Raw genomic sequence first — 72,089 nt, 5'->3', positions numbered from 1 at the left:
TATCTTCTGATTGTTTTGGCTAGAGACTTAGACACATAGTGTCTTTTTCTAGCCAATTAAATTTTGGTCGAGGCTAGTGACTTGATGTATAATGCGGGTTACTAGCCATTTGATTTGGTTTGTTTGAGGCTAGTGACTTTGATGCCTAATGAGGGTGGTAGCCCATTGTGAGAGTCTAGTGCATGGTGTGCATAGTCTCCCCGCACTTGATTTTTTGGGCTAGCGAGTCGGACCCATGATGGGGCTCATTAGCATTGCATCGACTCGTACACAGATGTGTAGACTGATACATTATATTCTTTTACCAATGTGTACTGATACATTACCAATTCACCTTCAATTGTCTTCCTGGAGCTTGACATGACAAGTGCGCCGCTCCTAGCTCCATGACAAGTGCGCCGCTCCTATCTTCAGGTGCGCCTCAGACTTATTTCAAATTAACTTAATTGCAAATACCACTTTTCATATAATCACAACTATTATCTAAGTCTAACCATTTATATACCAGTAACATCTTTAACAAGCTAAACTTGATTTATTCAACAAAACGGTGTTTATTTGCACTAAATGTGTGATCCATATGCTCATGTATCATTTGACATACACTTTTACAATATCTTCATCAATCAATATAATTAATAATTCTAATAATCAAAAAACTTGATACCAATATCACCTCTCCAAAGTTTAGTCTATAAATTACAAAAGCTTGGTGAATAACAGTATAGTTTAATACATTCCCGCCAGAGGAGCTGGAGGTCGATGAACGCTTAAATTGGTGTGGAAGTCAAGAAACAAAGCTGCCCTTTGTTGAAGACTTGAAGATATCAACATACGAATTATTTGGTACATAAAAAATCCAAATCTAGCCGATGGCCAGTTTGTCATGACAAAGTAAAAGTCAATCTCGATGTATTTCGTACATTTGGTGCTTCACTTATACTGTGTCTTATTATGGTAAATTTTACCACAAAGTTCAAGTTCTACCCGGTATTGTTTTGATAAAAAAATGAATAATAGTAAGTCGCAAACTCTGCAGTTAAGCATACCTGAACGATGAATTAAAACCATAATCGATAACTTGCGAAAAAATGAATCCAATAATCCTCTCCTAATTTGAATAATCAACAACAATAAAAAAAGAATCCTATACAAATTAACATATATCAACCCCTTAACCAATCAATCAAGGTAACAACCAACTATCTCTAAACTGCTCAAAAGCATTCTTATGAAAACTTTGAACCTTCATCAAACAAAAATGTGTACATACATTTCCTATATCTATTCCATTCCCACAATTATTATAAACACTACTAGTCTTCAATAAATAACACTCTGATTTACATTCATTTCTTCCTTTCACTTTCCCCTGTATCAACACTCCATACGCTCTATCTCCGTCACCGAAATCCTCGTCGAAACGATATTCCGATTTCGACCGGAGCTCTTCCACAAGTATAACTCCGTCAAGTTCCTCCACCGGATTCCGCCACACCATCTCCACCGGCGAATTCTCCGTTGTCACCTTTCCGTCGGCGTGGATCTGAACCAGCAGCGGCGCGTGTGGCGCGTGGGTAACGTTTTTCACGATTTCCGTTACGGAATTGTGGATCATGTTTTCGAGCGTCTCTGAAACCCTAGGGCTCTCAATTGAGGTACGATCATTATAATCAATTTTATCATCTGTGTGTATATTTAAACCGCCGTGAGATAATGATAAATCGGAACGTGTACGACGGCCGGAATCGCACGCCATCGCGGCAGCGTGAACCGCCGTCGACAGTTTATGATCAGGAACCTTAACAGCAGCATTCATGGACCCGAAAACCCGACCCGATTGTATATTATGTTTCTGGATAACGGAATCTGTTATTCCTGCGTGACGAAACCCTAGACAAGCCATATTTTTGCCCAATCAAACAAATTATGAATTAGTAATTTTTTTTTTAAAAAAATTATATTAAAAAATATATATATATTGAGTTTGAAAGAGTGTAATGGAGGGAGTCCGAGTCGTGATATGTGGATGAAAGGATTTGACTTTTTGGGAAATTTGACTATTTTGTAATGATGTCTCTCACTTGAAGGATGGATTTGTATTTATATATGTGGGTTGCGGGTGGGATTATGAAGAACTTACGTGGAAGCATGGGTTTCATTAGACATAGACCTAACTTACTGTTTGTTCAAATTCGATACACTATTATTTTAGAAGTTTTACTAGTGGTAAAAAGTGGAATACAAAATTATTAGATCGATCTTCAAACATTATTAGTAATTTTTTTTAATTTTAATTAACTATCATGACATACTGTCTAATTGAATATTACTTTAGTGTTGTAAATGTCAACTACTAACTAATAAATATTAACCACTGGGTTAAACCCCAGTGGCCATGAGTGTTTCACTAAACCTACTATGCGGGGCCATGGGGGAGTTTACTCCACGGTCTCGAGTTCGAGCCTTGGTAGGTTCTTCTCGACGGTATTTTCCAATTAAGGAGGTGGTATGGTGAAAAAGGGTATTTAAGATCTGTTTAATACGGGACTCTTTCGTTGTGCGATTAGCACACGTCATACGCGTCTGAGGTAAAATTCACTTGTTATAAAAAACTAACTAATAAATATTGATGCCAACGCTGTAAAAAAATTGTATATTTTATGGTTTTTCGGTTGTAGCCACTGATGACTAATGGTGACCGTTCAGTTGTATAATAGAGTGTGTTGGTATTATTTAGATGAACACTTTCAAGGAAAATAATCAATTACTCTTTGATTTCGAAAGTCCTAAATTCTTCTATATTGCCTTATCTTTTGCCAATCGAATGTGAAATGTTGTCACTTGTAACTAGATAATAAAATATCTTGATACTGCTTATGGTCTTAAATGTTACAATTATTAGGATCACCCTTAAAATGTATGTAACTCCAAATGCTAATTTTAGATGTAAAATAATTTGTTCCTTTCAATTCAAGACAAAAGGAAGGCATGTTTTCTAACACATGATGCAGGCTACATATTATTTTTAATGGGCTTTAAATGACAGACACGTGTAAAAGGAGATTTTTTATTTTATTTTATAATGGATTTTTTAAAAGGGTTAAGTCACTGGATGACCATCGTATTTTCCTTCTTGTATATGGTTGTTAATCAAACCAGAAAACTAAGCTGTATGACCAACATACTTTTCAAATTTGTACACGGTTGACCAAAAGTTGGCCGGTGACCGGTGATAGCCGGTTAAACGTATTTTCTTTTAGGGTTAAGTCACTGGATGACCATCGTACTTTCCTTCTTGTACATGGTTGCCCATCAAACCAAAAAATTAAGCTGTATGACCAACATACTTTTCAAATTTGTACACGGTTGACCAAAAATTTACCTTTTTACCGGTTATATTATTTTTTGATGACGTGGCAATGAAGTGGATTATTTTTAACGATGACTTGGATGCCCAGTCAGCAATTATGTGTATAAAAACGTATTCCTAATTTGTATAATAATAATAATAATAATAATAATAATAATAATAATAATAATAATATATTGAATTAAAACCAGCAGATTCCGGCCAGAAGCAGCAGACTTTAAAAAAAGTTAACCAAACATAAATTCTCATATATTGAAAACGAATTCATACATGCTCATATATGAAAAACGAATTCATTTCACTAATTGTCAAATAAATCTAGGGTTTTTAAAACCCCTAATTCCAAACTAAATTCAATACAAATAAATCTGTTATACGTGCAATAGATCTGAAAATTTATTTTCTAATTCCAAACTAGGGTTTTCAAAACCCCCAAATCCAAACTAAATTCAGATACATGTACAAATTTTGGTCAACTGGTCAACCGTGTACAAATTTGAAAAGTATGTTTTTTCTTGTTTGATGGGCAACCATGTACAAGAAGGAAAGTACGATGGTCATCAAGTGACTTTTCAAATTGCGACGTCATCAAAAAATAATGTAACCGGTAAAAAAGTAAACTTTTGGTCAACCGTGTACAAATTTGAAAAGTATGTTGGTCATACAGCTTAGTTTTCTGGTTTGATGGGCAACCATGTACAAGAAGGAAAGTACGATGGTTATCTAGTGACTTAACCCTTTTTAAAATGAAAAGAATTAAAGAACAATAATTAAGTTGAGGTCGTGGATGGCAATGGGAGCATGTGTTCGTGGGCAGATTACGTAACTTTGGCTGATGCCCGCGTGTGCCGTTATTAATCTTTACCCAGATCTTACCGACGTGGCTTATCCTACGTGGGATTTATTCTAATGTCATTATTAAAGTATTACAAGTATATGCAACCAAAAATCACATGAAATAACTAAAATATCCTTAGTAATAATATTTTAGATTTTATAAATGTCTATCTTTTTATTTAATTACCCTTGATATTTATCACCCCCACCCCACCTACACCACCTCCTCAAGATCTTCAACTCGTCAATATCACCATCAAGATCCGACTATTAGCCCGCTAAATCAAGCTGTGACCAAATAAACAATCAAACTCTATGACCAAGAATAGAGGTGGGCAAAAACCGCGAACCCGTAAGCGAACACAAAAAATCCCGAACTGAACCCACTCAAATCCGAGTTTGGCCAAAACTGATTTGAGTTTTGGAAAATCGGCAGTTTGAAATTGCTTGGGTCGGATTCATTTTTTAATAAAAAAACCGAGAAAAACCTGGTAAAAAAAGGGTTCACGTCTAACCCAAAACCGGGTCCAAACTGATTTAGGTTGGGTCAAACCAAGTTTTGGTCTCGTTAACCAAAAACATGTTCGGGTTGGGTCAAACCTAATTTCCGCTACTAATGATATTTGTAATTGATTAAATAAAATGTGAAGACAAATTATGTAAACATCAAAACGTGGAAGAATATTTTTGGTACATCTTTAGTGAATATGTAAATTTTTAAATATATAGAGTTATAAATTGTAAAGACTAAAGAGCCAGATTAGGTATATCAAAGATTGAAAATTAAATTAGAATTCAAAGATTGAAAATTGAATTAGAAGTATGCTTAACGTCCTAAAATAACTATGGATAATGGCGGCAGAGTCGCCGATGGCGGTAATGTGGTGATTAGGAGTGGGAACGAGCCGAGTCGAGTTTCAGGATATTTAAGCTTATTTGTTTATTTATTATTTGAATCGAGCTTGAGCTCGTATAAATATTCAAAATTGAGCTCGAAGCTCGTATAGTTATTTCAATAATTGCAGGATTAACAATTAGTTCGAGTTTCGTTCCCATGTTTAGGAGCTCGAACTCGATCAGCTCGTGTTATTGAGCAGCACATGTTACCATTAAACATTTATCGATCCTCATTTGTGTATACTTATAACTATGATCACATTACTATGAATAGAAATTAACAATATATTAAAATGACCAATATTAAAATAAAGTTAGTTTATACATATAGTTATATGTTATACCTATAGAAAAAACTTTTGACAAAATCAACTATATAATATTCGTTTTCGTTTTAGTACTAAAAGATACCTACCATGTATTACTTATCAAATATGTTACCATTAAACATTTATTGATCCTTATTCGTGTATAATCAAAACTTTGATCACATTACTATGAATAAAAATGATCTATCAAAATAATCACTATTGAAATAAAGTTATTCACAACATACATGTAGTAATATGTTGTCATTATATGCTAACCTTTGGACAATTTAACTCTACACACACACACACACACACACACTATGTTAGTTTTATGGACTTTTAATGCATCAAAATGATGTTTTTTAAGTGTTATCACCGTTCTTATTTTAAAGTTGTTCTTATTTGATTGTCCTCACATATATATATATATATATATATATATAGGGTAACACTCCGGTGAGAACACTCTTAAAATAAGATCGGTGAGAACACCTTAAAAACATCATTTTGATGCATTAAAAGTCCAAAAAACTAACATAGTGCATAACTAATTATCATTATTTAAGTGTTTAACAACACATTCGTCCATCAAAATCGAAATAATCATGTTTTTTGTTTTATGCATCCATCTTGGATGTATATTCATCAAAATTATGCATCCAACAAAAAACATGATTTTTTCGATTTTGATGAATCAATATGTTGTTAAACACTTAAATAATGATAATTAGTTATGCACTATGTCAGTTTTATGAACTTTTAATGCATCAAAATGATGATTTTAAGGTGTTCTCACCGTTCTTATTTTAAAACTGTGTTCTTATTTGATTGTCCCTCTCTCTCTCTCTCTCTCTCTCTATATATATATATATATATAATACCAATCATAATTTTGATAAATCGTTTTTATTCATGTTAATATGATGAATTTTTTTTTTTGTAATTTTGTTTTTATCCTAAAACAAGTTATCGATCTCATAAAAGTTAAAATGAATAACAAGATGTTATTTTAAATATATATTAAAAAAAATTAAATAAAACATATTATATTTACATTTTTTTTTAAGAATATGTATTAGTTATCAAAATAATTAGTTAAAAAAAATTAATATGTTAAGAGCAAACGACAAATATCACATTACTTGAAAGTTGAAATAAATTGAAAAAATATTAAGTTTGATACACTATTAAAGTATCAAGTTTCGATTTTTTTATTTAAGTAATACATAAGCGAAATGAACAGTAATGATTAAAGACTTAAAAGTTTGATCCTTTATATAAAATATATGCAAAGATAATAATAAAAAGATAGTTGTTCTTAGTGGTTAAAATGTCATCCATTAAACTTGGAGCTAATGGGTTCAAGTCTCCTTACTAACATATAAGTCATACTTTTAACCATGTATAGCAAGGCTCGAGTAGCTTGAATAGTTGAGTAGCTTGTAAAGCTCACTCGGCTCGAAAAAGTAAAGGATCTTTCGAGCGAGCTGAGCCTAAAATTTTCTTTTAAAGCTTGATTCGTCTAACTAATCGAGTTTGTTTTTTGGTTCGGGTTCGACTCGAACTCGGTTTAAACGAGTTCGAGCAGCTCATGAACAACTCTACTCGATTCCCACCTCTAGTGGTGACAGCAACGACTGGTCATGATAGCGATGTGGCCAAGTAGTGTAGTTAATTGATGTAAAAGATCATTCATAATAGAAGATAATTTATGTATTTTAAGAGATTTATATTATATGTTTAAATTTATAATTGAGATAATATGAATATTTCATAATCTAAATTTTAAGACATGTTAAAATGTTTCATAAATAGTTATAGATAAAATGATTTAGAAGTAGTTAATTATAGATAGTAGAAGATATAGATATAGAAGGCGGAAGATTAGAACATACATTCTACTGTATTCATGTTCTTTGTTTATAAAATTGTACATTCGAGTTACAAAACACAGAATGAATATTCCACCTATGAGCTATGTATTACTGCATTAAACGTGGTATCTTCTTTTGAAAAAAGAGTGTATGAGTCATATAGTTTCTCAGATTTGTTTACGTCTGGTAGTCAAACATGATTCCTAGCATCAGAAGACAACACAAAACAATACCGTCCAATTTGAGAATTCAATGCAATTACGCATGTGCAATACATGGTTTGTATATATGTCCCTGTCCCCCACTAAAATAATGATCACACCGAAAATACGTTAACCGCGTAAAAGGTGAACAAATTTCCGGTTCGGAAAATGTGATGATATGCATCATCCATCAGGCATGTCAACGAGCGAGACAAATTTAAGCCCCACTTGTTTAATAATTACGAGTATTCAGCTTGAACTCGACTTAAGTTAGCTAGTTCTTTCGTCTTTTATTTTTGGTTTATTGCACAAGCTAAATGTATATATTTCCCTATTTGATATTGCAAATTTTTTGACGCGTTTTTTTTAGAAATACTTTTGGTTTCATTAAAGTTATTTTTTGTTTTTTTTTTTTCACATTTTCTCTTTTTTATATTTTAAATTTTCAAACAGGTTCAATGCAAATAGACTACCATAACAAATTTATATCAACACGACAATTAAAGCCCGCAGAGCGGGGTCCAAACCTCGCTAGTTTATACATTATAAACTACAATATTTGAAAACCAAATACATACAATAAAAATTGGTATGTATTTTCAAATGATTAGTTCAATTAAACCCAGTTGTTAAAATCCATTGAAAAAATTTACTTCTAAGTACTACTTTTATTAAAAAAATAATAATTTGTAAATGCATAAGAAAATGGAAACCAGAATCATAAAAATGAGTCTAGTCTCTCGTCTACATATTGGGCCCAAACTTCTGCTGTTGATTAAAAAACGTATTCGGTCCAAACAATTTATTAGGTCATGCTAGATGGATGCTTCGGGTAGCCCAAATAGTTAAGAAAAACCGAAAAATAGCTTCTTAGCTTACAAAAACAAAAATTCACATTAGTAATAAGCAATCTATTTTGACAATCAATAACGCACTCTTCAATAGAGATTATTGAGCCAATGATGTCTAGCCTAGCTGGTTAGAGACACCCACGGTTTTACCTAAGATCTTGAGTTTGATCCTTAAAATGACAAACTTTAGGGTTTTTATCTCCCAATACTTGTAGCACCCCATAGTCAATATTTTGTTGTCTAGGGTACGTATAAGGTTTAACCATTATACGGTGATGTTTCCATGATGTCGTATACAGACTGAATGTTCAAAGAAAAAAATAGAGATAATTGAGCCTGTCGCATGTGCTATTGTTATAGTTACGGGCTTGAGAGAGAGAGAGAGACTAGCACGTGTTTTACATTTATTTATTTTTTGCTTGTTTATATATATATCTACTAGTGGATAGCATAGTGTTATTAAGCTTTTCTTGGCTACACTAGTTTACCACTTTTAACATTAAAGGAATACCAGACGATTTAAGCAAGGAAAACGATTAAAGGACCAACTAAACGATCAAAAGACGGGCCGTGTTGGGAAAGGTCTAATTTATACGAATTTACTAGGATAAAACAATTTTTTACCAAGAAAAAAAGAGTTCCAATTGCCTGTCAACATTTCATCATTTCATGATAAGTATAATAAGAAAACTTTAAAAGGAAAATATAATTGTTCATTAAGAAGGCAACATATATTGTGGGGTTTATTATGTAGATTCAAATTCCACGAGCACAATATTCGATAATTTCTTGACTTTGTGTTTCACATGCTTTCCAATCGAGTTTTTTTTCAAACTAGTATAATAGGAAAACTTATTTACCAAATTAGTATAGTTTTAAAAATATTTACCAAATTATTATAATTTTCAAAATTTATCATTTGTTGTACTACAAGTCTTTCAATTGCAACAGATTTACATGAGTATGAATATTTTCTAAAAGTTACGTTAGTCACATGAGATGGTAACATATTTTTACATGGAAATAATTTTTTTTAAGTTAATATTATTCTATCAAACATTGAAAAAGATGAGATTTCTTTTCACAAGCTAGCATAAATCTTTTTGAAAATTTACCACAGTTAACACAAAAGATAGAACTTTTTTACATTGGTTATTTTTATTTAAATAGTTGTTACAAAAACATTAAAATGGACGAGATATTTATGCAGGGTATGAATCTCGTTCAAGAATTACTCCAAAACATGAAATAGATGAAAACTTTTTTCATCAACAAGAAACTTTGGAAAAAATTACACCATCAAACATATCTTTTTATTATATACTCCCGTACAAAAAAATATAAATGCCTCTTACACCTAAACATTAAAAATATGATTTAAAAATTGATGAATTTTGATATATATCTTGTTTGTGGACAAAACTGAATGAACTCTAACTGATGAGATCAAATTGATTGATTATTTTGATCATAAAATATTACTGTAATATATTGCTTGTTGTTCTTTGATCTATCGATCCAATGAATCTTTTTTCATTTGTCATTTTTTGGTTTGTTTATTAAAAGTTTTAGATATAAATATTATATTAATTTGGTAAATATTTTTAAAACTATACTAATTTGGTAAATAAATTTTCTTATTATACTATTTTGGAAAAAAACTCCATTCCAATCGAATCATCACATTGTTCTTTTCACTTTTTCTCAAGTAATATAATTCAATGAGCGCAAGGCTTTCCGAGTATATACATAACTAGTGTGATCTAGAGCTTGAAGTGTTTGAAGCGAAGTTTTTGCAAGATTTAAGGTAATTAGGTCATTCGTGAAAGAATGACGATCTTTTCGTAGAGACTTAGAAATCCCTCATCCCCATGGCTCTTGATGCAATGTCTCTTTTGGTAAACTTTGTTTGGTACATTTCTGCAAAAATGGTCATAAGTGTGTCATTTGGAATTGTAAAGTATGAATGGTGGTTGACATGAAAAGTGTCAACTTGGGTAAGACGATCCGTCATTGTGAAGAATTGTGTTTTTGAGAAATGGTCATTGTTGAAATGTTGGATTGTGTAATTATAACTTCTTTGTGTGTTTAAGTATGAGATATGTCTTTTTGGTCATAAAAATGTTGTCAAGAAAGGTTGTCAATTGTGGTAGAACTGCAAGAAACTGCGGATGCTGCTTATCATCCTTCAGAGCATCCGCAGGAGAACGCGGATCATCCGCCATACCATCCTCCATCTGCTGTCCTCGACATCATTTTTACCGAGCCTTCGTTTGAACTTCCCGAGTCATGAAACTTGTAAATTAGTCTTATTATACCATTATAAGAATATTCAATTTGTCATTTCTTGATTTATAACATTTCAATTTTTGACGAAAATTTGCATTATTTTTCTAAGTACCAAAATTTTTCCAGCTTGTGCAATATTTTATTAAATGATCATTAAAAGAGTTTGGGGCGTTATACTTGTTACAACAGAACTCAAAGACATACAATTTGATCCTTAATGTAGAGTGACAATTCCACTACATTTCTCTCCAAAAAAGTTAAAAGTCACATGAAAAATTACAATTGGCTGGATATATAATTCAAAGAGGATAATTTAACCATGCCTTATGTGTTGAATGTTCTTCTTAACATCCAAAAAGTAAAACAGTTATATTCATTTGAAGGTGTTGCTGTGATTTTTAGAAATGGATTATCAACACCATAGTGGTTTTAATTTTTGTTTAATCTAATTGACTAATCCAGAAGAGGTAGAATGTGCTGTTCCAAAAGAGAAAGAAAAAGAAAATTAGGATGTAGAATTTGGTTTAAGGGTGGGGTAGGTCTCGGACTCCGGATGATTTACAATTACTTGAATTTATATGACTCAATTTTTTTTTGGTTTTTGCTAAGCGAAACCCTAAGGGTTTTTGTTAAAGTGTATTAATTAGTTGTACGTTTACCATAAAACCCATCTTATTTATACTTACCGGTTATTGGCAAAGAAGAAGGTATACACCAAGGTAGTTTTTATACTTAAAAGACGATTTTTGTTTATTAAAACAAAAAGTTTAAATTTGGAACATATATTCAAGGTGTAGTTAATATGATGTTAAGATTTATGAGTTTCGATGTTATCTTTTAACTAATTAAATCTATTTTTTACAATTAATTAATTAATTTTATTTATTTATTTGTTTTTTTTTGTATATTCATATAGTTTTGAAAACTTCCATATAATTATCATAAGAAAAAAAGGAAAAGAACTTTATGTAAAGTTGAATAAAAAAGATAATGAAATATCATTAGGTATAGAAGTGATTTTTTAGTTAAAGAAAAGATATCATTTTATCTAATGAGAAGATCTTAGATTTTTATAATATATTTATTTATTTATTAGTTAATTAATATATATATATATATATATATATATAAGTTCATTTTTTTTCTAAATATATAGTTTATTTTTGAAAAAAATATGGAGTTGACACATAGGATAAAATCCTATGTGACATTTTTTCAATATAGTTTTAGATTGCAAGAAGACTTTAAAAAGCTTGATTAACTATTTTTTTATAAGAGTTATAGATTCTGTGAAATAAAAGAAGTTTCTAACTTTCTATATAATTCAGTACTTTGAAAATGAACATAGTAACTAGTAAGTATGATATCCAAATTAAAACTTTAGCATTTAAATTTTAATAAACAGGAAAAATTTTGTGATTCACAAATTTAGATATGACCTTGAAGATGTATATATCTAGGATCGCATATTGCTTGATCATTGATATCGTGCTCTTGTTGGACTTGTATTTTGTTCATAACTTATACATTTGGGCAACTAGTGCTTTGCCAAAAAACCGTTTATACATTTTAATATATTGCCGGTTTTATTTATAAAAAAAAAGAAATAAAACAAAATAGAACTTAATTATGATGATAGATAGATGGTCTAAAAGAAATCCATAGCTGTAAGTTACTAATAGAGTGCTTGACTAGTTCTCAATTCTATAGTTCGGAGGAATATCTCAGATTTGGTGAGAACCTTTGTTGGTTGTTATGGAAAATAATATATGACCTTTGAATTAAATGAAATTCCAAAATTCCATTCACACATTCAGCATTGCTTGCCATCTATTTGAGATTACGTTGATTATAATATTTATAAAACACAAATAAAATAAAAAATATCTAAATGAAAATGTAAGAAAATGCTATGAAAACGCACTTTACATAAATGTCTTTTTAAAACGCAATTTTGAAAATGCAAAATCTATCTTAAAAATACAAAATGTGTTGTGAAAACGTAACATCAAACACTTCTCAGCAAATAAAACTAGAGCAACTGACAGATACACCTGTAATTTTATCCATAAATAAATGGGTGTGAATCTTAAGATTGATATGCTTGTAGAATTTTTCTTTGAAAATTTACCATGTGGTAAAGCTATCTAATTAAGACAATGCAATCTACTTGAATGATTTTTATCTTTATAAGATGAGTTAAAGATAATCCACATTTAAAAAGAAACATTGGCGGCAGTTGCACTTTTAATATAATTACTAAAATCTAAGAGCGTGTATATAAGAAAAGATTACATGTCGATTGCCAATGAAGGTCACCCTGATCAGAAACACTTCTGGTTTTATCTAGGTTATTGAGTTCGATCTTTAGGAATAATAAAACCTTGAGTTTTTTCCTCTAAATACTTGTAATGGCTCATGGTTAACATCTTGGTGTCTAGAGTACGTGTAAGGGTTCACCATTATACGATAAGGTTTTCCGATGTCATATACCACCGAATGCAATGTTTACACTTAAAAGACTTACTAAATTGTTGATAGACTAATTGAAGGGTTGTTTTTTTAAACAACGCAGTATAGTCACCAAAACTTTTACTCTAACTAAGAGAAAAATGTAATAACAAAACAAAATGATATTCCTACAAAACTGCAAAACTAAGTGTTAAGTTCATGATTAATATAACTATTTTATTTATATTACAAGAAAAAAAATATGCTAAACAACTTATTACACAAACGCATATCATTTAAAGCGTAACACTAAAACCTAAAGGTGTATTAAATATTAATGCACAGATAAATTTTTTAGATACATTATGATGATATAGCTAATTACCAACTTGAATAACTACACTACCAGTAGCTCCATTACCACCACCGTCATCGTCACCACCGTCTTGCCAAGATGTCCCAGCCGCCATTACCGGCACCTCCACCAAGGACCGTCGGCAAGTCGGACAAGACGAATGTGAAGCCAACCATACATCAATACAACGTACATGAAACCCATGATTACATTGTGGTAAAATCCTAACTTTCTCACCATCCATAAACTCTCCAAGACATATTGGACACTCACTTGCCGGAATCTCAATTCCGTCCCCATACACCGCCACCGGAATCTGCCTTAACGCCTTCTTCTTAACCCCTGTCGTGGCTAATCGTGCAACCGCAGCCTCACCGGTCTCAAAGTTCAACCTTTGGCTACATCTTAAAGCACAACGTACTATCGAATTAAGCCCAAGAGCACATACCAAAGCACAAAGTAAAGCAGCCAATATGATCACCATATTAGTATCGAAATTTGCTTCTTTGCTATAAGACGCATGTTGCTGGTTGCCATCACCACTGGCGCCGCCTGTAGACCCAAGCGGCGCCAGGTTGGCTGTATCCAGCAGCATCCGTTGCATAATCTTACCAAACACACCTTTTGAAACAATAGAACCACTAAGAATTAAAAACCAAAGAGAGTCGAACCCGGGTAACTCTAATTTCAACAACTTGGATTACAACAACATTTATGATCATCAAAAAGGTAAAGTGAAACTAAAAGATTATACAAAATGGGTATAAATCATGTTTTTTTTTCCTCCATGGAAATCGAACAACAAAAGAGATTGCAAGCTGAGGATCCATCAAGAATTATGGGCTTTCATAATTTTCCTGTTTCTTGAATGTTTCAATTATTTCTTGTACTTTGAGTTGGTATGAATTCATTGGTGGTTGGAAAAAATGGTTCTTTTCCTTTAAAGATTGAAAGGAGAATGTGAAGAATACAAAAGCTAAAACTCTAAAAAAAAGTTGAAACTTCTTGAATGAGTGTTTGAAAATTGTCTCCTTGTAGGTGAGGTTATATATATGGGATCTTTATTTGGTTTTTGAGTGGGTTAAGAATTTTAATTAAGCACCTGATGCTTAATCATCATTAGGGCTACCAAAAAAAAAATGCTTTATTCGAAAGCACCAATTAAGGCTCTATATCCCATTCTTCACTACATCAATTATCAATGGGAAATTATTTGATTAATTGCAATTTTTAGTGCTTAGAAGTATGAGTTGTTCCAAGTATGTTTGGGTCAGATTTTCTAATTCAGTGTTAAGAAACAATTATAACTTTTGGTTCCTTTTGTTTGTCCTTTTGTGCATACTTGCTTGTTATTATTGGTTCACACAAACATATAATTAATGTTGTTCAACTGTTAAAAGCCAGTTGTAACTTGTTGAATGTTTCTTATTAAAATTATAAAAAACAAGAAAACGTTGTGAATAAGATTACTATCATTGTTCTTATGCATAATGTATAACTTTACAAGCTCACAAATTAAGAAATTTTGGTCAAAGTTTTGCTATAAAGAAATGGATAGCATTTGTCTTAAAACATAAACGGTTAAAATTGAAAGTTTTTTTTTTTTTTTTTTTTCCTTTTTTTAAAATTTAACTTGCTAAAAATTTTGAATTTTTTCCCCTCAATTTGATGTATGAGGTCTAAACAAAATGTTAACGATCGACGGAAGCTAAACAGGGTCATTCTAAGACCCGTTACCAAAACAAAAATATTAGTGACTTTTTCCGAACCTTTCTTTAGGCATTTCCAAAATTGTACGAGTATTTAGTAAGATTCGAGTCGGAGACATCTTAAAAGATGTTCCAAATAACAATCGCTAGACCACCATATAGGTTTCTAAAAAAATCAATAAACAAAATTATTTTAATTTTAAACAAAATAAATAACACAACTATATACTAACCACTAACAAAAAAAAGCTTCACAATGAGATTTCAATCCACAAAACATTAAATCATTCAGCTACAGTAAAGTCTCATTTATTCCAATTTTAAAAACAAAGAATATTACACATTACATGTATAAAGAGTATTAGTGTATTGTTTAACTGCGGACTTTCCACAATTTCTAGATAAACTATGCAAATCAATCGTACTAAACAACTTAATTACCATTTTAAGTTCATAGAATATCTTATACGCCATGTTTATATTGTTTCGTAGTCATATTTTATCGGATTTGACAAGTACTTAGACACTTGTACGAACCTTAATAATCTACATTGGCGTGTTATAGTAGTTTTTGTGTAAATTATAAGTACCATTTTACATGTAAAACAACGTACGACAGAGTCCACAAAATAGTTGGCAAATCATGTTACATTGGACAAAGACATTCGAATAAACCAAAAGATATATGATAAGGCTAGATGGCCTAGTTTGTTTGATCAAAGGTTGGGCGGATGTGGTGTCTCATGGCTATATATTCTAAGAGGTCTATTTTTGTTTGTTTGGTCCATTTTTCATTAAAAGACGGTAATGTTTTTCACCAAACAAATGGCCACATTTAATTTAGAACATGGGTTTATTTGTTGCTACAATGAAAATGAAGGCTTGATAATGTATGGTTACAAATGAGTTGAGAGTTTCTATCGAGTTATTTATATTAGAGTTTAAACCTAACGAGGTTTGGTTGATTAGGGAATTCCACTAGGATTTAACTCGTATTTAGGTTGAGTTTGATTTGTCTTTATCTATCTCAAACGCGTTAAATGCCGTTAATAAAGGGGAAATTGTAATTAGTCGGATAAGGTGTCAAAAACTTATAACTAACCTAGGGTGTGTTCATCTATTAGTTGAAAGTGACCAAACCGGGGTAATTAAATTGGTTCGGTTGGTTTAAACAAGTCTAATGATCAGTTTAGTTGGTAGAAAAATTCCAAAACGATTGTAGTTTGGTTAATGGTTTGTGTGTATATTGGGCGGTATAGACGAAGTGAATATATATGTTGAAATGTATATTTGTTATTGAACTTTCTCGATTTTTATTGTAGTTCGGGTATAAACGAAGGATACATTGAGATACTAATCGATTCAAAACTTTGATCTTATATTTGAGTTTCGTTTACAACCAAATTATACTGACAAAGGTTACCGTCGTATTATACAATACAACTTAGCAATTTTAAAAGGAAAGTGAAGACTATAGGTAAAAAGAGCTAATGGATATATTGGTGAAGTATTAAGCCATGAAAGGAAGATAGGTGAATGACTTCACGACTTCACATAAATAAAATGAGAGATATCACATAGATGAAAGGAAGATCTTGTCTCATATTTAATATTCAATTTTAATTTGTTATTTTCAACTTTAATCAAAATACTTTTGTTTGTATATATAATACTTCACATAAAAATATGGACGGAATGAGTTTTAAATATACACTTCATTGATAAATATTTCATCAATTATTATATAACACAAATGAAAATTTATATGGTCAAAGTTAAAAAAAATAAGAACTAAATAAGTCAAAAGTGTACAATATGAGACGGAACAAATAACTTTTATTTTTTTCACACTTATAAATGTGTAAACAAAATGTTAACACTTAAAAGTGTGAACAATTGTCAAATATTTTCATACTTAAAAGTGTGAAAGTTAATTTGTAACACTTATTTTCACACATGGAGGGTGTGAAGAAAATAAGTGTTACAAGTTAACTTTCACACTCTTAAGTGTGAACAATTGATATATTTTTACACACTTAAAAGTGTGAACTTTTCTTTTCCACATGTATAAGTATGTAAATATTGTGATTTCTAAAAATTCTTCACACTTTGAAATGTAAATTATTTTTACACACTTTTAAATGTGATTAAATTAACAAATTTTTTTACACTTTTTAAAGGTATGGAATCGATCTGTGATCATATGAATATGTATGTCGATCTTATATCGAATGTGGAGGAATCCTCCTCCTTTTATAGTAGGAGGTTCCTTGGAGGATTATCATACCAAAGGCCTTCTTTGGAGTTGCTCTTATAACCAAATTCCCACCTTTATGGAAATCTTTACTAAGAGAATGATGAGCAACAAATATGACAATAAGTGTGAAAGGAAAGGAGAGTAGAGGGAAAATCATAAAATTCATTCTTAAGATATTTTTAAGTGTCAGAAAGAAGATGAGTGGAGAGAATAAAATTCATACTTAAGATTTTTTTAAGTGTATAAAGGAAATGAGTGGAAAGGAACAAAGAGGAAAGTGTAGTTGTTTTTGCTTCAAGACTTTTCCTCTCATTTAAAAAGTGATTAGGAAGGAAAACTTCTCCTCCCCTCTCTTTTCCTTTCCACTCTTAAGTTAAATAACAATACACACTGTATTGTTAAGTTTTTTTTAAGAAGGAGGGGGAAAGGATTGGAAAAGAAAAAACAATAAAGACATTGTTTAGTTTTAAAATGACATGAAAATGAAATGAGAGAAGAAGAGAATTGGGTGAAGTTGTAGTTAGTTTTGCTTCAAGACTTTTTCCTCTCATTTTTGTGGTCTTTCCTTTCCTTTTATTTTCTTTCTACCCTTAAGTTAACTAAACAATACAGTGATCCGATGAAGCAAATTTATGCCAAAGAAAGGGCAAGAAAGTGAAAGGCTTTCTTAAGTAACCTTATCATTTGATCTCTTTGTCGTTTTCGGTCTGCGGGGTTGGAAGCGAATCCTGTGAGGCATCTTACCATTTATATCCATAGCATGGCTGCCATGAATCGGTTGTATATTAGATGCTCTGGTCCCATCATTTGTTGCTCTTTTTGAATAAGTGTTGATGTGATTCAACACTTAATTGAATACTTAGCATTGAAATGATAATGTCTCTCAATTACAAGAGAGGTTCTTTTTAACATTTCCTTTCCACACATTATTTGAATAAAAAATTAGTGTTGATGTGATTCAAGACATTCTTTGCAAAAGTAGCACCTCATATTGGCATCCTTGTACCCAAATCAGTTGGCCTTGAAATATCAGTCTCAGCTATATTGATTGATCCAATCATCGCCAGCTTCATGAATCCGATATCTGTAGAGGCGCCATCTCCTGATGAAGTGGAGGTCTACAAGGATTTACAAGGGTGCCTTGAAATGCGAAACAAATACCTGTCTAGAGAAAAGATTGCCCCATGGGAAAAAGTGGTCAAAATTGATCCTATTACTTCGAAATGCAATCCAAATCCTTGTGTTTCTTTTCCCGAGTCAAAATCTAATGTGAGTTCTCGGTATATATTATCCTTCTAAACCATTTTGTATTGCACGTTGATACATATTGAATTAATTAGCCTATAATCTGTCATATCTACCTCTGCATCCTTAACAACATTATCAATTTCACCTATAACATCCTCATCAACCTCACCAGACTCATTCTCACTTTCCACAATTAGAGACTTCAACTTACCTTCACCATGTTCTACACTATATCTCCTAGTATTGTTCTTGGTCCTTCTAGGCTGGTTAATTATACTAAGATCATGTGTAACATGTATGTTAACTACTTTACATTCACCATGTAGAAGCTTAGTCATACTGTTTATATCAAGATCAGATTGTAAAGAAACCAGTCTTAAACCCAAATCACAATGAGGGCTTTGATATTTAAAAAATTTAATAGTATTAAAAGCATACCCAACTCTTCTAACATTATGTTCATTTCAATCACTCAGAAGTAACCAATATCAACATTATCTACATATGTAGTTTTACCTTGATAGTACGGCTCAATGTTTTAAATATACCCACCAATATTACCGGTATTACTGGTATCTGAGAATACTCCGGTATTTTATGCCCGGTATATTCACTATTCAATACCGGCAGTTATTTCCTGTATTCCTGATATTACCGTTCCGGTATTTATGATATTTTCAACAAAAAAAAAATGATTTTTATAAATATTTTTTTCCTGTGATACTTTAATGTTAAATTGTGAACTTTACAACTTATATTTAGTTATAAAATACCAATTTAGTATTATTTTTGAGTTGATTATAATTATATTTTTACTATTTTCGTTAAACTGTAAGAAGTTTTGAAGGATTTTTATAAAAAAATAAATTAAATAAAAAATAGTCGTACCGGCCGGTATTTCTGGTAATACCGGAAAAATTTCCACACCGGTATAATTAAAATACCGGTTTTTAAAACATTGGTACGGCCTCCCATCACCATCTTTTTTGAACAGACCCCCATGGTGAACCTTGATAGAGAAGATGCAAGGGTTCCCATCCGTATTAGAACCAAACAAAAAACAATTAGTAAACTAGTTATTCAACAAAAATAGATATTTTTTTTTGGAACGACAAAAATAATATATTAATAAGTTGGACAAACTAGCAAGTCACTAGTCGCCAAAAAATACAAATAAAACTTCAATCTAGAAAAAAACAAAACAACAAATTCTAGACTCAACAAAATAAATTAAATTTCAATAAATTAAAGTTACTTAACATATTCATCAAAATAAACATTAAAAACTATGAATATGCTTAACAAAACACCTATATTATTTAGGGTTCTTACCGTATATAGTGTCAAGATCATAATCTTCATCTTCCTTCGATCGGATTTTCCAACCCATTTTTGTGGTTGGAATCGTAATTGGGGATTAGGTTTAGGTTAGAAAGTGGTTTAGGTATGAAATGAGAAATTAATCGATAAATTGGGTACTTGAGAAGTGGATATGATAAAATTTACGCGCGAAATTACAAGTATACCCCTCACGTGACTCGCACGTGAGGGGATTTTGATGGCTATTAAACGTCCGTTTGGTCCAAGTATGATCCGAGTAGGGTTTTAAAAACGTTGGGTCTGGTTCGAGTGGAAATAAAACGTCAGGTATGAAACGAGTAATATATAGCAAACGTTAGGTACCATTTCAGTAAAAAAAATCCCTTCTTCAAAATCCAGTTGACAAATGGCAACAATTGGTCTGTTTGACCGACCTTACTTAACTCTGAGTAAACATGAGTAGAAAAATGTGCTATAATGAAATTAACTCTAATTTTAAACTTGTTTATATCTATTATGACTGAAATGGAACCCAAAATCATGGCATCGTTTAGAGCCGACTGTATCGGTTCGGGTTCCGAGTCAATATACTCAGTGATGTTTTGCGTTTGTAATTTCCCGTCCAAATATAAAGCAAAAACTAATATATTTATAGTTGGTTTCTTTCTGGAGCCCGGAAATGCGTGGGAGGAAATGGTTAGGGATGCCAATTATCATCGAGATATATATAAATTCACGAACACACATCAGCCAAACATATCAAACTAAATTCAACACTAACTTTTAATCAATTTCAAAAATTAATCAGAAAATGAATAACGAGCTGCCTATTAATCAGCCTTTTTGATGAAAAAAGCATTCAAGTCTAGTTTCCGTAGGTAATTATTTTAAGAGTACTTTCGATAACGTTTGAACTGTATAGGCCTCGTGCTTTGCTACGGATATAAATACTAGTGGGGTGATGCGACAAATGAATTCTTACAAATTGGCGAAACAACATCCCTTCAATCCTTTGTAAGTGTGTATATGACGATATCAAAAAACGTATACTTAAGAAAACCCACAACCCAAAACATCAAAGAGTCATCTCATATATCTCCCGCTTATTATTTCTTCACCCTTATATTATTTTCCCTCCACCAAACTTTTCTCCCTTTCCCCATCCACTCATCTCCACTGATTATTACATATAAATAATCAGTGTTATTACACGTAAGGTTAGTCAAAGTGCCACATGGAACACAAATTGACTATTTTTAAAATGGTGATCGGTTACCGACAGTTTATCCTGTTAACATACATTACATAAACGAAATTTGTTTTTTAGTTGTATTGAATAGACAGTTTTCGATATCGTTATATTACATAGACATTTTGACTTAGTTAGTTACACTTACAGGTCATTATCCCTTTATTTAAATATATAGTTTTGGTTTTAGTTTGCTTTATTATGCAAATTATAAAAGAAAATAAAATTTAGAGATGAATGACTAGAACAGGTAAGATAAAACTATATTTTTGTCAACATCATGTTTAGGAAAATATCAATTAGTGTTTTTTGTTTTCTACAATTAAGTATATCTAACCTTAAGGTTAACATTTTAATTCGATTTTTATTTTATCTCTTAGTTTTAATTTTTTCTTTTTCAGTCATGATTTTAACTAATGCTTACATTCCATATATTATATATTTTTTTGCTGCTGCTGCTTCTTTTTTTTTTTTCTTTTTAAAATTTTAAGTTTTAGCTTTATTTATAAGCTTTTGTTTTAGAATTTAATTATGTGAACCATCTTATGTTTTTAATGGTATGCAAATGGAAACGTAAATATAAGAATTAGGTGTGGAACTCTTCACATACAAATTTTTTAATAATTCTTTAATTAATGAATAAATATTTAGGCTATCATGAATTATATAGATTAAAAAAAAGTATTTCACAACTAAACTTAAATACCTAACAATTTTATATTCTCATCCCTTATATTTTTACACATATTGTTCTTAGAATTTTCTACCCATACGGACCCATACCGATATTGATATCCAAAAGAGCCCGACCCATTTGAAACTAATTGAAAGCAGAGTAAACTCAACGGATAACGATAACTTTGACCCAAAAATAGTCCACGAAACACACATACATACATTTTGGATCCCCAAAAAACAGTTATACGGTTGTGTTTTCCTTCCTTTTCCCCCTTTAATAAACACACACACGACACTTTCTGGTCTGAGAAACACAAACAATCAAACAAAAGCAAGAAATGCAGCAAGATCCATCAAACCCAATAAGAATGAATCAAAGCCCATTTCCATTTCGGGCAGCTCATCACAGAAGAGCACATTCTGAAGTCAACTACAGGTTCCCACCAGACGACATAGATCTTGTTTCTGATACATTCGATGCCCGTTTTGAGGACTTAGGATCCGAAGATGACTTGTTTTCGACGTTTATGGATATCGAAAAACTGGGATCTACTACTACTGATGATGATCATGTCAATAATATTAATAACAATAACAATAATGCTGCTTCTAATGATGTTGAATCAAAGAGTAATAATAATAATAATGTGATGAAACCGAGACATCGGTATAGTAATTCGGTTGATAGTGAAAGGAGTTTGTTACTTTCTGATGGTTCTGCTAATTATAATAATTCTAATTCTAATAATATTAGTAGTAATAGTATTGAAGCTAAGAAAGCAATGGCTCCTGATAAACTTGCTGAGTTGTGGACACTTGATCCTAAACGGGCTAAGAGGTGATCCATTATTGAACTTTATTTACTTTAAGTTATTGATTTTTTTGGTATTGTGAAATGTATTGAATTTTGATGAATTTGAGATTTAGGTAAAATTTTATAATCTTTAGCCTTAGTGGTATGTGAACTGCCCTGATATGTGTTTAGATCTTGTAATAGTGAGTAACAAGAAATTGTTAGACGGGTCATCGTTTGATAGGAACTGATTTGCTAAATACTGATATGTGACAATGAAGAGTGTAGATCAGGAGGGAAATAGAGGCAGACGCATGTTATCATCGTATTTTTAGGAGATGAGCTTTGCAAAACAATAAATAAGAGGATTTAGGATTAGTCATATAGTTAATGAATTTATTAAAGAGAGAAGTTTTGTAGAATCACATGTTAAAAATTCATATGCTAGAATTTTGATGGAGTTTGCTTGTGCTTTGTGAATTGTGATACATTTTGTTCTCTATGCGGTGGTCTGAATTTTGATGGAGTTTGGTTGGTCCATCACGCCAGAGTAGTTTGTGTGTCTAGTTCTAAGATCTCTACAATTCTGGTAGTTGATACAATTTAATTTTTTTTAATTGGAAATGATTATTTCGTTGGAACAGGTTTAAGTTTTATACTCTCAACCTGTTTCCCCATACTCCGTTTATAGGGGGATTGGTCACCATTGTTGGTGGTGGTATTGCAGTATACAAGTGATTTTCTCCTTGTCACATTTTTTTAGAAAAATTGCATATATGTGATAATGTAGGTTGCTTCTGAGAAATCACATCAGCGATCCATCTTTAGTTTGCCTTTGCCAATAGCCAGGAACCCTTCACTAGGATACAAAAAGATGGAATGCATTTCTACTGCAGGCACCAAAACATTGTAAACTTATGATCATCAGAAAAAGAAAAAAAAATCTATCACCAATATACTGACCATTTTTTTTGTACCAAATAATTATTTGAACTTTCATACACTAAAACTTTGAATATATACTAATTTTGTTTCAATTAAGTTATTATCTTCATTTCTATCAACATAACTATTTCAAAAGTTAAAATTTTTTTATAAGTGATTGATAAAAGAACATTTTAAACAATAACTGTGGTAAATTTTGAATGATGTCAATGAGCTTGTGTGAATCATATACTTTTAATAAGTTATTATTCCTTAGTTTTTATGTTAATTACTTAATATATAAGTGATTAATACAACTATCCTTAGTTTTTATGTTAATTACTTAATATATAAGTGATTAATACAACTATACAAGGTACTGTGATTAATACTGCTGCACCAAATTCTGCAAAACGGTCGATTGAATAATGTTGCACCAAAATCTGTACCACTTCAGTCTGGTCTTAGTACATACTTGGGAGACTGATTAAGAATTACAATGCATTTAGCCAATAATAAGTAAACATGGTGTTTGCTTTTCCCAAGCTCTTACATAGTAAGCTTCCTTAAACTTATAACGAGACATAATCCTTTAACTTGCAGAATAAAAGGAAAAATGGCACCTGTTCTACTATTCACTTGGTGTTTGCTAGAATATTTAGATCCTAATAATATAAGCGTTGTATATATGTTGGCTTTCAGAGTTTCAGATCATCTTATGGTTTGTTGCATACAGGATCTTGGCCAATCGACAATCTGCTGCTCGCTCAAAAGAGAGAAAAGCACGTTATATATCTGAGCTTGAGAGAAAAGTTCAGACTTTACAGACAGAAGCAACCACCCTTTCAGCACAATTGACTCTGTTTCAGGTGATTCTCTTAATATTTCTGTAGCTTGTTATATGAAAATCTGTTTATTTTTGAAGTGTTTGTTTATAGGATTTTCATCATGAAGTTGTGGCCCTAACTGCCCCGAACCAGACCATCTGATCACAAAGGAACAACCTTACATGTTTCTCCGTGGCTCGCCTCTAGCAAACTCTTCTGACTATATTTAAAAATATTGCATAATACGCCAATGTTAACTGCATCTGCATGTGTATCTCAGTATGTAGTAATGTATTACACTAGAGGTGACATTTTCGACCCATTAACTCATGAATGGATCAAACTGGATTACATTTTGTATTCTAACCAAATGAGTGAGCTCAACATATTCAGCTAAAATTCAAACACCTCAGATTTATTAAATTGCATAAAAAGGGTTTTGGGTCAAACTGACATATACAAATGAATTCATGTTTTTACCTAGTACTCAACCAGTTTATTTTTAGTAAGTGATGCAATATTTATATAACCTTTTTATTTTTTGTGACTGGTGTTTTTTTTTAAAGAGGGATACAACCGGCCTATCTTCTGAAAATACAGAACTTAAGCTCCGATTACAAGCTATGGAACAACAAGCTCAATTACGCGATGGTAAGTACTTAAACTTCCGCTATCAATGATAAAGCTGCAAAATCCTTCTAGATTATAACTGTTTGAATTGTCGTGCAATATACAGCTCTGAATGAGGCACTGAAACAAGAGGTCGAACGGCTCAGAATTGCAACTGGAGAAATAGCAAGCAGTTCAGACGCATACAATCTTGGAATGCACCATGTTCCATATAACCAACCAAACTTTTTCCAAAACCAACAAAAGCCTGATCCACAAAAGTACCAACAGTCAAACATGCCGAACGACCACCAAAACCACCACCATTCGCTTCCTGCCTCAACCCATGACTCACTGCAGCAAGATCCACTTGGCCGCTTTCAGGGGCTTGACATTAACAATAGAGGCGGTTCTCATTTTATCAAGTCTGAAGATCCTTCAATCTCTGCCAGTGAAAGCAGCAGTACGTTCTGATTCTACGAGTACATCTCTATTTCATGCATTAGTCATTGTATCTTGCAACTGTTCATAGATCGACACCTCAGCATCCACGAGCACCATTTCTTTCATAGTTTTATTCATTTATTCTCACATAAGTAGAAATTTAGGCTTTAACAAAGTGACATTCTATATTGTTGTCATGTTGTGTTACTGTTTGAGAAATTGCATTATCTTGTGCTATTCTCCTAGCTCATTTGTGTAGAATTTGTTATTCATTGAACTATTAACATTATTTGTGAATGAGGATTCTGGTGCATGTCCTTAAGTATAATTTATAGTCCTTTCTTAATCTAGAATTTGGTGTCTTGAAATCGTATAGAAAGATTGAGGGGGTCAGAACGGCGGAGATTTTCATTGAATATGAGATTGAGTCTGTATGGCTAAGAAAACAAAATATTGATAAACATATATATATTTAGATGAACCAATATTCAACAAAAAAGTTCTGATTATATGAAGATGAAAGCAGCCTAGAATGACTGGGCCTAAAAATAATCATTCGAGCTTTTGAAAGGAGATCACCACAATAACCCCATAGACCCAAAATTGAACCAACAACTGAATGGCACGACTATGTTTATTTGAGGAAACATCATAATAGCCATAACTTGGCTAAAGTTATCAAATGAAGCTTTCATGATGCAAAGGTCAAAGTGCATGCCAAAATTTTCGTGTAACCTGGCTAAACTTGGCATGTTCACAACACTGGTAGAACGAACTTTATTAGACGAATTTTCGCTACTATAAAACTTTTGACGGCAATTACCATCATTAATCCGTCGTAAAAGCATATCCGACGGACTTCCAATAGAAATTTCACCTCGGATAAACCTGCATAGGAAATAACTTCTTAACAGACAAAAAGTCGTTAGTATATTTCCGACAAAAGTTTCCGTATCCGTCAGAAAAATATAAGTTTTAAATTTTGATATATTGTTTTTTAGATGTCTTACGAAATGGAATATTTTGCGGGAATTCCGTCAGAAAACTATAAGAATTTTCAACGTGGTTGGAAAAACTTGTTGGAATACGTTAATTTTCTTGTAGTGAGACTACACAAAAACATGGACCTGGGGATAAACGTGTTCTCGTTTTTCTTCTCTTTCATGTACTGCTTTTCAATCATATGTCAAACTAATTAATATAGGGTCAGGGACTCAGGGGCAGTATCAAATGGGAGGCAAGAGGGGCCAATGCCCCTTAATTTATACATTTAAATTTTGTCAATGAGTTTTTAATTTTTTTCCTATGCGTTTTTAAATTTTGCATCCTTATAAGTATATATTTTTTAGATTTTTTAATCTTGCACCTTTTTGATTTTTTTTTTTTCTCCATATCGCAAGGTCCATGGCTAGTAGGGGTGACCTAACTCATGGACTAGTATAAATGCACATGACACTATAATAATATGAATTGAAAGGGGTGCATCTGCATATATGGAAAGGAATGGATCATGTGGGCCGGGCTCGTTGTCTTTTGGCCAGCCATACAAACTAGACCACGAGACGTTAACTAACTCTTGATCGTTACTCTTTAGTCAAGTCTCACGACAACACATTAAGTACGTTAATAATATCCATCACTTGCATGTGAAACTAATTATTATTTCTTACTAATAACACTTATTAGTTATTACAATTCCAAAATAATATTAACAATATATACAGTTTAAAAGTAAATGGTGTAGTTCAAGTACGTACACCTTCATTAATCATATCATTATATATTTTATTTATCTTTTTGAAGTTTTATATATATATATATATATATGGGAGCCTTATTTTGAGAACCCATTTTTTTGTAAGAACCTTGAGAACTCTTAAATTATGTATTGGATCACATGTTTTTTTTCCATTCACATGTGAAATGTTATAAAAATACATGTTGTAGAAGAAAGTTTTTTTCAAAACCTTATATATACTCATTTGTTAACATGTGAACGAAAACGTGAACATATTCATTCACAAGTTCACAAAAGGCTATTTTGAAGGTTTTTTAAAAAAGTTTCTTTTACAACATACTTTTTTATATCATTTCACATGTGAATGAACAAAAAAAACATGTGAACAAATATATTATTTAAGAGTTCTCATGGTTCTTACAAAAAAAATGGTTCTCAAAATAAGGAAAGTCCTATATATATATATATATATATATATATGGGTAAAGTTATTTTGAGAACTTTTTTTTACGAAAACCTTTGAGAACTTTTCAAATCAAGCCTAACCGATGATTTTTCTTTACATAAAAATTGTTTTTTATTGTTTTCTAAATAACTTATGTGTAATTTTGAAGTTTATAATTGTGTGGAGCATGGATTATCATACGTTATACAATTATATGGAGATTTGGATTCTTGATCACATGTGCACGAATATTGCTATGATCACATGTATGCAATATTCGTGTGATCGACTTGCATACATGTGATCATAGCAATATTCGTGCACATGTGATCAAGAATCCAAATCTCCACATAATTGTATAACGGATGATAATCCATGCCTCCACACAATTATAAACTTCAAAATTACACATAAGTTATTCAGAAAACAATCAAAAAACAATTTTCATGTAAAGAATAATCATCGGTTGGACTTGATTTGAAAAGTTTTCAAAGGTTCTCGCAAAAAAAGGGTTCTCAAAATAACTTTTCACACACATATATATATATTAAGGTTTAGTGCGACGGAATGCGACTAACTATGCTCAAAATGTTATAGTGTGCACCAACTAACGTTTTTGTTTATTGTATGCATAAACTTAGTAAAAATGTTTATATCATGTAACTTTTTGTGACCGGCCAATCAAAACCTTACACGTAGTCTGTTCAGAAAAAATTTTTTACACGTGGCAGCTCATATGGGCTGCCACGTATACACATTGCATGATTTAAACATTTTTACTAAGTTTATGCATACAATAAACAAAAACGTTAGTTCATGCATACTATAACTTTTTGGGCATAGTTTGTTTCATTCCAGCGCACTAAACCCTATATATTAACTTCAGTTAGGTTTTATTTTGAACCTCAATTAGATAATCACATAGTAGGGTACGAGTTTATTTTAAAATATAATGAAAGTTAAGATAGAATTATTATTTTATTGATGATATGTCTTTATATATATATTATTAGTCCTAAAACCCGTACGATGTACGATTGCTAAATAGATTGTATCATAAAGAAATTCGAATATGCCTCATACATAATTCGTGAGTCTGAAATAAATTGTGGTTAAAGTAAATCGATAATCGAAGCTAAATTATAATAAAACAGTAATGATAAATATAAAATATAATATATGTTTAGTTAGGGTTTTGGATTTACCTTAAAGTTTTAGAACTACATCAAAATCGTAACTTGCATTGTAAGCATAATGGATTATGACAATTAACCTTATGATTTCGGTCGTAAATTCAAAGTTTTGAAATATTCTTGTTAATAACTTATTATTATAATTAATATAAGTAATTGGATTTGAAAAATTAAGAAATAAAGAGATTCAATTTATTAATGAGAAAATGATCAATCACAAAAGATTATAATGTCTTTTGTATTAATAAGCCAAGAGTTAGATTTTAATTCTAAGTATAATAAGAAAATTGAATTTATATACAACTAACAAAGTTGATTTAACAAATAAAATAAATTAAAAGAACACGTGTCGACTAAGGATTACGCCACGTGTCATTTCAAGAACATGTCAATCATGTTTTAGTTTATTGGTAGATTAGTCTATATACGTGTGTAACTAATCAACGTACGTAAGCGTTTCTTGTGTATATTGGTATTTTTTGGGATTCATTTAGAACTTTGACATTCGTATTCATTTTAAGGTTCATAATTGCCTAAATTATAACCAAAAAACAAATATATAGTCAATGATAGCTTAAACTTGTTTGTCATTTTACTTCAACCCTAATGTCGATCGGACCGAAGTGTGGTATGTTACTATGTTAGAAAATATGTATTAGGTTTTATATGGATCGAATTGGGCCTTTAATTTGTAATTTGTACAGATAGCTTTTTCACTTATACTTCGTCTATTTAAAAGTCTATATTATAAAAAAGTCAAATATATATATATATATATATATATATATATATATTGTCAATTTCATTCGTTAATCTTCCATTAAATACCAAAATAGCTTGACACGTTATTAAAACTTACTCCCTCCATCCCATTTTAGTTGTTATATTGACTAACTTTGACCGTAAATAACTTTGTTTGTGCTATATAGTAGTTGATGAAACTTATATGGACGAAAAGTACATTAAAAACTCAATCCATTCATATATTTTATAAGTGTTACATGTAACAAACAAAGTTATTTACGGTCAAAATTAATCAACATGACATTTAAATTGGGACAGAGAGTACTAGTCGACTTCTTAGTTGGCGCTGAAAATCCATTCACAATGTTTTTAAGACGTTTTTCATCCTTGGATGACGCCGAATTAACTATTCAGGGACACAGAGGAGGTAGATTTTCAAATCCAACTCTCAAGATAGCCTACGTGAAAGTTTTATTGACGTGTCAAGCCACGTTTGCATCTTACCTGACGATTTGACCAATGGATGAATCTGAAGATATTTCTGTCTTTTTTCTTGAATTTTGATAATGTAATTTTTCAAATAAACGAAGTTTGAATAGTTCCTTTATAATGAATTAAAGTAAGAAGGTTATCTCAATTTGTCCTTATTTTAACCGTGATATGACGTCTTAGCATATTGGTAATGGAAATGACCCATATATTACAATATTGTTGGAAAAAGTGAGTTTTTTCTTAATTTTGGACATCAATAAATATATGATCGAGTGATATATATCGAGAACTTTTTGGAGGGTGTATAGTCTCTGACAAAGACTATACAATGAATTAAGACATGTCCAAATTGGGTTAAAGGTAAATGAGATGTCAATCTCAAAGTGGTGTGTTTGGTGCAAAATTTGAAATTGAAAATCATCATTCCATAACGTATCATTTATGTATATTCATAAATGAATACAAAAATTGGAAATGAAATTAACTTAGCTTCATTCCATAACGTATTATTTATTAACATTTTACGTTCAATTTGTTGTTTAATGATCTTTATGATCATTATGAAACTTACCATGATCTTGTTTGAGATTTGAATTATATGAGAAAAACACACACATAGCAAACTCTCTATATATAATTCTCTGAATTAGCATCCTATCCCCGTGTTCCATTCATCTTTCAGGCAAGTATTTAAGTTCAGCAGTACTCCGCTTTGAGCCGGTGTACCTTGGGAATAGACGAAAAATCGGTTTAAGGGAATTGTGTCAAATACAAGCCCGATTCCTTTGACGATTATTGTTTCTGTTTTGTTATCCTCTGCAGGTGTTAAACCCGTTGTTGTTCATATTCGGTGTCACATCATATTCTTGTTATTGTTTTTTACTTCGCATATTTACTTTTATTGTATTATAATTAGTAAAGCAATGACAAGTGTTATATTCAGAATTTCCAACATGTATTACTATTAACAAACAAACAAACATTCAGGTTCATGAACAAATGTAGTAACGAAATAGTACATTATCTACAAAATATTAACAACAAAATGGTGTCTTTCATTTATTTGAGGTAATCTTTTATTGACATATATATGTTATCTTTAAAATTCTTTAAGCATCTATCTTCAATGATTATATTGATAGCAAGCATGCATCTAACGAATATCCTACCAAACGTTTTAGAGTTTGGTCTTCGGAAAATGGAAAATGAGTTGACCTCTCTCAATACCAACTTATCCGTTTAGGTTATGGATTATGCCGACTCTGGCTTTAACTAGGCTTCACCTCGATTGTCATTGACTAGGATCTACTGTGATTCACAAAAATATACCGAGTGCTACATGTTTGATGCATTTCTAACTAAATGATTGACAATACTGTTAACCAGAATACATCACATCGTATATTAGAGGTGGAGTTAGAATTTTGCTTCAGGGTAAGCCAACTTGATTTATCAAACACTAATGAGTGCTAAAACATGATCATTTGGGTCAATAAATTATGTAAATACACTCATTAGTTAAGTCAAAAAAGTTTTGGGCCGGATTAATAAAATTTATTACCAATAAAAAAAAAAGAATACATTACAATTAATTAAACTTTTGTGGAACCTTACACCCTACATTGTTCCGTCCAAGTTATATATCATTTACACTGTATTCTCGAGATTTATATAAAAGAAAAGAAGGGAGAACATTGGATAAGGTAAGAAAAGAAAAATATATATATATATATATATATATCTAAAAGGTATTATCGAGTTACATGGAAAACTAAAGAAAAGAAAATCAAATACAATTTTTTTTTGTTTTTGTTTCAAAGTATGTAATCCTGAAATTAAATACCACAAATTAAATACCACAGTTAACAAAAGTAAGAGATTCACGACATAGATCGAGATCAGTCACAAAAAAAAATTAAACATTAACCATCTGTCGTTACTTAAACAAATTACTCCTATGCCTCCTTTTTACCGTCTTCGCCCTCACACCGCTGGCTCCAGGTTTGCATCGGCTGCTGCTTCTTGGTCTTCGTTCTCACCCGCTGGCTTGGGGTTTGCATCAGCTGATGTTTATCTGGAACACATACGACTAAGTCCCAACTAATTAACTGGTAGATATGAAGCTGGTCCAGTCTATAGTCCTCATCTGGCAGCTCCACCGAGTAGCGATACATCCTTCCACCTCCTAATTATGTCCTTGGAAGCTACCCGAACACATGAAACTTGCCATCCCAAATGAACGTGTTGAGATCGGGGCTATCCTTATCGATGTCGTTTATCGGCATGATGTAGAAGGTGATCCCCCCACGTCTCTCAGAGCGTATTGGGGCCACTTTAGGTAAAACTCGTGTCATCCATACATACTTCTCGTAGTTTAGCCTGAGAGTGACTGAGCCCTTTTCCTAGTTGGGCTCAAAGACAAGCATGTCTTTGGCCTTCTCCACGGCTTTGTACGGGGGGCCAGATAACGCATATTTGGCTGATTTAAACAATGCAGCCGTCAGTACTCTAATAGTTGAAGGAAGTTCAGAGCTTTGTAGCTTAGAACCAACGGTTACTGCAGCTGGTGGTTTCATGACCTTGGCCTTGGGGAGCTGGCCGATGGACGTAGCTTTTGGAATCCTAGTCCAGTATCTTACTGATGACACTTTTCATATCTCGTTTATATCTAATTCACAGCTTCTCTCTTACCAGCAACCACCAAGACAAGAAAATATAAAGTTAATAGTGTTCTTGAGTTAGAAAAAAAAGAAAAGAAAAGGAAAAAGATTATAACTTCAGAATTATGTCATTTTCTCTATAGGGTTGTCATTAGTTAATAAGGGTAAATTGGTAATTATACACATGAGTTAAAAAGTTTCCATCCAAATCAACCCAAAAATGGCTGGAAAGTATTTACATATAAAAACCTTGGTTTTCTATTTTTTCCTTTTATTTTCCTTTACACTGTATTCTTGAGTTTTATTTAAAAGAAAAGAAAGAAAAAGATTGGATAAAGAATAAAAAGAAACCGAGATGAACTCTATGGCAGAACCAAAAAAGGAAAGGGGAAAAAATTATAAATGGCTTGTTCTCTATAGGGTTATCATTAGTTAATAAGGGTAAATTGGTAATTATACACATGAGTCAGAAAGTTTCCATCTAGATCAGCCCAAAAATGGCTTGAAAGTTCTTACATATAAAAGCCCTTGGTTTTCTTTTCTTTTAAAGAAAAAACTCAAGAATGAAAAATAGCCCGATACACAAAAGAGAATTTAAAAATGCAATAATACAGTTCATATTAAGTATAGGGTAGAGTTAATATGAGAATCAAACAAGAGAGAGAACTGTGAGAACCACTATTTTTTTTCCATCTTTCTCATTTTTGGTGTGGTTTTTTAATTTTTTTTTTTAACTTAGTTTTTTTGAATATTTTTTTGTTTGTTTTTCTTTTAACAAAAACCAATTAAAAAAATAAATAAATAAATTTTTTTTGTAAAAATCATATGGGTCATGTGTTGAAAACATATTGATACAGTACGGGCGTTGCCCTCATCCGTTCTAAAGGGGTTGTCACCACTCACCGGACATATATGGGAATAGGGATAGCAAGAACGCTCGAACCAGATGAGGAAATCCGAAAGCCGATACTTTAAGGCCGGGTATGCGGGTCTAGGGCTGGGTGTGGGAACGATATTACATTTTTTGCGGGTCCAGGTCTTGGTCTGTTTACAATTGAAACCTGCATACCCGACCCGTATACTCGGTACCTGTTCCAAACCCGTATACCCAACCTGTATATATTTTAATATATATGATATTAAGAATATTAATCTTCTTAACCGTGAAAGAGCATTAGAGAATAACGCAACATTCATTTTTCTTTTTTGCAAGTATACATCACTTTCCATCAATATTTACCGTTAGCAACAAGAGGTTTGAATCTTTTAAGTGAGTTTGTTACAACTCAATGCACCCAATATTACATGAAAATCCTTAACTTATAAACGACATTGTACTATCCTTCCCAACCAGTAGTCTCTATTTTAGAGAGACATTATATGTAACAATTGTGATTCCTGACTCTTTGACCATATGTACAATTTAACTAATTATCAAGTTGGCTAATATAGTTCAAGTGTGATTTGGAGTTCATTTAAGTGCAATGTGAACATATAGATCAATTTATCGTTTAATTTGAGACTGATGTGCTTGTCGAGGTCATTAGTTGGTGCTAATCGATTTTTCATTTTAGATAACAATTAAATTAACAACTAAATGTAAATGACTTTTGTAAATTAAGGTAGAGATTTGAGCAAATTAGTGGGTTTTAGCGAAACGTTAAGTTAAATTATGTGTGTGGGTCCGTTTTGGCATTTAAAGGGTCAACGTTTAGCTATTTGTCAAATTTAGCGAAGCGGGAGCCTACCCTTTTGGAATCTAGGTCGGCCCCCTTCCACTCCTCCTCACCCATCCATTCCTTCCCTTCCCTTATCTTTTCTTTCTTTCTTCTTTCAAGAACAAAACACACACACACACACACACACACAAATCTCTCTCCCTCTAAGATTCTTACACCAAAAGTTATGGTTTCAAGTTAGAATAGTGCTAGAAACATCATCTATTACATCTCCTTTGCATCATATCAAGATATGGGTCATCAAAAAGTGCAAGAACTTTCTCAATTCGGGTCAATTTTCAGATTTGAGCATTGTGGTGATTTTTGGTAAGTTACATTTCACTCAAATTCATCATTTTATGTTTATTAACATGTTTCTAGTCAAACCCAAGTGTTCTTGAGTGCAATTTGTAGGTCAAAATCGAAATGGGTCAAAATTAGGGTTACAAAATGGGTAAACTAGGTCAAATCCGAGTTTAAGCATGAAGTTAGTGTTATGAGTTGAGTTTTGAAGTGGGTTGTGTCTAAATATGTCCATACAAGCTTCCCAAAACGAATCTAAGCTCCAAAAATCCGATTTTGAGTCAATTAGTCAAAAGTCAAAACGGGTCAAAGATGAATTGGGCACAAATTGGCCTTACAAAACGAAATTGGGGAAAGGGTTATGTTTAATTTTGTCTAATTATGAATAGCCCTATAAAAAATTGGATTAGAATCATCACAAACCGAATTAATTGGGTAAATTAGGGTTTTGAGTGTTTTTGGGGTATATTTTGGTCTTGGATTTGTAAAATGAAAGACTTTTTGATGATGGATTTTATCCAAAAGGTGTTGGTAACATGATTAGTGGCTTCCAAATGGTTCCAAAATGGTCAAAATGATTTTTGGGTCGAATTAAGGTTTCATAAGGCTTTTATTTGAGTTAAGAACGGATTTGGACAAGTTTTGATGTTATATATCGAGTTTGTGTTGTGGGTTATGTTTATTTATGCTTGGAAAAGAGTTTGGAAGTGTCTCCTAATTGATTTTGAGGTCAAAATGAAGCTTGGGTGCATATTGGGTCGAAATGGGTGCAGGTTTTAATGGTCATTAGTTTGAGGACTAATTCTGACAACAGTTCAGAACCAAGATGAACAAATTAGAACCAAGATCCGTTAGTTTTTAATGACCGTTAATTACAGTCCAGAACCAAGATGAACTAATCATAACCAAAATGAACTAGTCACAACCAAGATGAACTAATCATAACCAAAATGAACTAGTGACAACCAAGATGAACAAATCAGAACCAAGATGAACAAATCAGAACCAAGATGAACAAAATAAGAACCAAGATGAACTAGTTAAAAACCATATGTAAAGTCTTGATTTGTAAACATGTTATGTACATTAATAGGTTGTGGACGCGGGACAATTGGACGTTTATAACTCAACCTTAACTCCTTTTTGCCGATCAAGGTGAGTTTCGTAGCTCCCTACTCAATTGAGATTCAGGCTGAAAAGTGTACAACTGTTGTGAGTTGACTTGTTTGAGCGTGCAATTATATGTTTGCCTTGATTTATGACATAGTTCAATTGTGCATACGCTTGATTTTCTTGATTGATGACATGACTTGATTGGGCATATGTTTGAGTGTCTTGGGTGATGACATTATGGAGGACAAGAGAACAATTGGGGGACAATGTGTGCATGCATGAAAACATAGGACTTCTTAAGATACTTGTTGCTATCATTATTACTTGTTGTTGCTTACCTGCGTATTCTAAATACCTTGATATGTAGTTCATTATGTGAATACACGTGTGATGGTTATTGATGGACATGGTTGTTATGGAGACATTAATTGATTTATGGATTTACATGTTGTGTGACAATTTTGTAGATGTGCAATTATGTGATTTGTTGTATGGTTATTGTATATGTATGTTGAGTTGTTATAGGTTAATTGTGTATATATGGAGGACGATAATGCCTTTGAAAGGTTGGAGATGTGGTGGGAAGGCTGCGGGTGACCCTATATATAAGCATCAAAGGCTTTTCAAAAGTAGTATCGTACGAAGTATATACACATGGTGTTTTGGTTATGTGTGGACATTGATGGTCATGGATGAACAACTTATGTGCAATTGAGTACAATGAGGTGCATGATGTTCAATTGAGTACAATGAGGTGCAATTAAGTACAATGAGGTTCATAATGTGCAATTGAGTACAATGAGGTGCAATTAAGTACAATGAGGTTCATAATGTGCAATTGAGTACAATGAGGTGCATGATGACAATACAAATGGGTACTTTAAGTACTTGATGACATTTTACAGGTACGTTTAGTACTTGAGGACATTATGGACGACATGGGGACATTGAGGGACATTGGGTACAAGTTTGCAAATCTTAGACCATGTTTGGTGTTAATTTGTATTGGTTGACATTGGTTTGTGTTCTTGTTCATTCTTTCCTACGAACTCACCAACTTAGTGTTGACCTTGTTTAGTACACTTTTCAGGTTACTAAGAGAATCCAAGAGGTGTCGGATGATTGATGTTTGTGCTAGAACTTGGGCTTGGACTTACATAGATCCAGGATTCATTTGCCTCCTTATTTTGCATTATGTGTTATGTACTTGTTTGTTTAATGTTGGATTCACCGAATTCATATAGTTCATGTTCTACGATAATCCCATGCATACGCTATATCTTTTCGGTAATATTTCCAGCCTAACTCGGGGTATTACATTATAACTAGTGAAACCTCCCCGACATTTGTAGCAAAGAAAACTTTAATGGATCCCCAATTACCTGTGGAGAAACCTGTTACCCGACGGTTAATAAATAAATGGGATCCGTCGGGTCTGGGTTTGGGACAGAGATTTTTAATTGGGTCCGGGTCCCGGATTATCTAAACCCGGACCATACCCAGCCCGTTGCCATCCCTATATAGGAATAATATGGATTTGATGAACGGCGATCCAAGAGATGGTGACGGTTTGATACGACACAGGCGTCCTACTTCCTATTCTCACTTCTCCCTATATCCCCATCCCATCTCTTTCCGCACAATTGCTTGGTGGTCGCCACTTTGGTAGCCCTAACTCTAAGGGCTAAGCATTTAAAGATGTTTTTTAATCGTCTCACAGTTCTTGCTATTCTTTTGGTTTTCACTTAGTCACTTGATCACTTCACTCAAGTTATATATAAAAAAATTTGTTATAAATTTTATTCATCATAAAAGAGACAACCCTTATGAGCAAACCCTACATTGGTCCCTGAAACAACATGCACAATTTGGATCAATTCAACATCACCCTTTCCTTTTGTGGCTAACATTTAAGGTTCGATTATTGTAGATGTTTCAAAAATGATATTTCATTCTACACAATATTACACCTACAAATCCTCCTATACGTATTGTTATGAAAAATGAGATCAAATGAGAGAATAATTATTTACATATAGGATGGTTAAGAAATAATTGTATTATTGTAAATTATTTACATATCCTCCTATACGCATTGTTATGAAAAATAATTATTTACAATTTTACATATAGGATGGTTACGAAATAATTATTTACATATAGGATGATTATGAAAAATGAGATCAAATGTTATGAAATAATTGTAGTGCGAGAATGGCCTTACTGTTGGACGATGAGGGCAAGTCTTAGTTTGAAAAATTGTCGTTATAAAAAAACAACTATATAGAACTATCTCGAATGGTTTTACACATAATAGAACTATCTCGATCATTTGATTTTTGTTGTTGCTTATATATACAATCTATATATACTCATAACTTACATAATGTAACTTGTAGTATTTTATTTAAGGTGTCAATATTCTTGATGGTTGTTGGTTGATTATCATTGAAATCTAAACTTGTATCGATCTCTATTCGATCAATAGCCCATGTTACTAAGATATACCCAAATCTTGAAATCTGGATTTCATAATTAAGTGGTTACTAGCTATCAGATTCTGGTGTCTGCAAAGTTATACATGAGATTATTGTTGTCGATCTATACACACGAGAACCGTTATCTGTTTTTATATAGTTACATGCCGTGTGGCTTAACTAGGAAATTAATTGATCGATCAAAAGCTTCGTCTTGGCACACACATCGGTCCCACAACCACGAGCCCGTTTCATGTGGGGATTCAAAGATTTTCGGTTCAAACCGAAATATTAAAAACATTATCTTACTTACAAGGGTATGGTTTCTATTCTAATTTAAAGAACACATTTCTTTGTCTCATTTTCGTTCATCATTTTGATATGAATGCCTACCAAAAATATATACAAGGAAAACAGGACTATAAAGGGGGGCCGCAATACCCGCATATTCATGTGATCATAACATGGCAGGCTATTTTCATACACTCACTTTCCTTTACCTAATATTTGTTCATATTTAGCATAAAAAAATTCAGAAAAATCTTAATTACAAATGGCCGGTCATACTTTATTTTATTTTTTATATTAATTTAAGAAGACAATAGCATAGAGCAATACATACTACAAAGTATTATTAGAAACAAAACTCAACTTAATTATAGGTTGATTAGTCATAACAAATACGTAATGAAGCCATTTAACTAGTTTGTTCACGCTCGACCAATCGATCCATAGTACAGATATATATTGGTCGAACTTATCATGTGTGATTATTTATAATTAATACTAATTGAGTATAACATAACTAGGATATGGATTTTAGTCTACTAGTTTTCCTTGAGTGCCACAAATTATTAATTAATCAATAATAAAATGATTAACTAAGAACGGAGGTTCTAGCCACCTATTTTGTGCTTGATTACCATAACACTCAGAATATGGATTGTGAGTGCATGAGCATCACCCTCCTCGGAAATTATTTCACTACAAATATACTAGTAATAATAGTTTACTATTGAATGTAGACAAAATAAATATCCCGATTTTAATCATTATATAACCGCTATTGTAAATCAAAATAAAACAAATAACCACTTTTTAGTAATTAGTTATAAAAAATCAAATCAAATGCATAATCTACTCATATGACTATATCTATATATATCTAACTGTTTGATATTACTTTGTAACTTATTACTATCGTTTCTTAAATAGACAATGATTTATCATATATCATATTCTATTTATATTTTTCATAATACAAAAATAAATAAAAATAGAAGGCAAAATACTAAACGAATCAAATCTCAATAAATCATGAGAACAATGAAAGATACAAGTTGGGGAAATGCATGTGCTTGTACGGACCTACTTACGATTCACCAAGCAAGTGCACGTTCCATTTAGTCTATTTGTTTCATTTCTAACCTCTTCCCCGGTTATAAATTTTAAGAATATAAAACTAGCTAGATATATATCTAGACAATGGTTAAATTTTATGAGCTCACTTTTTATGCATTGATATTAAGTCTTTCACATATAACTTTAAATGACGAACCACCATCAGTTTGCTATATGGACATACTACATTTATGGTTCTCTTCAAATCTTTATTAATAAACATTTTTGGTTGGACGGGACTGGGTGTCTGAAATAGTCACTTGATACCTCAATTAGATTATCACTACAAATCATATTGCATTTGTTCACACATTTAGGTAAGTATAATCAAATTAAAAATTTTGTCACGTTTTTTAGTGTGTAGAAAATATATTGAAAAAAAAGTGTGTGAAAATTTCTCCACACTAAAAAGTGTGTACAAATAAAAGTTCACACTTTTTAGTGTGAACTTTCATAATTAATTTGTCACACTGCACCCCATTTGTCCACAGTTTCTAAAAAAGTTACCGTGAACAAATGAGGTGTGACAAAATAATTATGAAAGTTCACACTAAAAAGTGTGAACTTTTATTTCCACACGCTTTTTAGTGTGTAGAAATGTCCATACACTTTTAACTCAATATATTTCTACACATTAAAAAACGTGACAAAATTTTTAATTTGTTCACACTCACCTAAAAATGTGAACAAATGCAATATTGTTTGTAGTATACACATAACAGTTAAGGACTCGTATTCTTTGATTGAGTAAGAATAAGTAAGTTAGCGCTGTTCCCAAAAAAAAAAAAAAACATCAAATGTCTTCTTTTTTTTTTTGAGTTATAATACCTCGAAGGTGTATGAGTAGTTTAAGATGTAGACAATCTTACCCCTACCATTATGATGTAGTCATGTAGAGAGACTGCTTCCAGGTAAAGCATGAGGATATAAAATCCTCGATCTCTATTTGCTGAAGCAAATTAGGTAAAACTACTTATTCAACCTTGTTGGTTTCATCCTCTTGATTGAGTTGAACCAAAAATAAAAAGCTTTTATGTGTACACCGGATCATTTTAAATAATGACATATATACATTTGAAGTAATTAAGCTATATACAAGTTTCTTTCGTTTATGATGTTGTGCAATTAAGTAGTAGCATTCAATTATGGGTTTATGCTCCAGAAAATTAAACAATATGGTTTTTCAAATATCTATTTAAGACCATTACACAATAATGACATACATACATCCATGTTCCATGGTATTTACTTGATTAAACAAGCAGAGTTCAAAAGAAAACATTTAACGAAGAAATTAAACACTCAAAAGAGTATATTCAGTTCAAACCAACAAATTAAAGAGAAAAAGACACAAGAGTCTAGTGTTAAATAAATAAAGTGAAAACAATAAACACACTTTGAGGATAATCTAAAATACAGACTATATAATAAATATAAAAAAAATACATATTATATACACACTACAAACAATATTGCATTTGTTCACACTTTTAGGTGAGTGTGAACAAATTAAAAATTTTGTCACGTTTTTTAGTGTGTAGAAATATATTAAATTAAAAGTGTATGGAAATTTCTCCACACTAAAAAGTGTGTATAAATAAAAGTTCACACTTTTTAGTGTGAAATTTTAAACTTATTTTGTCACACCTCATTTGTTCACGGTAACTTTTTTAGTTGTCGTGGACAAATGGAGTGTGACAAAATAATTATGAAAGTTCACACTAAAAAGTGTGAACTTTTATTTCTACACACTTTTTAGTGTGGAGAAATTTTCACACACTTTTAATTTAATATATTTCTACACATTAAAAAGCGTGACAAAATTTTTAATTTGTTCACACTCACCTAAAAATATGAACAAATGCAATATAATTTGTAGTGACACCACAGTTTTCAGCCACAATATATAATAACAATATATAATAACGAATAAAATATAAATGTAGATGGCAGATATATCCATTTGTTAAAATAGTCACTTTCCAAATTAAAACACTTTTTCCACAACCAAAACATTTCCCTCCCTCCATCTCCTATATAACTCTCTTAGTTTGGTCGATTCCTCCCAAATTGTCCCAACCTTTCTAAAAAGTCAAGACTCTCCCAATGGCTTTTTCACTACTTTCCATTGTAGCAATACTTGTTTGCTTCTTTAGTTTCGTCCAAGGATATTGGCAAAATGGCCATGCAACCTTTTATGGTGGAGGAGATGCCTCTGGCACAATGGGTACTTAATTATAACCACTTTTACTAAAAATATATGTTGTCTAGATATGAGTTTAAGTGTTTGAAAATGTATCATATCATATATAGTATGGAATGTATAGTATGTATTTTTTCAAAAGCTCTTATTATTAGTATCCAACTTTTGAATAGAATTATATTATGTAAGAGTATGTTTGGCATCCATATAAGTTACCACGCATGATGCCACATTGATCACCGGCTTATATATTTTTAATTAGTAACAATATTTGAAATTAAAGTTACATATACGGAATAGACTCATTTAAAGTTGGAACACATTATAGATAATTTAGCGCTATAGTTTAAAAACCTTTTAGAGTCTAATTTATTGTTTAAGCTCTATTTGCTTAAGATCGATTTGGTATGTTTCAGGTGGTGCTTGTGGATATGGAAATTTGTATAGCCAAGGATATGGTACCAACACTGCGGCATTAAGTACTGCTCTTTTCAATGATGGTTTAAGTTGTGGGTCATGTTATGAGATGAGATGCACCGACGACCCTAGATGGTGCTTGCCCGGTAGCATAATTGTCACCGCGACAAACTTCTGCCCGCCTAATCCTGCCCAATCTAATGATAATGGTGGATGGTGCAACCCTCCTCTACAACACTTTGATTTAGCAGAGCCTGCTTTCTTGCAAATTGCACAATACCGGGCTGGTATTGTGCCCGTCTCATTCCAAAGGTAACATTTTTTTTTTTTTAATTCCGTATACAAAGCATTTGTACTAATATTATTGCTTATATGACTCATCAATGGCTTTGAAAAATTACTTTGTATAGGGTACCTTGTGCGAAGAAGGGAGGAGTGAGGTTTACGATAAACGGGCACTCATACTTCAACTTGGTTTTGATCACCAACGTTGGCGGTGCAGGGGATGTACATGCAGTCTCGATCAAAGGATCAAACACTGGATGGCAAGCAATGTCACGAAACTGGGGGCAAAACTGGCAAAGCAATTCTTACATCAATGGCCAAAGCCTTTCCTTTCAAGTCACCACTAGCGATGGAAGAACCATCACGAGCTACAACGTGGCACCTGCTGGTTGGCAGTTTGGTCAGACGTTTCAAGGAGCACAATTTTAAGGTTTTATAACAAGTAGACAAAGGTGTGGAAGTTAAAAATGGATACTCAAAGAAGAAAAAACTTGAAAGCATAGATTCTAATGATTTTGTATATTGCAGAGGTGGCAAGTTAGCACCCGCTTACCTTACAATGTTCAAATATACACAAATGATATCATTTGGGTGGTAGTGTTACTACTCCTTACCTTTCTACTTTCTTGGAATATAGTGTTAAATAGTGTGACACTACTTCATCCTTTTAATGTTGTAATAGACACAAGAATTCATAAGCATCATATCATATTATATAATTGGCAGAAAGAGTTTTAGTGCCTAATGAGAAATCTACACAATTTATTAATTAACATGATTTGATGATTATCAATGTTGTGATGCAGTTCATCAATTAGACCATCATGATTCGATTATTATCATATTTAACTTGAGCACGTTTATGAACAAGTAATCTTATTTATGAACCTATACAATACTGGAATCTGTTTGATTTATCGATTTGGGGTTCAGGGATCTGCAGCCATATCTAGAGCTGCCAACGAGCCGAGCTTTTTTCGAGCAACTCGAGCTCGACTCGATCGAGTCGAACTATTATCGAGCCCGAGCCTTAAATTAAGGCTTGAAATAATTATCGAGTCGAGCTCGAGCTTTACATTGCTCGGCTCGAATACTTATCGAGCTTTCCATATATTATGTAAAAATTTATATATATAATTCTTAAATAGTAAATTTCGAATTCTACAAGGGCTATTTGTATAAATTTTGTTATAAGTGATATATATTTTCAAGCTTTTCGAGCCGAGCTCGAGTCATGTTTATAAATAAAAGCCAAACTCGAGCCTTTTTCGAGCCGAGCTCGAGCCATATAGTAGGTACAAGCTCGTCGAGCTCCAGCTTACACTGAAAGCTTTTCGAGCTATCGAGTCGAGCTCGAGCTCGAGCTGAGCAAATATGGTTCGAGTCGAGCTCGAGCCTTGCTAAGCTCGGGCTTGGCTCGACTCGACAACAACCCTAGCCATATCACATCTTTCTGCTACATATGGTCTTTAAGTTGTAAGAGAACATTTTACTGTTAAAGATTCAAAATGATATCAACATCAAATTTGGCAATAACTTGTTCAAAATTACTCCGCACTAAAAGGGAAAAATACATAAAAAGATAACCTATTTACTCAAAATTCTTAAAAAAAAAAGGAACCTATTTAGTTTTTGTCTATTTAAAGGATCCAATTTTCATAAATTTCCTAATAAGGGTAAAATCGTTAGTTTTTGACGTCATACCTCCGTTAAGTGTCATATCACCCATGCCACGTCATCATCTTTGCTTAGGTGGCATTGACTACAACATAGAATATATTAAAAAGCAGAAAATCCACTAATTTTCATGAAAAAAGAACAGAAAATAGTAATAAACACACATCCCACCCTGTCAAACTAAGATCGATCGATTATTCAATCAATGATCATAATATACTAAACCTTCAAACAATCAAACTTGCATCACTTTTTTTGCTTACAAACTGGAAGAGATATATAGATATAGGTACTCTCTCTCTCTCTCTCTCTATATATATATATATAGATTGAGAGATCATGGGTGTTCCTATGCGGATGATGGGTGTTGATAATCTGAGCGAAAAAGCAGCAAAAACGAGAGAATCCTTACAAAAAAGTCAGTCCATTATTGAAAATATGGTTTCCATTTTGGGTTCTTTTGACCACCGTCTTTCTGCCCTTGAATGTTGAAACCGCCATGAGACCCACTCAGGTTTTGTGATCTGTTTCATTCAATTGTATATACCCACTTATGTAGTTTTTTTTTACAATTGAAAACATTGAGTGAATTTAATGTATTGAGTGAATGTAATGTATGATTGTTTTTTTTTTCTGTTTTTTTTTTCCTCATATAAATGGCATTGATCGATTGATACTAATTATTAGTGCTATTGATCGTTGTATGGATATCAATGATTGACCTGGATGCTATTGATTCTTCCAGTGATAATGAAAACGGACTTTTTGGAAAAAGGCGTGTTAAAAAGTATGTCAACGAGGTTAACATCCAAACTGGATCGAGTTTATCACTCGTACTATTTTCTTTTCTTTTTAATGAAAAATGGTGGATTTTCTATTTTTAATATATTTTATGTTTTAGTCAATGTCCCGTAAGCAAAAATGATGACGTGGCATGGGTGTCGTGGCATTTAACGGAAGTCTGGTGTCAAAAACTAACGATGTTCCCCTTATTAGGAAATTTATGAAAACTGAATCCTTTAAATAGACAAAAACTAAATAGGTTCTTTTTTAGGAGTTTTGGGTAAATAGGTTACCTTTTTATGTATTTTTTCCTACTACAAAATTACAGATCTTATGTTTCATTTTACCCTCTTCTTTATAGAAAGTTATTTTTAAGTTTTCGATAAATAATCATATGGTTATCTTTTGATGATGTTCGTATGCCATATTTGACGCAATAAAAATAGAAGATAACATAAGTCAAGAAACTGCAAATTCATTTGGAATATTAACTCCGCACAACATAAACATAAACATAACCAAACATCTTCTGTGTATTAATGATATATAAACAACCCTATATTATTCCAAAGAGAGGAGGAGCCCGTAGGCTTTTGTATTGTCACATCGTTCAGACTTAAACACGAGACAATGTGGGAGTTAAAACAAACATCTCGCAACTGTGGGCATCTACTGGGACCTCAAACGATGCAACTGCATCTGCCACTACATCTTTGTGCCGCAAACCAATCAAGATTTCATGGTCAACATGTAATTTCCAAATCCATGATTAAAAGTTAAAAACTAGAGGTGGCCCAAATGGACAAGTCAGGCAGAGTGGGCCGAGAATATCTACATTTGGGTAAACTTAAACTACCAGTAGCGGTGACCCATAAACACTCTCAATGCTTTTCCAAATAAGAGTTTTATGCATACTATTAAATTGATTTATAATTTATGAAACTATATTATAATGATAATAATCTAAGTTTTCAAATAAAGCAATTAAAGGGGTGTTACGCATCAAATGAAATTTTTGGTGAATTTTCGAGCTCTTTGAGGCGTTTTATACAAGTATTACTCATATGGACCCATTCATAACTTAAGGGTTGGTACTGCTAAATGACAATTTAAGAGAAATAAAACAATTTTGAGACATTATCAGTTGTCAAATAAACTGATTACTAACTGTCAAGGAAACAATCGACTAGATTGCATTTTTGCATTAGCATTTCATGAGTATGCCAAGATGTAACACCCCGAGCTAGGCTCAAGATGCACCGAAAAGCATGACCCAAGATGGAATCATCGTAGCACGAGACTATATATGAATTCAAAAGGATTCCGTGAACCCAACATTTAATACACAATGTCACAAAAGCATGAGGAGCATAAAACCATCAAAAGTTTATAAAATAACATCCAAAGATGACTAATGATCCTAAGCAAGTCCCATCATCGGGTAATGAATCGTGGATCCATAGTCCAAGTCTAACTTCTAGCAAATGCACATCAAGCTCTTGGGTTCTCTTGGTTACCTGAAAAGTGTACTAAACAATGTCAACACCAGGTTAGTGAGTTCATCTAATACCAATACCATTCGCAACATATTTAAATATAGGGATAATTATCCTGGAATGTAACAAACTTTGGATGAATGTCTATAGTAGGAAATAACTAAAGTTGTGTGTATTGTATGTAAACAACTTTAAAAAATGTTTATTGTATGTAAGAAAACATACGTGGCAACCATATAGAGGTGCCACTTGTCTGATTTTAATTGGTTGAATACATTTTCTTACATACAATAAATATTATTTTCGAGTTGTTTACATACAATACACACAACTTTAGTTATTTTCTAGTATAGACATTCGTTCAAAGTTTGTTACATTCTAAGATTAAGTATCCCTTAAATATAATGAACGAGAGTAATATCGATAACAATAAGTATCTAACAAGATCTAGTTCATCAAACATGTCAACCAATGTCCCTCAAATTACAATATCTAATGGAAGAAATCAAAAAGTGAAGCCCGGGTCAATATTAGCTTAGAGTCAAAATTCCGTATACATACAACTATATGCTAGATACAAACCTTCGATTCTGAAACAAACATAGCCACATGCGATCCCAGTTTCTTAGATAGCTTTGCTGAAGCTATTCCAGGAATTCTGATCTTGTGTACAATGCCTTTGGAAAGATGAAGTGTCTAACTATTCTTATGGTCCTTGGTTTCTAAATAGAAAGACACCTCTGTTCTCCGGGAACTAATTCATAGGCGCTTGAAATTCATTACATAAACAAATACAAGTGTGCAAAACACAGGAGTTCGAGTGTGACGGTCCCCCAGCACCAGAATTGGAGAGCCAAAACAGAGGGGAGGAAGAAAACTACGGGCTTAACAGCATTAAAGAACAGTAGCGCATTTGTTATACGAGAAGCAACTGCTTCATCAGAGCTAAATCTGATTGTTGGCCTGAATAAAAATTATGTCAATCACAAGTGAAGTTGATGACTAAATAAACCAAAACAAGAAGCACAAAACTATACCATGTTGCCCTAGTCATGTACTGATGTTCTTCTGACTTAAAGTATAAACTGATTCTCCTGTCTTTATCTTCCATAACATGATATTCATTTCTTGTGGTGATGTCACTTTCTGAAAGGTCTGAGGATCGGAGATAAAGCAGCAACAAGAATGTTGGGGGACGCAAAAGATTTTATTTCTTTCAAGTTTTTACAATCGAAGATAAATAAATGGATATGGGTATGACAACATCCGATCCATTGCCATCCCGGGAACAAGCGTATAGATCAATTTTAGACAATGGTTAGATCGCCAAATGAGATGAGCTTTATAAACTATGTTTCCCACAAAGTTGTTAGCATACAATACAATACACAAAACTTTAGTTATTTCCTACTATTGACATTCGTCCAAAGTTTGTTACATCTCAGGATACTTATCCCATTTATATACTATCAAACCTTCATATTTGTTACATCAAGTTATGTTTTAAGCTCATAAAACAAAACTTAACTTGTACTAACAATCCCCCCATATATTCTTCTATATTATTTATACTGAAAGTAAGTGTTAAGAGAGTTTCCAACATGGATCCCAAAAATTTTGTTTTAAAGGAAAACATGTATATTGTAGGTTTGTTGCTAAAGAATCGTTTCTATCCTTATATGCTTTTTGATTAATATAAATGATCATACTTGACTTCATTGTAAAAGTTGTAGTATGGCTACTGTCGTGTTGCTAATATTAAACTTTGGGTTAGACGGGTTGGGCAACATGTCAAAAGGGGTTAAATTGTATCGGGCTACAAAGTGAAGCTGTGACCACTTGGGACTCGTTTGTAAAAACGAAAAAAGGGTTATGTTTTAGGCTTTTAGCACAATAGTGTTTGTCCAGCCGACCCTGTAGCAGCTTCCATTGGCTGCGTGACACTACAGTGTGTCCCCTACTTTTATCGCCAAATGTCAAATTCTCATGTCGCAATCGTGGCTAACTGCCCGGATTATACTCACGTCTTTAGTGTTTGATTTTCATAAAATGTATTTTATAAAAATGTATTAGAATGTTTACCGTTAATTCATGACCAATTTTCATTCATTAATTAATTATTTAGTTCCTAATGTATAGTCACAAAATCCTGGGAACTAATTATGTCAACATCTTATTCATATTGCACTATTTTGCTTTGTTTAATTTCAACTAGTGTCGTTGTGACTTGTGTAAGTTGTATAACATAGTACTATATCAACATGTGTAAGTATTATAACTTTTAAGATGAGTTATTCTTTGTCATGTATATTAGACTCCATAAACTTAGAAGATATATCTTGAAAACAGGTCATAGTCGATTACCTGATGATGCAACTCTAGACATCAGAGTATTGCCTTGCCTTGTATAAGAATGTTTTGCTGGTGCCTCCTAGAGTCTCAGGCCGAACAAGAATAGGAGACACTCTTTTATTTTTGCAAAGATGTGATAACCTTCTTCCAACCTCCGGATCCATACCACTGCAATTCAAAGCTACAATCAACGGATGCAAATATAACTACAAAAATTACTTGATTAAAACACGTCATTTACGATCACCTGATTGAACTCTTGAATTCTTGCAATGTGGGAACCTCATTTCTGTCAATAACCTATGTCAACGATAAAGTCGATAGGCAAAGCTGACCAAAAGAATTTACTATATTTGATACAAAATATGGATGAGTAGTTATCTTGAAGGCATCACAACTTCCTATTCATCTTCATAAACATCAACCTATAGAATAAACACAAACACACATCACATTAAAGATTATAAACACGAAGAAGACAGGGGCTCATGATCAAATTCAAGAGTTCAAGATTAAGTATGAGCTTAAGTTTACCGTATATTATGATCCAAAGCTAGTTATACTATGGTTGACCTATTGGCAATCATGCTTTTGAGAGCATAAGCCTGAAACAACCAAACCATGATAGAAAATATTAACACACTAAAATCATCCACAAATGATAAAATCATTTTATTAAATGAGATAGAAAAGCAACTTGTTGGCCCGCTCCTTGTGTTTCGTGTTTATCATTCCTCAGTCTTAAATCCAGATCCATGTTTCATGATGCCTAAATCACATATACTCAGTTAGCATTACTTTCGAGCACAAACAGCACCACAGTGCGTGGCAATTCTTTGTAAATCCGCAATATGAAGAAAGTTTAAAGATTATCCACATTTCATAAAAAACGAATCATACAATACCCTTGATCCTAAGTTTAGCATAAACCCGTACACCTAATGTTATTACATTGATTGATTTTCCGAAAAAAATCTAAATATATATAACTTCCTGAATCTAAATGCATTATTTCTGGTTTTTTATTTAAAATATATTTTTATGATACTTATATAAGCAAGTGTATGAATGATGTCAAACTACTAATATATAAAAAGACCAAATAAGATAAATGTGTGCTTACAACAAATTGGCAGGCGCTTCAAAGACAAACCTCAAATTGCCCGAATAACCAAAAGCACTGTTGATGCGGCCTATCCATTCCTTGTAGCATTCCAAGATTCGGTTCTGAGCCATCATATTCATTGCAAAATCACTGGCACTTTGCATCTTTGAGTGTAAAGACGATTTCAGTATTCAATACTCCTCCCTTTTAGGCTGGACGATAAAGCCTCTCTACGAATACAAATGACCCTCTTGTATCCAAAAAATAGTGCGCGATGATGGTTGATAGTAGAGACAATGTTCAGTTCATTGTATTTGACATACCACACAAATCTTCCTTGCTTCTGGCTGCATTATCTTTCACTCTATCGAGCTGCAAAACATGCATTGATACATTTATAACCCTTGTTTAGGAGACAAAATGCATAATTCAGAAGGTAAATAAGAACGCATATAACAAACCTAGCATAAAAAAGGGAAGTATGGTTCGCACTTTGAAAAGGCTCATGCTGCTGAATCTTGCAGGATGGAAGCACCTATCTGTCTTGTTTCCAGAATAGCTCTGTTGCCAACTTTGATTTTGTCAGTGGACCTTTTTAAATTCTCCATTGAAGTCATGAGTCTTATCTGAGAGCAAAACACCCCTGTTACATTGTTGTATAAGCAAACCATCATATTGCAAGGGGATAAACTTGTAACGTACCATAAATTGATAACACATATAGCTTTCTTGTTTAAAAGTGTGTTGCTTTGTGAATAAAAAAGTTGAGTAAAAAACAAAGTGTGCCGAATGTTCTTATAGCTAAACTGAAATACATGACGTGCAGTAGAGGCCACACCTAAAAAGTAAAGATATCAAAATGGGTGGAGCAGAATGTAGAACAGACTAAATTGGGTTGTTTTTTGTATGAATTATAAAAAGTACAAAAGAAGGCACATGATCAATCTACAGAGCTTGCAACCTCGTACTAACACGCACAAGAAAATTAATTTATTGGTGAAGACTTTGTACACTACATCACCCTACAGTAAACATCTCCAGAACAGTTATATAGATGCCATAACAATTATGAGAATTTGTACTCAAGAACACAATTACCTCCTATCAATTTCCTTTCAGGGACGGGTGGGTCCCGATGTCAGCTGAGATAGGGGTTCTTATGAGATCATAGGGCCTATTAACAAAGATGCCAGTGACTAACATGAGGATTATGTATACAATCATTAATGTGTCAATAGTATCGATAGAAGTATAGTGCAGGAATAACACAGTACATGAAACTTGTTGCGTAATGGCTGTAGCATTCAATCTAGCGGAATATGACCTGCAAGTATTCCTCCCACCACACCCCCTACGTCTAACAAAGTAGATAATCACCGATACACTTGTCTGATCAATGTTCCCATCTATGGGTGCAAACTATAGAAATTCAGAGTTTAGTACAAAACGTATCATCCAATTAACATGACCGAACGGTAAAAGTGGCAATTTCAACCTATTTGTTTATGAAAAGGTTGATTTTGACTAATACTTTATCTTATACACACAAAATAAGAATAAAAAAAGGTAAGCTTTTCATCAAACAGGAGAAGATTAGTCGTGTCAAATAGGTTGTAACTTGAAAGCGACTCGTATGGAAAACCTCTTAGATTGTAACTTGACGCAAAGTTATTGAGAGCACGGATCAAGTACAATTTTCAAGTGAATATGAAGATGCAATCCAAGAAAATCTGGTTGTGTACAACAATGACTTTTAGCAATTATGTTTTATCTACAGCAACACAAACACAACTCTCATAAATATTAATGCTTACATAGGATTCAAGATGAGGTTTCGTGCAAATAAGGGAATGGCATAAACAATTACAAAGATAACAGACTAACAGAGTGTGTAACTTGCGTTTGGATCAGGTTATCTCAAATTCAACATTTGCACACATTATTCCTAGACAATGGTTATAACCAACATCAAAGAATAGCACTTAGTGGATGTTTTACCAGTAGTCTCAAATCCCTTGGAGTTTAGTCGGAGTATGTGTAACTTGCAAGTTCAAGAAAGTTTGTGGCACGCACCAAAGAAAGAGTCGTAGGTAAGAGCATTACACACATATATAAGGAACTATTTCCGCTTCCTAATATTTGCCCCTTCTCTATTTTAAAGTAGTTTAGGCCATGGCCGGGTGTTCCTTCCAATTCTGCATCCTACAACTAACAACTACTCAAGCTAAAAATATATGACAACCGCACAATGATGATAAATATAAGAAAGAAGTTGACCTGATCAAATTCTATGGTAGGATGAGATTTTTTGTCTTTATTAATAACTGGCTAAATATGAAATCAGAATAAAACAAAAAAATCTCAAAAAGAATCCAACGTAAATCAAAAATCACAAACTTTTAGCATAATACTAAGAGATTTATATAACCCAAAAACTAATAAAGTTGCAAACTTTAGCTACTTTATAATTCAAGAAACCTGATATTTTGATATAGTTGAATGAGCTTTCATTGAGTAAATTTACTAACCCGGTGGAACCGTTGGTGGTTAGGAGAAGGATGATGGCTGACCGGAGGTGCGGACTGAGTTGGTCGGCTGGTGGCTGTGGCAGCATGTGATATGGTTACTTCGGTGTGTAGACAAAGAAGTTGATGTATTCTTCTCCCAAAAGATATTGGTTTCAATCCCTTCACAGTTAAATGCGGTTGGTGGTGTTGTATGAAAAATTGCAGAATGCCCATGGTTGACACTATTTTGTTTAGAGGGGAAGACCGATCGTCTCTTGCTATTGGAATCCATTGGGCTTTTGGAAATCGGAAATCCAAATGTTGTCCCAAATTAATTTTATTCAATTAATCGATTTTTTTTTAATTGGGTTTTTTCAATTTGAACATCTTAAGGTTGTTCCAAATTAATATATATTGGGATTTTTAATGTAAGGTAAAGATGTATAGTTAAACAAAAATATTGAAGATAAAGCTAATAAGTATTAAGTAAGAGTAGGCAAAATTATAAGTGTCATAAATTCTAAACAAAGTAGCTTTAGTTGGAAAGATTGGTGTAATTTTAATGTAAAGTAATTGTATACGTAACACTACTCCATAATTCCGGAGTAGTGAGTTATAATGAGAATGATTCATACTTTTCAAAAAAAAAAAAATAAGAGTCATAAATTTCTTCATAAAATTCAATAATAAAACGTAACAAAGGATTAAGTAATAATTGCAAAACCTCATGCCATTATTATCACCAAAATTTACTAACGGAAGCACCAGCATTTCAAATAACCCAATAAGTAAAATCATAGTAACCATAATCAATGTGAAGTCTTAAACCTCACCATTAAAACCACACTAATTATGAACATATACCATAACTTTAACCATAACCACTCATAGGAAAGTCAAAAGTCCTTATTAACATATAAAAATAACATTACATTCAACATTGAATCATAAATTACCTCATAAATTCCTCATTTCTTCCACTCAACATACATGCACCATAACAATTTCAACATGATAAACATCAATGCATTATGCCCCTCATAAATTGAATCATAAATTTAATCACAACTTTTCTTCTAACTAAGCAGCTATAACTCAACTTTATATTATATATAGATATAGATGTTTCCTGGGTTGGGTTAGATTAGGGACTCCTTATTTTAGGGATTGTTAGGGACTCGATCTAGACCGTTCATTTTCAACAGATCTAATCACCACTAATCATCTCCGACGAGACTTACACATGTGTAAGTGCAACTTACACATGTATAAGTTGAATAAAAATTATGCTTCGGAGCGGGTTTCGCCCTTAAGGATATTCATAAACCAAAGCTGATGGGGGTGATAGGTCATTGAGGGTGTTAATGGAATCTAGGTTTTCGGGAATCAATAATACTTATACTCGTATCATCTTTTTTTTTGTCTTCTCTGATGCATATTTTTTCATATTTAAATTATTAAAAATTGTGTTTTTATTGTTATCTGATGGTATTTATACGAGTACTAGATTTTTATCCCGCGGTTTATGAAAAATATAATTTAATAAAAAATTTTAAAAAGTAAAGAATTTTTTTTAAAAAATGTTATAAAAATGATAAGTGTTGCATTGTAACAACATAACATTTATGTTGACATTTATGTTGTTGTAAATTTAGATTAACCAATTTTACTTGACTATAGATTTTTATCCTGCGGCTGCGGCTTAGTTTAGTAGTATTGTTTTAATAAAATTGGATAAGAATTAAGTAAGATTATCACATTTAATTAAATATTAGGAGAAATTAAATAATTATTAAGGAAATTTATCCACAAAGTTAATATCAACTACAACAATAATTGAAAATGCAGAAAAAGTGTGTTAAAGACGGGTTCCATTAAAATTAAATATTTATCCACAAAGTTAATATCAATTACGTTTTGAATACCATTGAAAACATATTTGTTTTAAACTCTTTGTGACTCTTATCTTTTAACCTAAATATTTATATAATTATCAATCATCGTGTCACACTTGACGAATCGCCAATTTGATTTCAAAATTCAAAACAATTGTCTGATAATACCATCGGTTTGCCCAATCCGACCAAACTGTTCTCTACCCATACTTATAAAATTAACCATACCCAAACTTCTTACTCCACTCATTTTTAACCATATTGTGCCACTATCCTCCACTTCCACCACTATTGCCATACGATTGAGTCACCAGGTCAGAAAATCTTTTCCCGAACCATAGTTTACATATAATGTCATAGAGCACACCTTAAAATCCGATTTTGACTAAGCTGATTGAAAGTATAGTGTCATAAAGTACTTCCAAATATTTAGCAATTACTCATTAACTATTTGCAATGAAATGGAGACCAATATTAATTTAATCACAAGTGACTAACTGATTATTCCTTTTTCTCCTTTAGGTTGTTGACACACGTCATTAATTGGCAACTTTATGGACATCGGATTGAATCATGACAGATGAATAATAATATCTAACTTATAATTAAGATAATAGTTAACTCTTAAAATATATAGTTGTAGTTTAGTTAATATTACGATCTATATACGATAATATATGTAACATTCGTGATTTTAACCTGTTGACTATTTGTACAATTTAACTAACCATTTTTAGTTAGTAATATATTCGAGGTCATTTTTGGAGTTCAATTGTGTGCAATGTGCTTGTTGAGGTCAATTGGTCATTTTATCTAGTCATACGATGACATACGGTGTTTAATGAACTAGAATGTGAAACGGGTTATTCGTGGATCCGACCCGTGATCCACCCAACCTTATCCTACCCTATGTTTCTTTTCTTTCTTTTTTTTTCCCATTCTTCCATTCATTTCCTTGTTTTTCTCTTTCTCTATTATTGCAAGAACAAAAACACACACATCTCTCTTTCTCCCTCTAGAAATTCTTGCATCAAATCTTTGTTTCAAGTAATTTGTTGGTGGATTCAAGAGTTTTATCATCATCTTCATCATCTTATTAAAATTTAGAGTTTCAAGTTGCAAGAACTATCCTTTTTGGGTCAAATTCGGATTTGGACCTTGGTGTAAGATTTGGTGAGTCAAATTCCCCTAGAATCAATTATTTTATGTTTGTAAACTTGATTATAGTCATAACTAACAAAACTTGGGTCAAAAATCGGGTCAAATCGCTAAATAGGGCAAAATTAGGGTTTAGGTTACTAAAATTATGTCAACAAACGATTTGAGTCAAGATTGATCATATGAATCAAGATTATGATGTGGGTTACGTTTAATGATGTTAAAATATGTTGATTTATGCATAAAAATGTGTCTTGGAGCTTCCTTAGTCGATCTTGAAGTCAAAAATCTGCCCAGACGGAGCACGACCGCTCAGACAGACACACCGTGCTTGTGGTCATGCTACGTGCCAGTTACTGCAAACGCTCACACGGCCGACCGTGCGAGCGGCCACACTCTTTCTGTCCTTTCCTCAAGTTTTTCGTTCGGTTATCGATCGACTTTTAATGATCCAAAACTTGTTTATTAATCTTATATCATCATTTTAAGGTCAACAAAATTGATTAAACACACTCCTAAACACTTTGATTTTTACGTCAAATTTTGGTGCTAAGTCATTGGACCTTATTTAGCCAAAACTCTTCAAGCATTGTTTAAACGTTCTTAAATTACTTCAAATGCCTTTGGGGATTGTATCATAGTATAGAAAGTTAGGCCTCATTGTTGGAATGCATTTGTGATGATGTGATGTTGTAAAGTAGGTTGAGATCGTTGTTGAAGTTTCGGTTGTGGACATTTGACGCTCGTTGGACATTTCGTTGGACATTTATAGCCGATATTAACTTGTCGTTTTGCTTGGAAATCAAGGTGAGTTTCGTAGCTCCCTACTCTACTGAGATTCGGGCTGAAAAGTGTACAACTTTGTGTGTTGACTTGTTTGAGTGTGCAACTATATGTTTGCTTTGATTTATGACATAGTTCAATTGTGCATACGCTTGATTTCTTGATCGATGATATGACTTGATTGTGCATATGTTTGAGTGTCTTGGGTGATGACATTATGAAGGACAAGAGGACAGTTGAGAGACAATGTGTGCATGCGTGAAAACATGGAACTTGTTAGGATACTTGTTGATATCATTATTATTTGTTCTTGCTTACTATGCGTATTATAAATGCCTTGATGTAGTTCATTATGTGAGTACACGTGTGAGGGTCTTGATGAACATGGTTGATATGGAGACATTGATTGATTGATTTATGGAATTACATGTTGTGTGACAATTTTGTGGATGTTCAAGTATGTGATTTTTTGTATGGTTATTGTATATGTATGTTGAGTTGTTATAGGTTAGTTTTGTATATATGGAGGACGATAATGTCTTTGAAAGGTTGGAGATGTGGTGGGAAGGTTGTAGGTGACCCTATATATAAGCATCAAAGGCCTTTCAAAAGTAGTATCGTACGAAGTATATACACATGGTGTTTTGGTTATGTGTGGACATTGATGGTCATGGATGAACAACTTACGTGCAATTGAGTACAATGAGGTACATAACGTGCAATTGAGTACAATCGGGTACATAACGTGCAATTGAGTGCAATGAGGTACATAACGTGCAATTGAGTACAATGAGATACATAACGTGCAATAAGGTGGACAATTGAGGTGCAATGTGTGCAAGTACAATAAACAGGTACTATACGTACTTGATAACATTTGGATGACATGAGAACATTGGTGAGGCTTGGATTGACATGTTTGAGGTCATAGTACTTGTTTGATACTTATTGTTATTGACATTATTTGCCCTTGATCCTTATACGTATTCTAGCTATTGTAAAGTTCGTTAAGGGATTCATGTGTGATTAGGTTATGCCACGAGCCAACCTACATTGTGTACTTGTGCCTTTAAGGATTTACTGTAAGTGTGTTACTTGCTCATTATCCTTGTTCATATTGTGAATGGCTTTGGCATTAGATCCTTGTCATTCGCTCCTACGAACACACCAACCTAGTGTTGACTTTGTTTAGTACACTTTTGAGGTGTTCAAGAGAATCCAGGATGTGTCGGTTGATTTATGCTTGTGCTAGAGCTTGGGCTTGGTCTTACATGGATCCAGGATTCATTTGCCCCTATTTTGCTTTATGCATTATGTACTTGTTTGTTGATGTTGGATTCACCGAATCCCCTTTATTTCATATAGTTCATGTTCTACGATAATCCCATGCATACGCTATATCTTTTCGGTAGTATTTCGAGCCTAGCTCAGAGTGTTACAATATAACAGAATCATTGATTTTAAGCTGTATAAATTTAAGAATTTCCAAGTTTTTACAAAAATTAATATTACTATCTATATAAGATAATATAATAGAATCATTGATTTTAAGCTATATATTATACAATGTAATCAAAAATTAGTGAAAAGCTAATATATTAAATCGAGAATATACTACATATTAATGAAGACTAAATGCAATTTACGTATCAACAGCCTAAAATAGGCAAATTAACAACCAAGATTCCGAGCTCCACTCCAAGGCAAAAAGAATAAAAGAAACAACCATTCACAAAAAATTTCCTCATTAACATTAGTTAACATTCGCTAACTTTGACATTTCAAGGATGGTTTAGACTGTAGACAAAAATTGAACTATAAGCTATGGCGTTTTTAACTCTAATGATTAACTCACTAATTAACAGCTCACGTTGATATCAAAAACCCAACTAAGTTTTGTGAACTCTTCAGCTTCAAGCATCTGCCATACCCTTGTGCCATCTTCCCTATATTTCTGAATGGTCTCATTCTTATTAAGACATGCGCTAAAAAACTTTCACCACACTATTTCAAGGAACTGTCCACAAGATAGGCATTAAACCATAAGCAATAGAGTCTCTTTCAAAGTAATATCTACTAACAATCAGCTTCCAAGTCCTTTCTCCGATGCTTAAGTTGTTCCAATTCTAATTTAACTCTTCAAAGAATATACAACTATGTTCTTTATTTAACAAAAAAATAGTGCATTTGGATCCTTCATAACTACCTCGTGACCAGTGTCACTTTCATCTTCAACATGATTTTCGTCATTAGCATTTGATCGAGTTTTCACTTACTCAAATTCTGCTTAAATGACCATTTGTATACAATGTCCATGTGTTTTCCGATGACGTATTACATTGAAAGTGGTTCCACAGTTAACACCCTCTAAATCAAGATTCAAATACAACCTTTTCTTTTGCTCTTATACATTGATTTGCACTAAATTTTTATTAACTATAGATTTGGTTAACCGGGTGTTTTACTACCCCAAACTATTAAAGGTATACCTGTAAATAACGGGTCTTTTAATCATCACTTCATCCGTTGGTGAAGATAGTAAAAAGGTAGATTGTACACTATAGCACATTTGTCACTAATGACAATTTTAGTTGAGCACATGGAAGGCCAAAGAAACTTGATTACCCACCGTTTTAGAAACAAAGTTTCACACAATAACTAAATAATAACTAGAGTTAATTACAGAAATCGTCCCTGTCGTGGTACTCAACTTGCAAGTTTCATCCCTAGCTTTCATGAATTACAGTTTTAGTCCAAAATAGTTAGCTCCGTCAACATTTTTTGTCCTACCCTTAAACGTCCGTTTAAAAAGTAATCACGTGTCAGACATGTAATGGATAATTTCGTCCTTTTTTGGTTATGGCGAGGGGTATATTATCTTTTCATCTCTTTCAGATCAATATACCATCATCATCATCCAAAACAAAACCTAGAAAAACAAATATCATCATCACCTCTCTATTAAAATCAGATCACCAAATCAAAATAAAAACAAAACCAAAGCAAAGCAAATCTAATACCAACAATAAATATTAATGAAACAAATCAAGCCCTGTATATCACAATTTATTCCAACATTATAATCCAAATTATAGATAATTATGATAAAAATAAAATACCAATAAACAAAACATCAGCTAGTTATAGATCTTATGATAGTTTCCATGAAAATCATGATGCTATCGATTATGGGTCGGGTTTCCAGTATGAGCTTCAAGTTCTAATGGATACCCGCATAGTCTTCGGAGAAGATGTAATAGGGACTTTCGTGAATGCCTGCCACCGCCGCTCAACCACTGCCGGCTACCACCCAGCCATGGTTCGGTCATGGGCAGGTGGCTTATGGAGCGACTATGACACAGTAGACACCCAAATCGAGCCAAAGCATAAATCCATTGCAGGTGATCCATCTTGTTAAAAATAAACAATCTTGGAAGTCTTTGATCTAGGTGGTGGTGATTTTTGAAATGAAAAAGAAGTATAATTTTTTTTATTATCATATGGTCTCGGTGAAGAAATATATCTGAGTAGAGGATTTCTTTGTAATGTCACAAGTGAACTCAAAGAGCTTTTTGGGTTGTATATGAAGAAATATGGTGTTGATTTGTAGATGAAGCAAACAAATGATATTTAATATATATGGAGGTTTGAATGGCAGTATCAATTTTTAAAGCTAAAAAAAGTAAATTACGAATGACTGGTTTAGGATTTTTAATATGTAAATATCGAATCTTCATATGGGAGTTGCTTGAATTTTTGGGGTTTTTTTTAAGGTTTAGAGAGTTATTGGATCATTAAAAAAAAATCAAAAGTTTGTTTTCATGAAGAATTTTTGATGGATTTAGGGGTTTATTGTTATTTTGAAAATATCTGGAATATGAAAAACAAGATATGAATATATGATGAAGGAATGAGAGAAAGTAAAAAAACAATGAAAATGGGGATTAAATTGTGTGGTTGGGGTGTTAAGGGTAGAATTTATGAGATTACCTATCACATTCGAATCATGTGACATGGTTATAAACAAACGTTTAAGGGTAGGACTAAAAGTGTTGACGGAGCAAACTATTTTGGACTAAAACTGTAATTTATGAAAGCTAGGGATGAAACCTGCAAGTTAGGTACCACGACAGGAACAATTTCTGTAATTAATTCTAATAACTATTGACTTTCCCTTTAAATCTTAATGACAAAACTCATTATACCCATTTCCTTCCTCTATATCTTATTTAGTTTTTCACCTATACACGCCTATGCTAATAATACAGAGGTTAAAGCATGGACCAAAAAGTAAATAGAATTAATACCGTGAGATATGAGCAAAATTGTGGCTCCTTTTTTGATTCAAGTTCTGACATGAGATGGCTGGACTATGATTCTCCCCAATACCTTTTTTCTTGTTTAACATGAGAACTTATATGAATATTATACCATTATAGGCGTTGGATTAGTATTTTGGAAGGATGTATCTGCAAGTTTCATTCATCACAAATAACTAATTACTCCATACTACAAAATTACAAAATTGTACATTTCATTTTACACTTCTTTATCGACAGTTTAAATTTGTTCCGATAATCATATAGCTATTCGTTGATGATGATCGGATGGCATATTGGCGCACTAATATCATTGCTCTCGAAAACCTTTCATAGAGAAGATAACATGTCAAGAAACTGCACATGCATTTGCCATTTGGGATATTCACTCTACACAACATAAACATAACCAAACATCTTCAATGTATTAATGATATATAAACAACCCCTTATTATTCCAAAGAGAGGAGGAGCCCATAGGTTTTTGAATTGTCACTTCGTTCAGACTTATACACGAGACAATGTGGGAGTTAAAACAAACATCTCGCAACTGTGGGCATCTACTGGAACCTCAAACGATGCAACTGCATCTGCCACTACATCTTTGTGCTGCAAACCAATCAAGATTTCATGGTCAGCATGTAATTTCCAAATCCATGATAGACAGTTAAAAACTAGAGTGGCCAAATGGAGAGGTCAGGCAGAGTGGGCCAAGAGTTACTACATTTGGGTAAACTTCTATTACAAGTCGCGTTGACCCATAAACACTTTCAACGTTTTTCGAACAAGTATTTCAAATACATACTCCTAAAACTGATTTATAAAACTCTATTATTATGAAAATAATTTAAGAATTCAAATAAAGCAATTCAAGAGGTCTTATACATCATATATCCTTTTTGGTGGATTTTTAGGCTATTTGAGGTGTTGGATACATCTATAACTCATATGGACCCATTTATAACTAAAGGGTTGGTATTGCCAAGTGCCAACTAAATAAAAATAAAACAACTTTGAGACAATCCAGTCCAAGTGAATCAACTATCGAAGAAACTGATTATCAACAGTCAAGGAAACAATTGACTAGATTGCATTTTTGCTTTATAATTTCTTGAGTATGCCAAGAAGTCAAGTGAAGAAATCCGATTATGCATACCTAATCTTCTGGAAATTTATATGATGTAATGAAACTGAATGATCAATCTGAGACGTTTTAGATTTTTTTTTTTATGGAAACCGAAAAGCATTCATTTGATTAATGTTCTGAGTTGGAGATTAGAGATTTACATAACTAAGACTTGAATGAACTATTTAACTGGGATATGTAGAGAACATTGGCTGATGGGAACATTGGACCTTTAGAACTTAAAAATTAGAGCTATTTCTCACGACAAAAGAACTAGATGCTGAAATGCATACACAAGCTAAGGAATTTTGGATAATATACAAAAGCAATTGGATTATTTTGAGAAGAAGTTAATACCTTCCACAGATCTCGTACAGAAACACTAGCAGAGGACTCGAGTCCAATTGTATCCCATGAAACTTTAATCGTTCCAGCTTCTGAACACCTATTCCATAGAACGACAGCAAAACGTTTTCCAGACAAAGGCCCGGCCCAAACCTGAAGACAAGTTTAGATGTGGCTCAAACACATCAATCTGTTATGCCACACGGGAAATGAAGTGGGAAAAGTATTGTTCCATAACAAAAAAGGATGAACCCAAGGTACCAAAAATCCTAGGTAATGGGTCTTTATCTATTTATATTTCCCTTCTATTACCATTTGACTCTACGAGGAGTAGAGAGCTTTCCGTTGATGGTTAACGGGCGATCAGTAAATTTTTAGTACCGTTTCAGCATATTCTGTTACCAACAACTAAATCAAAAGAACCAGTTAACTTTTTCCCGGTTCAGTTAATCGAGAAATCACTGGGGATAACAGTTATCCAGATCAATTGTTGGTTCTGGTAAGACCAAAGAAAAAGGTAATGGGGGGAACCCTAGCCCCGGTACCAAAATTGGATACCCATCGACTCATCCCGTATGAGCCATATGATGCCAATACCTCCATCCTAAATAGATTAATTGCGTAAAAAAGAAAAGTATAACTAAATACCGTGTCAAAAGTCACTAAGAGTGTTATTTGCACATCGCTCGAAGTGTTTTATTTAAAGGATAAAGCACCTCTCAAAATGCAAATACGATTTCCTTCAAATTTAGATCAGTACAGAAATATGACTGTTTTTTGTAACCATATTTGAAACAGCGAATATCTGAAAAAAGTCCAAATTTCTGGGGTAAGTAGTGTTCTGGGCAACCCGACCCACTTCGATCTGTAGCAAAATATATCCGTTAAGACCAGAACCCATTTTGAAAATTCCCCAATTCACCCAATCCCACCCCTACACGACATTAACAAAAAGAATTTATGCGGGATAGAAGCTTGAGCCCAACTTTAAGGTTCACATGGGTAGTTAACTAATTATCATGTTATCTATCTACAGACTTGACTGTTCTACACTACATGCTTAGATATAAATAATCCTTTCTAGTATCTATAGTCGGAGATTCGGTCTAGATCACATATGTTTGCGGCAACAACAGGAATTACATATTAAATACAATAAATGACTAGAAAGACGAGTTTCACTTTCATCTATATCAAAATACATATTGCTTTACCTGGAGACAGTTATCTGTTCCTGAAGTGCTAACTTTTCTTCCCTGAATTCCAAGTGGATCTGCAAAATAGAACAAAAATTACTTCTAAGAAAAGAAAGACTGCGTATAGTTACTGTTATCCATACACAAACAAACAACATCAAATTTGGAGATTACCTTGGTTAACAGCAATCACCTCTTTATTACTTAAAATTTCAAATGTTTCTGCAGTCATGTTCCTGACATCACAACCTATAAGAAGTGGAGCCTGCACATTCGAGAAATCTTCAATCAAAATAAATGCATGAACTTCTTACAAAGAACTATTCAAACAAAGCAGAAGAAAAGTGAAAAGAGAAAACACCACCTTCATCAAAGCCCATATGCTAAAATGTGATCGGTATTCCAAATAAGTCATGCCTCCATTACCAACTTCTAACATATCAGGATCTGCATTTAATTTAAAATGAAGAATAATTACTCCAAGGTTATTGATTGGCAGAGAATGGATGAATATTCTACAACACTGATTCCTACCATTCCATCCACCAGGTCCTGCATAGGATGCCCATTTGTCATTGAGATCGGCAATAGAAATCATACTGGAGAGAAATTTAATCAATTTATAGGTAAACAAATAACATCAGTTTTTTTTTTTTTTGAACAAAAATATTATATTTATTAAGCTTTTCGGCAAGGAACCGAAAAGACAACAGTAAATTACATGAGATACTTCGGGCTAATATGCCATAAGGGCCACATTAACTATCCTATTACTACTACTATTCCAAAAAATAAATAACAGCAGTTAACCACACGTCCATATAACAGTCATTGCAAAAAAGTTTGAACCTTGCCCATGTGTCATTGATGTCATCTGTTGTTCTCCAACTATTTCCAACATTGCCTGCCCATAGAGCAGGATCATCTTCACCCCTGCCAGAGTAGGAAAATCCAATTATTTCACCTAATTGTGTTGAAAATACTCAAAATCTTATATGGGCAGAAACGATTCATTACCATTCACAAAGGGAATAAAAGATTTCCCGTCCTGTTGAATTCAGAGCATTCCGCATTGGTGGATATCTATAAATATACACCAGTATATTAAACAACAAACAATTTCCAGAAGTTATAAAATAACAAAAATGAAAATCGGATGATGAAAACAAACCTATCAATCGGCTTGATGCCAAGATTGAAGCAATTGTCATACTTCAAGTAGTCCACGCCCTACACAACATCATAACACGAATTATTATACAAAGATTTGAATTTTGGATTTTTTTTTTGGCAGGCCGCATCACAACTTACCCAGGAAGCCCAAGTTGCCGCATCATCATTCTCATGGAAAAGTGAAGCAGGTCGTACTTGACAAGTGAAAACACTAGAACATGAAACAAAATCAGTTACAAGAACAACACGTAAGATAGTTATAAGAATTAATGGATCTTATAGTACCCTGCAGAAGAATAGATACCAAGCTTGAGGCCCTTTTCATGTACATAATCAGCGAGAGCCTTAATCCCAGATGGAAATGTTCTTGATTCAGGAGCTAACAGTCCCTGCATAACCAGCCAGTAAAATTATTATTTAACAACCGAACTCGACTGGGTTTCCTATGAACTTTCCAACATTTGAAACTAGTACTACTAATATATATGTATCCAAATTCATATGCACAGGAAAAAGGTTTCTGTGGAGGGTTTAACGCTTAGGGGTAGTTTTCATTGATAATATCATGATTCATGACAGATGACTATAATGGTGAAAGTTTACCAGAAAAAAATAAAGTAGCAAAAGGTATATTAATTTTGACTTGCCTTTTCATCCCGTGACAATGCTTCCCAACAATCATCTGTTTTTAGGGAAGATATATAAGTCATAAGACTCAACCACCAATAACAAGAATCAATAAGTACATGTTAATTTGAGTACCAATATTAACATAATTATATCCCAGATCAGCCAACCCAGTTGTTATAAGTGCATCAGCTGCCAAACAGAATAATTATGTCAGTGTCCTGCACGAAAATTGCATAAACTAGCAGTACCACCTTAATTCCTTTTGGCAATTACATGCATAGCAAGATCTCAAATGGTAAAAACCATATTTACTTTGGCAAAAATCATCTTTTACGCAACGCTATTCATACACATGTTTGAATTGAAATCATTAAAATCAGTTGAAACTATATTATACCTTAAGTATCAATAATACTAATGTAGTATGTTGTTTGTGACTTGCAAGACTAACAACTGAATTTATATAGACAACGGTCAGATATCGTACCATCAAAACACGCAAAATTGTTAAAATTCTTTTAAAATATGCCCAAATGTATGGAAATGTATCCAGGTTATCACAAAATATTGTTGTGTGTATCCTACTACCAAACCACCTCTTTTGTGTAACAAACTTTGAATTATTGTTATTGTAAGTATCTAGTAACCTCATCAAGTAGTAGTAGCTGGTAATTCATCATATGTGTAAGATTTTTACCAGCTATATAGTCATCCTAACAGCCATATCGATCTACAGGTTATAAAAAGTCGGATACATAGCAAAATATAATCATAGATATATAAAAACTGCCTGGAAGCATAATGATACACACACAACAGCTGCATGTGATAAAAGTTGGATATATTTTGGTACAATTTGACCTGAGGCGGAACCACTAAACTAAGCAACCGCAAACATTAATTATACATTTTTCATCAACTTACACACATTGTCAAAATAACATAGATCATACAACACAATCAATCAATTTAGTCTAGTAACACTAACTAGGGCTGTAAATGAATACAGCCTTCACGAACAGTTTTTAAAAGTGTTTAGCGGAAAGTTCGTTTACTTAATCAATGAACGAACACGAACAACATTTCCGGTTCGTTAAGCTCAACGAACAAACATGAAAGAGATTATTTGCTTAATAGTTAATAAACAAGAATTTTTCGTGTTTGTGTTCGTTCATTTGTTCACTTAAACAAACGAACACAAACACAAAATTATGTTCCGTTAGTTTAAGCGTTCGTGTTCATTCGTTTGTTCGGCTAAACTTAAACGAACAAACACGAATGAGTTACGTCTGGTTTGTTTATAGCCATACTAATAACCTATCAAGTCAACTATAGTCAACACTCACATTCAAATAACAAAATCACACACTCCTTAACAACATAAAAAATTATAAAAATTATAAAAAAAAAAAGCCTGCTAACCTGTTTCCTTTATAAGAGTCTCATTTATATCACAAGCAAAGAAATTCCAGCTATTCCATCTGTTCATTCCAATTCCAATTCCACACATTCATACATACATTCATTCTATATATATATATATATACACACACACACACACACAGATATAATCAAACAGATGAAATGAACACTAAAAAAAAGTCAAAATAAGTCAAAGAAAGTCAAATTACCCCATCTGTGGAGTCTGAGCCAGTCCATTATTAAGCTGAAGCAATCCATATTTTGAATTATCAAAAATATTAGCACTATTATTTACTGATTTTTCAACAATTGATAATGAAGGCACAAATCTTGCAGCAGCAGCAGATGATGATGATAATAATAATAATAATGATACAATCGATACATACAGAAATACTGATATAATCAGTGTTTTGTATTCCGTTGCCATTATTATTATTATTTGTAAAATGCTATTGAAATTTTATGTTTTTATTGTTTGTTATTTCCCATTCCGTTGTTATAATGTGATGAATTTTCTAGAGAATATTCGTTTGAAATGAGGAGACGTGTTAGAAATAGTTAAATACGTGTGATGTAATGTGTGTTTATAATGTTGTAATTTGGATAAAATTTGATTGATTTTTAAATAAGAAGGTAAGTGCATTTTTTATTTTTATTGTGATGATAATGACTTTGAAATGATCGGATTAAAAATAATTAATATCCACGTGTCATTTTTTAGTTCATTGTAAAGAGAGATAAGTTCATTAAACAAGTTTTAGTAAATGGAGTTCATTAAAAATGTAGTTTGAGGTCGTGTAATACAAGCAACATAACTCGTTTATCGACACTATGGCGTTGGGGATTATTATTATTATTATTATTATTATTATTTATATAATCTGCTTAATGACGGATTTTAAACAAGCAAAAAAATAAGAAATTGTTTATTTGTTTATGATAATAAATATAATTTTTATGCCCAAAAAGAATCTATGTATTTATTTAAATAAATAAACGTTAGAATAGTATCTACATGATGTAACGGTGTAAGTATAACGGTGCTGGCAGAAATGTATGGTGGTGGCGCACTGACGGTGGCGACGAGTAGTGTAGTTATTAATATAATATAATCTTCCTTACGTTGAAAATTTTATTTGAATGTGATACTTTTTTTGAAAAAGAATCTATACTATTTATTAAGAACAATTTTTTTTTCTTTTAAATAATTCAGTCTTTTAGTTACTTTTTTTATCTCTCACCTTTTAAAACCTGTATCCCAAACCTTAAAAGACTTTTACATAAATTAAACATGTTCACACATATCTCATATTTCACAAGTGACTTTTTTATTAACTATGTTATCCTTTTACGTCTGTCACTTTTACATTAATAATCATACCATTAATGTCACCATCACCCATGCGGGTACACCTCTCGTAATTGATAAATAAATATCTATAAAAAAAACAATCCCAGACAAAGAGGCCCTGTACTTAACATTTTTAACTTACTGGTCTAAATCTATTCCCCATATGGGCTTTAGTTTTGACATTGTTGGACTAAATGACATTTGCTGATTTGCATCCAATCATATTATGATATTAAATTATTAATGATATTTAGAGGTGGCAAAATATACTTGTCAGAACGGGTTGTGTGTCGGGTCAAAATAGGTCCAGGTCAAAACATGTAGTTTTAAAAATGGGTCGAAACGGTTCCGGGTCAATACGAGTGTGAGTCAATACCGGTGCTGGTCAGAACGGGTCATTTAAAAAATGACCTTATTTTTATGCTTTCTAATTGTTTATTAAAAGCAATGTTAATATTTTCATGAAATAACATTGTATCTTAAATCTAACTTTATTTTTCAAAATGGTGTGAACTTAATCTCTTAAATTGTGTATTTATTAATTATATATGGTGTTGTGTGTTTTCCGTGTATATATATATAATATATATATATAAAATATATATATATAATATATAATATTTATAATAACTTTAAGTATTATAATAGCTTTTGTTTTTAAATCGTAAGTTATCATAATAGGTAGCTAGCAGTGTAGCATCATAGGAAATCTACTCTCTCCTTCTCCCAGACTCTTTTCCAATCCAACTTTATATTCGTATTTTTTTCTTTATTTTAGTCTGGTTTGTAATCTATTTATCACCAAATCAATGTACACATCTCTTTGTACAATGTACAACTTATTGAAGTGCACTTTTCCTAAACTTAACAACTTTAAATATGGAAATAGCAATATTATCCACATATGTGTTTCACCACCACCATGTCTACATACCTGACTTATCTGGATTGAAATAATCCTTCCAAAATCACTGTCTTATTTTTTCTCATTCAACCGTATTTGCCCATTCTAACCCGTCCAGGCTAAAATCTTTACCCAATTAGATCTTAAGTTTTTATTATAAATGTATTTTCGGATCACCCATTTCCACCCGCTTATATAATAACTACCACCCATTCACACCAAAGTGAATGAAAAATGATCCAAAATGACCCAATCAGTTACTTTTTGATAACTATTGCCAGTTCTAATGATACTTAATATTAACAGTAAACTACTAGCATGGCAGTAAAACCCAAGTTCGATTGAATATTCAAAACCTGAAAGTTTTAGAGCCAATTGAGAATGGCTTATCAGGTGTGGGCAGGTTTCGGCCTTTCAAAGTGTCAAATGGGATTTTTTATTATTATTTTTTTTTTATCATGTACAAAGCGTGTACAAAGCATCTGACACCCCCAACCTCCGTTCTCAACATATCCCTCCCTTCTCAACATATCATATATCATACATTCATTAATGTTGTTTCTTTTTTATTATCGGATGGTCTATCCCAACCAAAGTTTTTGGTATCTCGACCATATCGCTCCAACACATTCCCGCGCCTCCATGTCTGTAATGACAAATCTGGTAGAGTAAAAGCGGACCCCCTGTCATTAATAATCTGGTCGGGTTACAAAAATATGGTCGGGATACCATGCGCCATTATTATATGAAGTCAATTGTGAACTACCAACACTTAATTCTCATGTTGTATTGGACATTAACCGAGGTTAATTCAAGATTATGTCTATAGTCGATTCTTTGTGGCCTACAATGACATAACTTGATAAGATAATAGGACACGAGTTAGGTTTGGGGGAAGCTATGCCGCTATGGCCTCCATTTGAATACTTCGACAACAGATTGAATGATTACTTGGAACAAACATTATGCTTCATGTTAATGAAACCAAAAGTTTGAAGAAAACAACAACATACTAATCTTGGGCAACACCCAAGTAAGACTTAGCAGCAGAGTTGTATTCACAAGAAACCAAGAAAATTGGTGAGATTCAAGACAATCATCAATGGATGAGATTAAAAGTAAGCTTACACATGAAAAGGTTATCTTTGGCGACATCACCGGTTATCTCCGGCGACATCATAGTTCATCTCCGGCAACATCTCTAGTGGTCATTTTAATCTCCGACAGCGGGGACGGTATCTCCAGGGATTACCAATTTTCTTTTTCAGTGGATACGGTACGAGTGTTGCCCTCATCCGTTCTAAAGGGGTTATCACCAGACGCATATAGGAATGGTATGGTTTTGATGGGTGGCGATCTAAGAGATGGTGATGGTTTGATACGGTACGGGGTCCACCCTTGTTGCCGACACCGACACCGTGGCTGTCTCGCTGGAGAAGGAGGAGGAGGTGGTAGTGGCGGCTGTCTCGCCGGAGAAGAAGAAGGAGGTTGTAGCCGGCGGCTGTCTCGCCGGAGAAGAAGAAGGAGGTTGTAGCCGGCGGCTGTCTCGTCGGAGAAGAGAAGGAGATGGTGGATGGCGGTTGTGTCACCAGAGAAGAAGGAGATGAGAGGGGAGAAGAGGATTAATCTCATCCATTAATGACGCTAAATTAAGGGCCAAGATTTGGTTCTTGGATCTCACCAAAAATTAAAGTTTTATATGAACAATCCTTCTTAGTCCTTAGCAACATACTAATCTTGGGCAACACCCAAGTATTACACTAGTTAATTAGGGATATTGGTATGGCCGTATGGAATAATTGCAAATTTTTTGAGAACAGTTATATGAGTTAACGATAATAAAATATATAACTATCATGTACATGTTAAAATTATGTATTATTTTAGGCATCCACAGTAAAACATTTACATAACTGTTTATTATGAGTTTTAATGGTTTACGAACCAAGCTTTCATAAAATGGCTCACTGTATGTCAAATTGTCAATGATACACAATTCACTCAAGATCATGGTATGAAATTAGAAGAGATCCTCTCAAGTTGGAAGAATTTGATTAGATCAAAGATACTGGTTTAAAAAAGTGTTCCAACTAAAGTGTAAAGCAATTCATCATTTGTTTTCCTTTTTATAAATTCGCAATTTGTATCATCTAAAGAAGACCTTCAAAGTTCAAAAACATCCTAAAATAACTAAACTATGTTCTCGAACTTAAATAACTAATGAAACTCAACTAAATATTACTAACAATAACGATAAAAACAGTAATAAACTTAATTAATTTGACCTAGAAACAACTTGCGTAGAATAGTACAGAGTCGAATTGAAGTTTCTATGACTTTTGCTGATATGTATGAATATGAATGGTTATGATTGGCTGTGTGTCTATTTAAAAACTTTGGAACAAGATCTATTATCAACTTGGTTGACAAAACTGGATAAAGTATTTTCTTGTTTTTTCCTGAAAGTAAAATAACAACCACATATTGGTATTCAAGAACTTCTTTATAACTTTTTATTATTTGGGTAAACAAATCTTATACTATGGAAAGCTATAATGCTATCATGTTATATATTGTAACCAGTTTTTATTATTACCTTTATGTTAATCTAAATCTAGAATAAATTGTTTGTATAGTAATAATTATCATTACTTTTTTTTAATTAATATCTAAACTATTATGAATAAAACAGGTGTACCAACCGATTTTTTAATCACAAAAATGGCAAAAGTCATAGAATAGATCAAAGTGGGTTGGTATACCTAAATAATAACTTGGCCGGTTCACCACGTGCTATCACATATGAGCCCAACTCATTTCTGATTTTCTGTCAATCTTGTAACTACATCTAGCCCCTTATTCTTTATAAAACTTCCATCTAGCCCTTGTGTTATCATCAAGAAATGATGAACATACCTATTATTTATTTGTTTAGACATGCATTTATAATAAAAAAAATTTGCTTTGTATTATGATATTCATGCATATTTTCAAGATGTAGTTATAATCGAATTACAACTTTCTATAAATATTTTTAAAAAATTAAACATAATTCTTAAGGTACTTTTACCAATTTCTATTAATTTAAAATATGAACTATCAATTCCTCATGGTTTCGGACACTTACCTCTTTAGATGCGTACGGACCGTGTTATCGCACTCTTGGTCTTCCGGGT

The 72,089-nt window shown here is 32.6% G+C and overlaps 4 protein-coding genes and 2 long non-coding RNA genes across 13 annotated transcripts; 2 read left to right on the top strand and 4 right to left on the bottom strand.

Moving 5' to 3' along the window:
- Window positions 1–13,396: 13,396 nt before the first annotated feature.
- Window positions 13,397–14,461, bottom strand: LOC122589324 (RING-H2 finger protein ATL74-like). Its single transcript, XM_043761609.1, has one exon. The coding sequence runs from the start codon at window positions 14,043–14,045 to the stop codon at window positions 13,464–13,466; it is 582 nt and encodes a 193-aa protein (XP_043617544.1). The 5' UTR covers window positions 14,046–14,461; the 3' UTR covers window positions 13,397–13,463.
- A 7,657-nt stretch (window positions 14,462–22,118) lies between these two features.
- On the top strand, window positions 22,119–25,799 carry LOC122588426 (transcription factor RF2b-like). Its single transcript, XM_043760536.1, has 4 exons — window positions 22,119–22,740; window positions 24,356–24,488; window positions 25,013–25,097; window positions 25,183–25,799. The coding sequence occupies exons 1-4, from the start codon at window positions 22,241–22,243 to the stop codon at window positions 25,527–25,529; spliced, it is 1,065 nt and encodes a 354-aa protein (XP_043616471.1). The 5' UTR covers window positions 22,119–22,240; the 3' UTR covers window positions 25,530–25,799.
- A 16,040-nt stretch (window positions 25,800–41,839) lies between these two features.
- On the top strand, window positions 41,840–43,309 carry LOC122590267 (expansin-A8-like). Its single transcript, XM_043762595.1, has 3 exons — window positions 41,840–42,010; window positions 42,403–42,715; window positions 42,814–43,309. Exons 1-3 carry the CDS (start codon window positions 41,890–41,892, stop codon window positions 43,115–43,117), a joined length of 738 nt encoding a protein of 245 aa, XP_043618530.1. The 5' UTR covers window positions 41,840–41,889; the 3' UTR covers window positions 43,118–43,309.
- Window positions 43,310–46,316: 3,007 nt separating this feature from the next.
- On the bottom strand, window positions 46,317–49,019 carry LOC122588972. Of its 2 annotated transcripts, XR_006322208.1 has the most exons (3): window positions 47,682–48,960; window positions 47,227–47,607; window positions 46,317–46,665 (listed from the first exon to the last, which is right to left on the bottom strand). It is a non-coding gene; the product is annotated as an uncharacterized LOC122588972 (long non-coding RNA). The 2 variants fall into 2 exon arrangements; XR_006322209.1 differs by lacking the exon at window positions 46,317–46,665 and having other exon boundaries at window positions 47,079–47,607; window positions 47,682–49,019.
- Window positions 49,020–49,029: 10 nt separating this feature from the next.
- LOC122588973 lies at window positions 49,030–52,971 on the bottom strand. Of its 7 annotated transcripts, none has more exons than XR_006322213.1 (9): window positions 52,630–52,971; window positions 51,376–51,520; window positions 51,200–51,275; window positions 50,563–50,744; window positions 50,120–50,473; window positions 49,694–49,765; window positions 49,531–49,601; window positions 49,244–49,421; window positions 49,030–49,164 (listed from the first exon to the last, which is right to left on the bottom strand). It is a non-coding gene; the product is annotated as an uncharacterized LOC122588973 (long non-coding RNA). The 7 variants fall into 7 exon arrangements; XR_006322210.1 differs by having other exon boundaries at window positions 50,563–50,727; XR_006322212.1 differs by lacking the exon at window positions 51,376–51,520 and having other exon boundaries at window positions 50,563–50,727.
- An 8,198-nt stretch (window positions 52,972–61,169) lies between these two features.
- Window positions 61,170–67,103, bottom strand: LOC122586956 (alpha-galactosidase 3). Its single transcript, XM_043758999.1, has 15 exons — window positions 66,865–67,103; window positions 66,656–66,714; window positions 65,366–65,422; window positions 65,251–65,285; window positions 64,889–64,992; window positions 64,742–64,814; window positions 64,602–64,660; window positions 64,448–64,513; window positions 64,280–64,363; window positions 63,965–64,029; window positions 63,795–63,877; window positions 63,605–63,695; window positions 63,449–63,507; window positions 62,247–62,387; window positions 61,170–61,372 (listed from the first exon to the last, which is right to left on the bottom strand). Exons 1-15 carry the CDS (start codon window positions 67,083–67,085, stop codon window positions 61,271–61,273), a joined length of 1,299 nt encoding a protein of 432 aa, XP_043614934.1. The 5' UTR covers window positions 67,086–67,103; the 3' UTR covers window positions 61,170–61,270.
- Between the last annotated feature and the right edge of the window lie 4,986 nt (window positions 67,104–72,089).

The sequence above is a fragment of the Erigeron canadensis genome, chromosome 2, assembly GCF_010389155.1.
Source record: "Erigeron canadensis isolate Cc75 chromosome 2, C_canadensis_v1, whole genome shotgun sequence".
Lineage (NCBI taxonomy): Eukaryota > Viridiplantae > Streptophyta > Magnoliopsida > Asterales > Asteraceae > Erigeron > Erigeron canadensis.
Note: the sequence above shows the minus strand (reverse complement) of the source record. Positions and strands in the feature narration are given on the sequence as shown.

Coding starts and splice junctions, on each gene's coding strand:
- LOC122586956 (XM_043758999.1), bottom strand. CDS start 67,085: ATGGCAACGGAATACAAAACACTGATTATATCAGTATTTCTGTATGTA. Junction 65,423..66,655: donor GACTCTTATAAAGGAAACAG/GTTAGCAGGCTT, acceptor TCTGTTTGGCAG/CTGATGCACTTATAACAACT. Junction 63,508..63,604: donor GGTGATTGCTGTTAACCAAG/GTAATCTCCAAA, acceptor TCTATTTTGCAG/ATCCACTTGGAATTCAGGGA.
- LOC122589324 (XM_043761609.1), bottom strand. CDS start 14,045: ATGCAACGGATGCTGCTGGATACAGCCAACCTGGCGCCGCTTGGGTCT.
- LOC122590267 (XM_043762595.1), top strand. CDS start 41,890: ATGGCTTTTTCACTACTTTCCATTGTAGCAATACTTGTTTGCTTCTTT. Junction 42,011..42,402: donor AGATGCCTCTGGCACAATGG/GTACTTAATTAT, acceptor GGTATGTTTCAG/GTGGTGCTTGTGGATATGGA. Junction 42,716..42,813: donor GTGCCCGTCTCATTCCAAAG/GTAACATTTTTT, acceptor TACTTTGTATAG/GGTACCTTGTGCGAAGAAGG.
- LOC122588426 (XM_043760536.1), top strand. CDS start 22,241: ATGCAGCAAGATCCATCAAACCCAATAAGAATGAATCAAAGCCCATTT. Junction 22,741..24,355: donor GATCCTAAACGGGCTAAGAG/GTGATCCATTAT, acceptor TGTTGCATACAG/GATCTTGGCCAATCGACAAT. Junction 25,098..25,182: donor ACAAGCTCAATTACGCGATG/GTAAGTACTTAA, acceptor TGCAATATACAG/CTCTGAATGAGGCACTGAAA.